The sequence below is a fragment of the Pezoporus occidentalis genome, unplaced genomic scaffold (genome assembly GCF_034315485.1).
Source record: "Pezoporus occidentalis ecotype Australia unplaced genomic scaffold, CSIRO_AGI_Poc_V1 ctg27, whole genome shotgun sequence".
Taxonomy (NCBI): Eukaryota; Metazoa; Chordata; class Aves; order Psittaciformes; family Psittacidae; genus Pezoporus; species Pezoporus occidentalis.
Window position 1 is genome coordinate 118,105 of NW_026914611.1, and position 64,416 is coordinate 182,520.

At 40.9% G+C, this 64,416-nt stretch overlaps 3 protein-coding genes across 7 annotated transcripts; 1 reads left to right on the forward strand and 2 right to left on the reverse strand.

The window, feature by feature from the left end:
• Positions 1-3,386: 3,386 nt before the first annotated feature.
• Positions 3,387-22,278, reverse strand: SLC35D2 (solute carrier family 35 member D2). 5 transcript variants are annotated; one of them, XM_062624545.1, is made up of 12 exons: positions 22,085-22,277; positions 19,721-19,754; positions 18,192-18,278; positions 15,371-15,438; positions 14,206-14,277; positions 12,512-12,580; positions 11,412-11,514; positions 10,106-10,198; positions 7,982-8,049; positions 7,180-7,225; positions 5,237-5,319; positions 3,387-4,640 (listed from the first exon to the last, which is right to left on the reverse strand). In XM_062624545.1, exons 1-12 carry the CDS (start codon positions 22,222-22,224, stop codon positions 4,538-4,540), a joined length of 966 nt encoding a protein of 321 aa, XP_062480529.1. In that variant the 5' UTR covers positions 22,225-22,277; the 3' UTR covers positions 3,387-4,537. The 5 variants fall into 5 exon arrangements, with proteins under 5 accessions (XP_062480529.1, XP_062480528.1, XP_062480532.1 ...); XM_062624544.1 differs by having other exon boundaries at positions 7,180-7,258; XM_062624548.1 differs by lacking the exon at positions 22,085-22,277 and adding an exon at positions 21,838-22,065 and having other exon boundaries at positions 7,180-7,258.
• Positions 22,279-22,939: 661 nt separating this feature from the next.
• Positions 22,940-30,027, reverse strand: ZNF367 (zinc finger protein 367). Its single transcript, XM_062624549.1, has 5 exons — positions 29,325-30,027; positions 28,625-28,775; positions 26,954-27,073; positions 26,414-26,552; positions 22,940-25,687 (listed from the first exon to the last, which is right to left on the reverse strand). The coding sequence occupies exons 1-5, from the start codon at positions 29,670-29,672 to the stop codon at positions 25,453-25,455; spliced, it is 993 nt and encodes a 330-aa protein (XP_062480533.1). The 5' UTR covers positions 29,673-30,027; the 3' UTR covers positions 22,940-25,452.
• Positions 30,028-34,673: 4,646 nt separating this feature from the next.
• HABP4 (hyaluronan binding protein 4) lies at positions 34,674-58,502 on the forward strand. The gene is made up of 8 exons (XM_062624551.1): positions 34,674-34,999; positions 43,938-44,085; positions 44,957-45,118; positions 45,311-45,382; positions 47,388-47,471; positions 53,927-54,095; positions 55,765-55,944; positions 57,845-58,502. The coding sequence occupies exons 1-8, from the start codon at positions 34,708-34,710 to the stop codon at positions 57,899-57,901; spliced, it is 1,164 nt and encodes a 387-aa protein (XP_062480535.1). The 5' UTR covers positions 34,674-34,707; the 3' UTR covers positions 57,902-58,502.
• Positions 58,503-64,416: the final 5,914 nt, after the last annotated feature.

A 64,416-nucleotide genomic window follows, 5' to 3' on the forward strand; every position in this document is an offset into this window, starting at 1 on the left:
GGAATGGAAGGTTACAGGCTCTTTAGAAAAGACAGGCATGGCAGGTGGGGAGGGGGAGTTGCCCTTTGTGTTAGGGATAGGCTGGAGAGTATGCAACTCTGTCTGGGGACAGGGGAGCTGTCCACAGAGAGTTTGTGGGTCAGGCTTAAAGGGAATATAGCTATGGGAGACATTACTGTGGAGATCTGTTACAGACCACCTGATCAAGGAGAACCTGCGGATGAAGCACTCCATAGACAGATAGGAAAAGCCTCACCCTTGCCGGCCCTTGTCCTCATGGGTGACTTCAACCACCCTGACATCTGTTGGAAGGACGGTACGGCCCGGCACAAGCAATCCAGGAGGTTCCTCGATTGTGTGGAAGACAACTTGAGGAGCCGACAAGGAGAGGTGCCATGCTTGACCTCGTGCTCACCAACAGGGAAGGGCTCATTGGAAATGTGACTCTCCAGGGCAGCCTTGGATGCAGCGATCATGAGATGGTTGAATTTGAGATCCTCAGGACAGTGAGAAGAGCGTGCAGCAAGCTCACTGCCCTGGACTTCAAGAGAGCAGACTTTGGCCTCTCCAGGAACCTGCTTCGAAAGGTTCTATGGGATACAGCCCTAGAGGGCAGGGGGGCCCAAGATTCTTGGTTGATATTCAAGAATCACCTGCTACAAGCTCAGGAGTGTTGCATCCCAACGAGAAGGAAGTGCAGCAGGAGGGCCAGGAGACCTCCTTGGATGGATAAGGAGCTCCTGAGGAAAATTCAAATGAAAAAGGAGGCTTCTAATAAGTGGAAGCAAGGACAGGCAGCCTGGGAAGAATACAGGGATGTTGTCCGGGAAGCTAGGGACCAGGTTAGGAAAGCTAAGGTCCAGTTAGAATTAAACTTAGCTAGGGATGTTAAGGGTAACAGGAAGGGATTCTACAGGCACATAGCAAATAAAAAACAGACAAGGGAGAACGTAGACCCTGTCCGGAAGCTCTCGGGAGAACTGGCTACACAGGATTTGGAGAAGGCTGAGGTTCTGAATGACTTCTTTGCCTCGGTCTTCACTGCCAAAGGCTCTGACCAAACCACCCAAGTCTTGGAAGGCAGACACAGGGACTGTGAGAATGAAGACCTTGGGCCCACTGTAGGAGAGGATCTGGTTCGAGACCATCTTAAAAATCTGAACATGCACAAGCCCATGGGTCCTGATGAAATCCATCCGTGGGTCCTGAAGGAGCTGGCGAATGAAGTTGCTAAGCCGCGGGCTATCATATTTCAGAAATCATGGCAGTCAGATGAAGTTCCCAACGACTGGAAAAAAGGAAATATAACCCATTTTCAGGAAGGGGAAAATGGATGACCCAGGGAATTACAGACCAGTCAGTCTCACCTCTGTGGCTGGTAAAATCTTGGAGCAGATTCTCCTGGAAGGCATGCTAAGGCACATGAAAAACAACAAGGTGCTTGGTGACAGCCAGCATGGCTTCACTAAGGGGAAATCCTGCCTGACCAATTTGGTGGCCTTCTATGACGGGGCTACAGAACTGATGGACAGGGGTAGAGCAGTTGATGTCATCTACCTGGACTTGTGTAAAGTGTTCGACACTGTCCCACACAGCATCCTTGTCTCTAAACTGGAGAGACATCAATTTGATGGATGGACCCCTCCGTGGATAAAGAACTGGCTGGATGGCTGCACGCACAGAGTTGTGGTCAATGGCTCAATGTCCAGCTGGAGACCAGTAACGAGTGGTGTCCCTCAGGGATTGGTGTTAGGACCGGTCTTGTTTAACATCGTCGTCGCTGACAAGGGCAGTGGGATTGAGTGCGCCCTCAGCAAGTTTGCCGATGACACCAAGCTGTGTGGTTCGGTTGATACCCTGGAGGGAAGGAATGCCATCCAGAGGGACCTGGGCCTCCTGCTGCACTTCCTTCTAGTCAGGACACAACACTCCTGAGCTTGTAGCAGGTGATCCTTGAATATCAGCAAGCATTCTTGGCCCCCCCTGCCCTCTAGAGCTATATCCCATGGGACCTTACTAAGCAGGTTCCTGAAGAGGCCAAAGTCTGCTCTCTTGAAGTCCAGGCAGTGAGCTTGCTGCATGCTTTTCTCACTGTCCTGAGGATCTCAAACTCAACCATCTCATGATCACTGCAACCAAGGCTGCCCTGGAGCATCACATTTCCAACCAGTCCCTCCCTGTTGGTGAGCACGATGTCAAGCATGGCACCTCTCCTTGTTGCCTCCTCTGTTACTTGCAGAAGGAAGTTGTCTTCCACACAATCAAGGAACCTCCTGGACTGCTTGTGCCAGGCTATACTGTCCCTCCCACAGATATCAGGATGGTTGAAATCCCCCATGAGAACAAGGGCTTGTGAGCCCTTGCCCTAACTTTCTCTAGAGAGCTTCATCCACATAGTCCTCCTGATGGGTCAGCCTGTAGAAGATTTCTCAAAACTAGCCCACTTACTAATTCTTTTAAATATGTATTCTGAAGACTGACAATGTTTCTAACTGCTTCTACCATTTTCCCAAAAGAAAGAAAATGAAATTTCACACAGCAATTAAGTAATCTAGTTTTACAAATGGTTTAATATTTCATTAAGCTAATATGAAATCTATAGAAAAGGTTTACATACAGATGTATCCTACGAGAAATAAATTTTAAATTACTACCTTGTTAACTGAAAGACACAATCACTGAGGTTCTGAATGAAAAGCCATTCCCTTAATTGCGTGAATTCTAATATGATATTTGAGCCTGGTTGATCTCATATTCCCAGAGTTTCACCCAGAATTTTACTGGAATCAACACTAACTCTGCATATCCATCCACACAAAAAAAATGAAAAACTTGTTGAAACTGTGATCTGCATCTCTTTATTTATAAAAGGTACAGTAAAATACTAATTAAATGCATACAATAGCTGTTCCTTTGTGGAAACTACATCTTATTTAGCAGGTGTAACTGTGTGCCCTTCAGTATTGCAATGGCTCTCACCATGTTTTTGTAATTAATAGAAACCTTCCAATGCCTTGTACCACTGCAGAGAGTTGAGGTTCAATAACTAGGATTCTGGAGGTAGAGACAATCTGGAAAAAAAGAAGTCCTATAAAGGAATACACTCTAAAATATATGCAGCAACCCTTTCCCTCCCCACTTCTTCAATAAGTAGAAAATTAAAGTCACATCTCTTAGCCAGCTGTAAGAAACTGGATAGCCCAGGCTTCTGTTTCCACTTTGACTGTGCCCTTAAATTCCAGTTCTAGTATCTGCAACCACTGCTCCTCTTGCCATTCAACTCCACACAGCAGTGGGCAGCCCAATCACTCCCTAAAGGTGCTGGTGTGAGCTACTTCCATGTTTCTTAGATCTGGTCATTCACATGTTGGTCACAAAGTAACGCATTTCAGATTTAGCTATATTTTAATTCAAACACCGATAAAACAAGTCATTAGACAATCCTAACTCCATGTCAAGGTCTTCCAAAATCTTCTTTTGATTTGATTATTTTAAAAAAATCTTGGCTTATGCTTGCAGGGAATTGAGAACTTCAACAAGATTAATTACTCTGCTGTCTTCTAAAGCTGCAATATTTCTATTCTGTTTTCAAAGATTAACGCTATATCCTCAGAGACACCGGTAAGCATTATCAATTGTATTTTCAGAGAAGGAAATAAAGATACAGAGCAGTGCCATTATTGTCCCAGATGACTACCACATTCTGGGCCTTTTTTTTTTAACCCCTGGGCCAGCACTAAACAAAAATATTTACCTTTGTTATCTCTCCTAATCACCTGTTTGATACTGGCTCAAACACACAAAAATATTTTTAAACATTAAAAAATCCTTGCTCAATTTCCTACTCTCCTTGATCCTGCAAAGTTATGAGGGTTCACTTGTAACAACAGTGCCAATTCAGAGAACATCATGATGTTATTGAGGATGAAGAAAGGACTGAGAAAGAATGTCTACACAATGTATACTGAACACACCAGGCAGTATCCTGAATTCTTTAGCTGACACACAGGAAACAACCTAAGAGCACATCTCCTCTTTACCCCATACGTTCTACATCACTTACACAAGAGCAAATGCATACATGAAATCATTCTGAATCACTGGCATCTTTCACCTCTTCACCGGTATCAAAATTGTTTATGTTGTAAAGCAATGGTGAATCAAGCCTCATGATCTTTACAGGGAGCTTTGCCTCAGAGAGTAATGACAGACACTGAGACAGATCTCACAGATCTTTCCGAGTACAAATAGTATCGAAGTACGGTAAATGAAAAAATTTACAACTTCAGATTTTCTCATGGCATTCCTTCTTATAAATTAGCTTGTGATGTAAAAAAAAAAGCTAAAATTAAACTTGTCCACATGTACAACACATGGTGTGCAAGGTATTTCTGAACCAATGAATTGTGTGCACATCTCTGCCAACTGAGGTAGATTTTTTTCCTTGTTCTAAATATATTCCAGCATATACTTATTAAGTTCTCAGCAATGGTAAACAAACTGGTATCTTCAGTCTCTTTCAAGGTGGGCATTTTGGCTAACTATTTGATTCAGAAAGTGCATTCTCTTCATCCCCAGGTTGCGTAGGCTTGCTGTTTCCTCTTAAAGTTAAAAATGAGTATCTCAGTCCTCCTGCCATACTAAAGAAAAGAGAACAAAGGTGTCAGAGATACTTGGTGTTGTATATGCCATTCTATAAATATATACCCTTCCTTCCAGAAATTAAAGAATATGAACTAGCATAAATTAGGAGTGCCTCAGACCACGTAAGCCATCTGAGAAGCCAGCCCTGAGCTGACAAAGATCAATTATTTGTTTCTCAAACAGATTCAAACAAACAGATGTAATGGTTCATCCAAACACAGTTGTTACAGAAAGTAACAACTCACAAGTTATAACTCATATTCAATGGGCCCAGCTCATTGAGTGGGTGCTCTCACTTCTCACACCACTTGGCTTTTACTTGGAAGCCTCACAGCTCAGAACTGTTGCTCATAAAAAAACAGGCATATTTCCATAGTTAAGTTCCTACCACAGTAAGATTCAACACCTGAAAACAGACATGAAAAGACAACTAATTGTAATGAACTTTATATCCTGAGGCAGTGCTTCTTCAGGTTGGTAGTTTCAAAACTGCTTCACCTAAGTGGGCCAAACGAAACAAAATATAAAAATGCATCTCACTAACAAATTTTCCACTTTATAACAAATAAAGGTTATTCCAAGTTCCACTCACCAAATATTTAGCCCTATGAAGTTTAACATGGAGAATATGTAATCGCCACCAATCAACATTCCAATGTAAGCAATGGATATATTCTGAAAGGAAACAAAGACATTGCATTTATTCAAGTCAGTTTTCATCTCCAAGAATATAAATGGTAACAATTAATGTCTTTTCTAAGGAAATAGCTATATTCTGTTGCTGGCCACTTTAAAATCAGCATTTAAACTATATTCATGGGGTAACAGTCTTATGGGTATTGTCACAGTGAAATAAAATAATAAAAGCAGTATGTTTACTAAATGCACATAATACACCGAGAGTGACTCTCTGGGAATAAAAACAAAAACAAACCAAAAACCAAGAAAGAAAACAGAAAATCAGCTATTTGATATTAAGCAAAACAGAGCATGGCCACCTTCTGAAAATGTACTTTTTATCTTTGGAAAGCTCCTTTCAAATCCCATTTCTTAAAAGTAGGTTTTGGGTTCTCAAGCATAAAAAATATGTTTCAAAGCTTTTTATTATTGCTTTGAAATTGTTACCTCCTTACTTTGCCAACTAAATGTGTGTTGAAAGCACTTGGCTCAAGTTCAAGGAAGGCACAGTTAGAAGATTCTGCCTCTCAGCTCTCCCCCATCTAGTCTTGGGAAAATTGTCCCCCATAGACAGAAGGAAAGCTATAGAACTGCGTGATCATTTTACCAACACTGTGCTGGTTTCACATTGTCCAGCTAGTCTGGACAATGACATAATTTCTATGAGTTTCTGCTGGGGACTACAGCATCATAAAGTGCTTCTCACCTTTAAAACTGTTTAAAATGCCTCAAAGGCTATTGTTTCTCAGAAAACAGAAAAATAGTGTTGATCCATCTTAATGGTTCAATGCACATATAAAATTTAAAAGCACACTTCCAGGGCCACAGAATGAAAACTACTAGATTGATTAATCCTGCCAGCTTCAAAAAACAAACACGTAGCAAGCAATCAAAAAACTAAACAAAAAGAAAAAACACAACACCAAAACCAACACCAAGCTGTAGAAGAAGTACCATCTTCCTCTTGTGGATTTTGCTATGCTGGTGGAATTGTATTCCTTAGTCAAGGAATACAGGGAGCACCTTGAGGACTGTTATTCTTGCGCCTAATTCCTAGGATTCTGATAACTGTTTGACCCACAACTGCATGAGTTTTGTCTTTTGCTAAAACTCTTCCAGCTCCATTCTTCTCCTTAAACCGGCCAAAAAAAGGTGCTTGGATAGTCAGTGACTTTCCCTGCTCTGACATGCTGGCCTCATCAACATAAAGGAAGCTGCACTTGTTTAAAATTAAACTGGATTAGAGAAAACAGACTGCAAGGACACCAAGTTCAGTTTTTAAGATATGCATGTTTTGGTGGTGATCAAATTGACCGGAAACCAAAATTAAATCCTCCATTCAGCTAGAATACAAGTTCTCACACGGAGGGTGAAGCAGTTAACCATAAAGCAATACACTCGTTACCACAGTTTAGCCATTATTCTATGTGAATGCCCTATGTATTAGCTGCAACAAAATCAGTTCAGCCCAAAGTGAAAGTGGGTTAGTCTGTATCAGTTTGCACTGGAGTTGCATCAGGCCACCTTGACCTTGAGAGTAACCTGATACAGAACAGAAGCAGGTGACAGTACCTAATGAAATGTGGTTAGATTTACAACTTTCAATAGAAGTGGTTCAAGTTTCTCTTGTAGGAAAACTAAAAATACATTGATACATGGCTTTCTAGATATACTTGAGCTTCAGTGGAATAGAATGAAGTCACTTTGTGATGTGACCATGTCTGGCGCAAGCAATGTCTTAGAGTTAGCCCTCATTTTGAGTTTCCAGCTCAAAGCATAACCAGGATCACTACTGAGTCAATGCTCTTCCCTGTTTATTTGAGCATTCCTGGCTTCCTCTTCTGCCTCATAACTCACCTTGATGGCACCAACTACTGTCGTCGTGAGCGCAGAATTGTAATGACTGCATAGGACAGTAGAATACATCAAGAGAAACCTAAATCAGGTAAAACAGAAAGTTTTATAAATTCCTCCCAGAGACCTCAGAAGTTTAGCAACACTTTTGAAATTTTCGGATTGGTATTTTGCTGGGATCTTCAATCCCACCTGTTCCAAACCCTAAAAAAAAATAATTCTGTGGATCTGTATTTTAAGATAATGATGTACTATAAATACACATTAAATTTAAGCTGCTTTAGCTCTAGCAGAGCCAACCCTATTCTTTGTGCTTCTTATATGTCAGTATTTGAAGTTAGTTTGACCCACTGGTTGGTGATACATGAAGGAGCAGAACAGAAACCAACTCTTTTTCTATTCTTCCTCTGACTCAGCAGTTCCAACAGGAGCAAAGCATAGTTTCATTACTTTTGCTTTTCCGGGTACTTTAAAAAACACACTGCAACAGTTCCTATACACTAAAAGGCTTACATTCTATTAACTGCAAAGAAGAAAATCGGAAGAGACAGCCAGCAGAGATCCTGAGTACAGAAAATAAAAAGCTGAATGTTGTGATTTTGATCACTGTACTGTGATGTCAACACCACAGAGAGTAGTGATACTGTTATTTGCATTTTTAGAACTAACTAAAAGACAAGTCAGAAGCCCAGGGGGGGGAATAAATTTTCTTTAAATTTTAACATAACTTACTGGTGAGTCTTACATTTGAGATCTGCAATTTGAAACACTGTCACTAAAACACCTTACTTGATTGTGTTCTTACCCCAAAAAGCAGGAAAGAATAAATTGAAAGACAAACAAAAAATTTGTCCAGTGCTGGAAATGTGTTGCCTATTAAAAAAAAAAAAAAAAGAAAAAAAAGAGAGAATTACGTACTATATAATCAAAACTGAAAATAGATATAAAATGTAGTTAATATGAAAATGTGCAATCACAAAATGCATTTGATTCATATTATAATTACAAAACATTCATATACTACTGAAAACAGTTTAAGGAATTTAAATTCAGAAACAGGATGATGGCACACATGATGCCTAGACACACTCCTGTATCATGTATAACAGTGCACACATAAAACTGCACACTGCAAGCAATAAATAAAAATACAATACAGAGAATTTGTGATTTTATATTTATTGATAGTTAACAACAATTAATATTGTATAATCGATAGGGATATTTATAGATAAAACAGATATTCTGCAGGGAGCAAAAACAAATAAATAAATAACCTCCTTGAAATCTGTTTCATAGATTCTTAGAATCACAGAATAGTTAGTGTTAGAAAGGACACTAGACCACATCATCCAAGGCTCTGTCCAGTTTGGCCTTGAACACTGGCAGGGATGGAGCATTCACCACTTCTTTGGGCAACCAGTTCTAGTGCCTCACCACCCTCACTTCCTTATATCTAACCTGAACGTCCTCTGTTTAAGTTTGAACCCATTATTTTCTGTATTCCTAGTCAGCCAGGAGGAAAAGTGAATACTGGGACACTCACAGACTGCAGTCTCTAAAGACATAGTAACTACTATTCCAGAACTAGCGAGAGAAGCAGAAGCAATCTCCCTGTCACATAGACATGGTATTGATATTTTGACTGGCAAAAGATACATGCTGTGCATTGTCTGTGATAGATCAAGGTAAAAGGCTCTGCTAGGGTAAAAGCAAGCCAACTTCTATGGCCTGAAAATCTGCTGAATACAGATGTTATCTGCAATGATTTGTTGATTTTTCACCAGTATTTTTCCATTTTCTCCATTTTTTCAGAGATTTAATCTCTTTGCATCACATAGACACTGGTTATCCTTATCATTTAATGGCACTTTTAATATTAAGTGAGCAAGCCAATGTGTATGTGCAATAGGCAATATGCATTTATCTGACATTTATTTATTCTTTTCAGGTAATTGAAGATTAAATTGTTTGTGCCAAATCAACAACTCCTTATTTTTCCCATGGAATAAACCTAGCAGCAAGGTAAATTTCTTTGTCCAGTTCTCCTAAAATGCCTCCAGCATGACTGCTGGGAAAGCAGTGGAAACCTTACAGTCAAACTTGGACCCCAGTACATCTGCCAAGAAAGGCATCAGCTGCATTTTCCTAAACTGGCAAAAGGTCATGCTGGACTGACATCATAAGAAGAGACTTCATATTCAGAGCAGATCTAAATCCATCATTTTCATGGAATGACAATTTTTCCACATAAAACAGACTTCTAAGAACACAACGACAAAATCATGTGAATTCAGGGCACAACACAGGACACTGCAACGATTTATGAGACCCTCAAGCTTTGTAACATTTTTTATTGGCGAATCTCAAACATTTCCAAAAAGTAATATGAGTAATACTCATTTTACTGGTAAGAATAAGTCAACTCAGTAAGTCTGCAAGGGAGACAAAAAGCCACAAACCTCTTGGTCCAATACTTTATGTGCCAGGATATTCTGCCTAAGGTGTTATTAGCTATGGAGAGTCACACTGTCATTCCATAAGAATGCTACGTATAGGTTACTAAACTAGACTGAGACTAAACAGGAATGTGTTCTCTGTATCAGAATGACAGACTGGAAATTGTCTGGTTTGGGTATCTGCAATCTTATTTTATAGCATGTGGCAAATCACACATCGCAAGAGTTATCACAAATGCAGCTTCTCCTTAGAGTGAATAATTAAAAGTTCTTACCTATGTAGGGCAAGCCGAAGTCACATATTTCAAATACTAGTCGCTAATATGGAGGTAGGATTACCTCTTTAAAAACAAACAAAAATTGCTACCAACCTCCCCCTCCTTTTGAAAACAAACAAAAAAAAAACCACCAAAAAATCACCTTGAACAAAACACCGTTAGCAGTCTGAGATATGCAGTATTGCTCCTTACCTGCTGAAAGTCTCCAGTAGAAAAGCTAATAATAACTGTTGGAATCACCATGAAACAAGCATTATAGAAAAGGACACCATATTTCCCCAGCTCCTGTGGAAAATGAAACATGGTGTTTGCAATTACAAGCCAACTGGGAACAAAACTAAATATTACTCTGGTAATCTATTGTTAATGAGCAGGTAAAACATAGTACATTTCAATTTCAAATACAAGCTTGTGACCCTTGGATTCAGTGTTTAGTACTGAGCTGGGTCTCCATTTCAGTCACTTTGCCTGTATGCTCAGGAGAGTATTACTGCTCTGTTATATCTTGGACAGCTTCTACAACACCAGCTAGTTAGAAAGTTCCCAAGGCACTGGTCCAGAACTGCTTTGTGTTAGACTCCATGTAAGCCTCTGCATGGCCAAGGGATTACCCCACACCATCTACTGCAAATCAACCACAAAAGCCTAGGGCTGGGTGCCTCCCTATTGCAAGCATAACAAAAATTAACGAAGTCTGACTCCTAGATGGAGCATTTGCAATCACTGGTAACTGATGTACCTTCAAGTAACTTGGGGCATGCCATACATCCTGTTGGTTAACTTGCCTGACAAAAGGCAGAAGATAGGGGAATGAAAAAGCAGCCTTTCCTTCCTCCAAATTCAGTGACGCTACTTAGTAAATCTCTCCAGCTTCTCTCTTGCTTTACAAAGAAACCCCTGTATTCTGCAGAAAGCTATAGGGCTGTTAAGTGCTGCTCACAAAGAAACATGCGGACTCTGGACTATATGTGACTCCTGAGATATATATTTTCACAGACTGAACCACAAAAGTCAGTGACAAAACCTTCATCCCGCATCCTCAGGACTGCTGTTTGCTATGTCTTGGTACATTTTAATGGCATTGCATTTGAAGAGCAGCCTGCTCAATGTTTACGTAAAGTATAATGTATCGAGGTATCACCTAATTCTTTCTTTCTAATATTTGGGTTTGGTAGACTTGCTATTAAATAGCTAAAAAAGATAGCAGTTTTTGCGGTTATTGACTTAAACGGGACAGGTCACTGCTCCTACCCAGAAGATTATTACATAAACCTCACTAAATGTGTGTTTCTATTAAAAAAGTCATCTTCCTTAGAAGTACAGATCAAGTTTACTAATCAAGTAAATCAAGTTTATTAAGCATGCACCCATCAACTGAAATATGAAAGCAATCAAAACTAATTATTAGTTCCTAACTGTATGTTCATAGTCCTATCATAGGCAACCCACTGTAATGATACTGTCATAATATTAAACTCAACCTAATCACCACAGTTACCTTTGGATCAATTTTCTGCTTTGTGTAAACTCCATTTGCTGCCGTAAAGATATCATTCAGCAATACAAAGGTGTAACCCTCCAGATTAAAAGACAGATCAGACCTGGGAAAGAAATATTATATTGTAAATAAAAAAAGAGTATACAATGCATTGCAATTATTTGTTTATTTAAAAAAAACTATCATAAATGAGGAAATGCAAATCCTGACAGCTGCAGCAAGTCACAGGTTGTGCTTCAAGCCCTCTTTGTAAGTCAAAGTACTTTATATTTCTTCAGTCACAAGACCATCATAAATGAGTCATCAGAGAGTTCCCAGTACTCAGCGTGGAAGTGTTAGGAAATGTACAGTTTCATTCTATGAAAAATTCCATCTACTTCAATCCTGACAACTTCTCCAATTATTACTGAGCATACTTACCTATTTCTTTCAACACAAGAAATAACTAGGGAAAAACTACTTGTGTTTTACAGGCAGCCCAGATGTATTGTCACCCTTTCTGTTTTGACTAGTCACCTCACGGATGTAGGGATATTCATTTAATAAGACATGGCTCCCACCCGAGTCACATCACATGGAAATTAGAACACTTGTACACAGCAAAGCCCAGAAACAAAAAAATAACACTACATTTCCAGCTCAGTAAAGGAATATTCACAGAAAGAAAACAAAGGAGACTGGCATAGCAGTACTTTGTAAACTTTATCTAAAATAATAAAAAAAAGACATTGCTTAACTCAAAACAATATTTGACAACAACAATGAAAAAAAAAAAAAATCAGGCTTTCTATCCAGAGCAAAAGAACATTGATACTAGGAAATAAAAGCAGCATTCCTCACACAGTTTTAACTTGCTTTATTTGTGATCCTGTAAAAAAGTAAAACCTAGAGGGGAAAAAAGAAGACCCAAATACTTCCAACTGGAATTAAATTTTTCCCTTTGTATTCCTGCACTTCCAAATGATGTCAGTAGAGAGATTTTTGAAACCAGCTTAATCCAGAGTAATTGATCTTAATTTAGGTTTACTTGTCACAGAAAAAAATCCTCCTCTTTTCTCTCCTTTCATAACAGGACTTCATATAACAAATGGAAACCTTACCCAGCTGCTATGAAAGCTCCAAGAATTATGGCAAATACGCTGACTACAATGCTCAGTGGATATCGTTTCCTGTAGACAAAAATTAAGACAGTTCACAGTTTCATTATTTGAAAAGGAGATTAAATAGCTGGCTGCCTGAAAAGTTCCAAAGCAATTAGTAATCAGAGAACATTTAACACAAGGGCACAGTCATGATAACCTTACAGAAGCAATGTTATTGACCATGAGCCATGCTGTCAGACTTTGGCCCTGAGAACAGAGATTGAAAAAACATTGTGAACATTCTGCTGCTAGATAATTTCAAAAGTAAAGACTAAAGGTTTAAAGTAACAACCCTGGAACAAACTGTAATTTACTGTGTATTTGTATTCATAATGGACATACTACAGTGTCTTTCCAGAATCCAATAATGGAAAATCACGACACATCTCTCATGCAGTTTTTCATCTCACCTTTCTTGGGGAAGGTGCTGTATAGCACACTGTCTGGGCTATTTTTCAAGTAGATACTTGTTTTGAAATTGAACTGAAACCTTGTACTGAAGGGGAAAGCACAGAAGCTTATGACATTCTTCACTATGTAAACAGCAGCACTACTGCAGAGTAGAAAAAGCGTAACAAATAACTATTCTGCTTCTTTTATCTCTACTACTTTATTTAGAAATGTCTTAATACTGCAGTGTGCCTTACAGACATTTGCCTTTGCTAGCCCCAGCTCTGAGCTGGCCTGAGAGAAAAGATCCATCAAAACAAAATGTACAATGCTCTTGCAGAAATCCTGTGTCAAAAATCCTGTGTCAAACGAGCCTAACTGTGGACCACTGTCCCAACAACAAAGTTATATGCTGTCTCTAGATATCTTAGGCTTTGATCATAGTGGCTCTTGACAGTAACAACCCAAATCTTGACTGCTTTTCAAATTCTGAGGTAATCCAGCATGGACTCTTTGGAGTCCTTTCATTTTCAGCTCTGAAGAAATACACTGCGGCAGCCTGTAAGAATATAGTGTTCTGCTCTTAAGCTTCCTTTAGTCTAGGATGTTACTTGCACTCATACACCACATTCCTGTAGTCCAGCTGGGAGCTGATGACAACCTCACTGACTCACATTTTTCTCAGTTCCTCATGTGAGTCCTTAGGCCAACAAGAGAAGACAGCATGTTCTGCTTTTCCTGTAAGAACTTACAACTAGAAAAGAATCCCAGAACATCCCTAAATATGTATCACATTGACCAACTGCTGCTTCAGTCAAAAAGAGATGACAGTCTACCTGGGGCTTTTGAAAAGCTTTTCCCTGATTGCCATTCTCGTGTTGCCTGGGCTCAGCTTCAGCTGATATATTTATATTCATGTTCTTCCAAGTCAGTACAACTGAAACTAGTGATCCCAAGCTGCAATACCATATATGTCTTAATTTCTCATTAAAAATAATGTCCGAGTTATGCTCTGCTTACCTGATTCCTGTGTAGCAGTCAAAAGAATGAGCTGTGTAAATGACAGCTACTTTTCCCCCCATATTCATTAAAATGCATATATCTATGTCTTCAAAAAAGCTACATAAATCCACTTTCTTTGCTTTTCTTTATATGTCAGTAAAAATCAATAATCTGATGAGATGCCACTAGTAATCCATTTTATATGATCTAAAATGACGGTATCTTATATATTAAAAAAAAAAAAAAAAAAAAAAGATCACCCAAGTATGATGATTTCCAGCAGTAAAGTAAGTGGAATGGTAAACTTCCTGAGCACAGTAAACATCGGCAAACTGTCAAAAAAACACATAAAAATTCAAGCATTGCATCAGATTAACGGCATGTTTATGTTCTAATTCTTATTTAAGTTTACTAACCAGAGGATAAAACCATTAGTTTAGCAATAGGCAACCAAAACAAATTTCTAGCCACTTAGCTTATATGAGAAAATGTCAGTCTGACACTAGAGTCGGATTACATAACCAAATTATTGACAAATAACAGGATTTGCCAGTTTGTAAAACAATGCAACTGGCTACCTCCTAAAAGGTCCCTCTGCATCAGTGAAATGGAACATAGAAGCTATTTTCTACCTAGCACACCCCCTACGAAATAATTCCTGGGCAGAGTAAGTAAAAATTATTTCTGTTGTAAACGTAAAGGACACACAATAAACCTGCCTTTGAAAACATGTAACAGAAATAAAATACAAAGAAACCATGCTTAGTAAACAAACTGTGCTTTAAAAAAAAGTAAAATAAATCCACAAGAAAAAAATCACAGAAAGTAGGAAAGGTGGGATCAGCTGCGAGCACCAATAAACAGCTACTTTTGAACAACATACTGTTGTTCTACAAAAAGTCACTGGAAATTTTTCAAAATTTGAGAAAACACTTGCATCTGACACTTTGGAAATCTGACAGCATGGCCATATGGACCAATTAATGCCCTGTTCAAGATAACTTTTAGCAACTGCATTAATAAGTGATACAAATCCCAACATGAAGTATAATCACTTTCCAACAGACATTTTGAAGTTACGCACAGGATCATCTACACCTTAGAGACAACCCAAACGAGGTGAAAAATTCTAAAATGTAAACAAATGTCACATAATTTAACAAAATGATAATGGTAGAAACACTGCAGCCATTCTTACTTTTCTGTTATAAAAATCAGTTATGAAAGTAATTCTAAAATATGTCAGCTACAGGAGGATATGTTACACTTATGTCTAAAATAACTTACTAAACTTTTTTCTTTTACAAATACAGTGAGGAAATGGGAAAGAAGAACCCATGAATCCAACTTTTACAGGATTTTTACCCCTTGCAAAAGAAAAGGGTAAAATCCAAACAGTTTACTTATATCTTCCATTTACTGTACCTGAGTTTGCTGGTACTTGATAATCCACTTATGTGGTTTCCAACATAAATCAGAGGCAGAGGAAACAACTGTGATAAAATTAAAAGCACAACTCAGATTATTATGTTTTAAGCACTGTTAAGAAGCTTTGTTAGAATTTGATAATTGTATTAATATGAGATGTACTTTTAGCAAGAAGAGGTTTTTATTTAAGGAAAAAAGAGAATCAACTGTGCTGCAAACTGATCTGCAGCTCTTGTTCATGTGACCACTCACAACCACAGCTCCACTGGTTTCATTAGGAGAGTTGCAATCTACCTCTAATGAGACAGAGACTCCTCTTAAATGTTAAACGGTTTTATTTGAATTACTTACAATCCTCTGATTAATACCCATCATAACATCTGAATGGTAGGCATAAAGTAGTATTAATAACAGTAGTTAAATAAGAAGGAGAACAGGTGAAATAAAAGACTAAATAAACTTCATACTAAGTAAGCATCCTGTGCTTCTCTATGTACTCCACATTAATATGCCTGGCAGACACACCATTTCAGATCTACCCAACAAATTATGCTATGTAAGATAACAGAATGCAAAAAAAAAAAAAAGTATTTAGGGTAAAATAAACTTTACTTAATCCAGCTTCTATCATAATGAGACTGACTTGCACAGAAACATATAGGCCTTAACACAATACAGAGAAACAGTAAGTGATACTCAAAGCCTTAAGAAAATGTGCAAGGGAGGCATCCCTACACAATACTCAGCTGCAGCTCAAAGCTCTTAATTCTCCCACCACAGAAAAGATGCAGAAGATTAAAACCAACCAAAGTACTCAATGGGGACAAAGGTGGTGTGTACATCTAATCCCACTCACTATTAGTCAAATGGAGCTGAAGCAGGAGAAAGAGGAGTCCTCTATCCTACCACGTAATAGCTGCTGTTGTGCCAATACATGCTCCAGGAGACTGATCAGCAAACTGTGATTGGAGGCTACACCCTCTCATACCATTGTGTGCTGGAAAAGCATACAAAGGAGTAGGCTGCACTTTATCTATGTTAACAATTCTGCATTTCTTTGACAGCAAAGCAGAGAGAAAATTGCAGTAAAAGTTAACTACAGCTAAATAAAGTTAACTTTTAAGTGAAAGCAAAAGTAAACAGGATTATAAACAGGAGTATAAGTAACAATAAATACTCAGCCTGTCAACATACATTTGGAAAAAAATTATAATGTACTATCTTTTCTACAGATTTTTTACAAAAATTTTCTATTTCATTCATAGGATGAAAGCAGAGCTGACATTACATTTGTTCTCCTCTGAAATCCATCTGTTGTAAAGATAAAATTACAACATCAGAGAACAGTGAAACATTTATTTAGAAAGGGTCAAGAACTCCAAAGCTTCATCACTAACAAAAAAGCACCTTGCTAATTTAAAAACTCCAACTGAAAGAACTGAGCTCATAAACCAGTCCTGGAATGAAAAGCAATGATAATCTTAGTGTCAATGAAAGCAAAAGTTGTCAAAAGGATGAAGAGTCAGTCAGAAGAGGCTTTAAAAAGTAAAGAAATCAACAATGAGTAAACCATCTGATTAACTGTGACTAGTCTAATCCAGGACTACAGGCAATATATGTCCTAGGTGCTGCAGTGCTGACTGCTCCCAGCATATCCAGGGAAGTATTGCAAAGGATAGATATTATTAAAACAAAGAAAATGGTTGCTGTATTTTTTTCAGTGAATTTATACTAACGCTAAAATAAAGCCAACAGCAAAGAAAGGGCATAGTATAGTGTAACAGCGGGAGGTGGAGGGAAGATGCTTCTCGACATCGTTCAAATGCAGAACTCAAAACTACCCACTTGGAAACCTTCTTCTTTCCTATTTTGGAATAAACAAGGATTGTCCATTTTATAATTTGCCAATAATTTCAGTCTGCATTACGAAGAAACAGCATTCACAAAAGGCTGCAAGACATTCATAGTAAACCTCATACTGATAGTACAAGATTCTGCAGTGAAGATGCTGGCCTGAAAAGCTATGATATCTGAGCCCTGCAGCAGAGCTGGGAGCTAACTCTGTCTGTACCTCTGAGCAAACACTGACCAATAAACTGCAACAAAAAAAAATAAATGCACAGGCTTATGCATCAAAGTAAAGCTCCAGCAATATTGCACATAGACACAAAAGCCTACAAGGATCATTGCTGTAGTAATTTCAGCTTCCAGTCTGAGATAATAAAAGATCCTCTCATATCTTCTCTGTCCTGCCTCTTCAGACCATGTACACTTTAGGTAGGAGCTATGCCCTGACTACAATATTTTCAGTGAGCATTATTTTAGTCACTCCTGTGGAACATAAATCTTACATTTGGAGTCAACTGCTGTTCAGGTTTTTGGTCTACCACATATTCTTTTTCTATTGTTTTATCACATGTCCCATTCAAATTTCCAAGCAGCCTTCTCTCTTCCTACTGTGATCAAATTTTTTTCTGAAACACAGATCTCCCATTGATCCTAGAGGGAACTCTATATATCCAGAAAAATACTTCAGGAATCTGAAAGATTTCATCAGCTATATGAAGGTACAGCACCTTTTCCCATGTACTACGTGCCAAAATGCCACCAGATTTCTTTGCAAACAAAAGGCGTGAATATTGCAGTGAAATTAACATGGTCAAACCTAATATTAAATGAAACAAAAATATAAATAATCACACTTGACAAACAATGCAATTTTTATCTGTTGTTCTTTTCTATCTTGTCTCCATAAGACAGAATGCCAGTATAAGAGGTAAGATTTTATTATTAATATCAGAACCTATGCAACCCTTACCTTTAGAGGTATACTTTTGTCAAAATCAGGGAAGTGAACAATCTTATTTATTTTTGACACATACAAGATAAGTATAGTGGCTGCCATCTAAACAAAGAGAAAAAACAAGAAGTCATGTAAGAGCAAAACTGTCATGTACAAATGAAAGAACTGCTTCAAAAACAAAATCTTTACATGCATTTGACAAATGCTAGGTATTATGCATTTCTGTTAAAGAATAATACAGAATGCAATTAATAAATTGGAATAGCTTTATTCCTATGAATTTGGCCAGTTATATATTTAAAAGTATAATATAGACATATGCTTTACTAGCTTGAGAAAATTAGCGGCCCTCTGTAAAACAATGCATGCTGAGAAGGAGCTGAGAAATTAAACAGGACAGGATCCCAGAGTAGTGATGCTATTTTCACAGAGTGCTGATTAGTCTGAGGAAACACTCCTACATTTTTTTTTGTAATCTGAGGCAGGGGTTGCACATTGATCAGTCTGTTGACAACATGAGGAAGAAACAATAAAGAGATGGACATGATGAAGGAGAATATCAGAGCAATCACACATCATAACTTGATGCTTGCCCCAGGGATGAAAAAAAAATTAACATTTTTCTTATTAAAAAATACAATAATAGACCATCTAGAGGATGGGGTGGAATCACACTCTGCAGACTAAAGCATTATACCATATTATATGCACTTTACAAAATATTCAGGGAAGTCTTGGAAGGATCAGACAACAAAAAAATGGAAATGCTACTAAGTCTTAAGTTTTGCAATGAAACAAAGCCATATCATTGCCCTTAACATGAATTATTGCCACATTTTACATTCTTTGGCTTCCACTGAAACATCATCTGGGCGGTTCCTTGAGCAGATGTGTGAAACTCTGCCTCACCCTCTCACACTGTCAAGACTTTACAAGATATTTTAATTTTACTTCAGCACCAAGCAGCGGAGATGTCAGACTTGCAGTACCTTGTTTTCACCTCTTTCTCATTAACCCTTGGCTTGCAACCTTAGCAGAAAGTAAATCCTCTGTTTTAAATGTATTTGCCTAAATCACACCTGCTTCGAAGCTCCATCTTTCCCAGCCATACCTCTGCAGTCATACATTTGAACTTGGTTTTACAATGATGCCTACTAACAACAAAAAGAATAAAGAATAAAGAATAAAGAATAAAGAATAAAGAGAAAAGAAAAGAAAAGAAAAGAAAAGAAAAGAAAAGAAAAGAAAAGAAAAGAAAAGAAAAGAAAAGAAAAGAAAAGAAAAGAAAAGAAAAGAAAAGAAAAGAAAAGAAAAGAAAAGAAAAGAAAAGAAAAGAAAACTTCCCAGGCAGTAGTTTTGACTTGAAACTTCCTTGATCTCACTAAAACAAATCACTCTTCCTTACATCTAATCCATCTAATTCAGAAGACAAGCAGTGCAGTATAACTGAGATTCCCACCCCTTATGCTCATTCCCCCCATACTAACATTAGTTTAATTTACAAAATAATAAGTACATTTAGTATGCTTTACTTGTGAACATACCTGTCCAATGCCAAGAAACACTGGTGATGGGAAGCTGAAAAACATAAACAGATATTTAATTCTGAGAAAAAAAAAAATTAAATTTAGCACCAAAGCCAACAACTGGACGTGTGGATTCTGGCCTGTCCTTCAGAAGAGTTCAGGAACTGCTACCCTTATTGGAGGCCTAACATTTTATTTCTGCTGCAGCAAAACACAAGCTGCATCCACATAATATAGCATATGCACAGTTGATCAATTCTAAATTACTAATTATTTTGGTGATATTTGTAAGTGATGGTAACAACACATTTGGAGAACTCTAACAAGGCACTATTTTTTGAGTGACCTCACATATGCATTGTACCCTGAGATGGTATAGTAACTTAAGTCTCTTCCACTCGCCCTAACTTCGAAGCTTATGTCCACAGCCCAAACATACTAAGAGTGCGGTTTTGTGAAAATACAGGTACCTAGGTAAATGTAGAAACACTTATTGTCTGCTAAACCAGCTAAATTCTTGCCATACCCCCTCAGTTATCTTTATTGGAAAGCATGGATACTTACATATTAAGAAAGCAGAAACTTTAGCTGGAATCCTGAAAAGCCTGAGTGCTTCCATTTTACCCCCTAAATTGACATAAAGTTAAAACCAATCAATGCATGGCACTAACCGTTAACTCTCTGTATGCACACTGAAACACAAGTAAAGAAGTTATTTATGAATGACGTCTGGTTTTTGTCATAACCAGGACTAGCAGGAGCCTCTCTGCCCAAAAATCTTGGGTATCAAGGAGCTCCCTGACCATGACAGCTTCTGCTGCCTCCCTGGAGTCATTCAGCATCTTGCTGGACTGCACCATCAGGAATGTTTGCACAGAAACCTGTATCCAGGAAGTCTAAATAAAACCCATTTCATTCTCTGTGCACATCTGCACTAAAAAATGCCTGAGGAGGATTCACATTCACAGCAAGTGTTGTGATTTTTCACTATCAAGGCTCCTTAAGATTGTGGGTATTTATCACAGAAGGCACCGAGAACTGTGACACTACTGCCTGGTGTGCTGAGAAATGTAAATCTCAAATGAGCACCAATGGGACAGGAACATAGTATTAGCAAAAGGAAGAAATGCTCCGAAATACAGCAGAAGGGCTACAATGACATGGGAGTTGGAACACTGAAAAAAGACTCAGGAGCGGCCAGTAGCAAAATTGATTATAGGAAACAGAGGTACTAGGGGGAAGGAGAAAAAAATAAATAAATAAAATAAGCAGAAGAAACAGGACTTCCATTTATAGTCTTGTGACTCCTAAACTGGCTTGTACATACAGCTACACCATATAAATATGGAGACTTCTGTACAATGTAGATTTCTCCAGGAATTTTTTATTTGAAGAGCCCTAAACAATCCCAGCTGTAAGGTATGTATACAAAACTTTGGCTTACTGATGGGCCTGCTGTCCTTCATTACCTTTCACGGATGTGCTAGACCTATGTCAGGGACTTACTGCAGATTGTATGATGAAAACCACTATAAAACAAAATCTCAACTTGCCTTGCATCATTTCTGGGAGATGTTCTATACACCTGTTCTGTGTTCAAATAACACTGAATGTTAAAAAATAAATGCAAGTTTTGCTTTTTAACTTTTTTTGCTTTTAAACATTTCTCACATTTTGGGTGGTTTGTTTTTTTTTTTTTTTCCTAGTTCAGAATGAGCTGAAACACAGCAAATCCAGAGCAAACTTTTAAAGCAAAGAATAGTAATGGTGAAAAGATCACAGCTACAGGACAACGACTCCATATGGGATGCTCCATCAAGCCAAAGATGTAGCTTTGGTGGTTTTATGATGAGATTTTCAAGGGTTTGCTTTTTGTTACCTCAGAAATGAAAGGTAACCAGACTGGCAGGCACAGTTAGGGGAAGCGCTGTTTCCCTCAAGGACCTAAGGTGGTATAACCGGTGAAACGGCAGCCTCGAAGCTGGGAATAAGGAAAGGCCTTCGAGGAAAAGACTAGCCTGCTTCAAAAGTAAGCCTGACAGTGACTTTGCCGTCGGGCGGTGTTGCCAAAGTGGTACATACTGGACAAAACGGGGCCTGAAACTGAAGCCATCGACCCGGCTCTCAGCACTTACCATGACAGCTCCTGTGCCGGTGGGCCAGGTGACTGCCCCGGCCTGACACCCCTATGTGATGTGAACGGCAATGGGAAAGCTCCCCGACGGGAGGTGCGGGGCGGCCCGGCTCTACTCCGGTTCGGGAGCTCGCCCTCGCCAAACAGTGAGCGGTCCCGCTGCCAGTCCACGGGACGGCCGAGCCGGAACAGGCCCCGCCGCCAGCCCTGCCGCTGCCTGTGGTCCGGCCCGCACCGCCGGCCCTCACCTGTAGGAGCTGAGCAGGGTCTTGTTCACCAGCACGATGAAGAATGAGCACGTCCCGTAGAAAAGGGCTGAGAGCACCCTTGGAAGTGCCGACGGAGCGGCACAGCCCGCCGCCTCCCCCACGGCCTGCTCGGCGCTCATTGCTGCGAGGAGCAGCTGCGGGCAAGGCTTCACCGCGCACTGCACTACTGCGGCCGCCCGGACCACCGCCCCTCCTCTCGGGCCCGGCGTGGCCCGGCCCGGCCCGGCCCGGCCCTGAGCAGCGGGAACCGGCAGCGGCTGCAGGGCGCTCCCTGGCGGGGCGGAGCACTGTGGGGAGCCCTGGTGTGAGGCCCGCAGCCGCCCCACCCCTCTCTCTTCTCTCCGGCCCAGCCCCGAGAGCGCAGCCCGCCGGGGCTCTGCCGAGAGGGAGGGTACGAGGGGTATAACACCGAGCGCGAAGTGCTGCCGCCGGACGCCGCTGCACCAGGGGGGGCAGGTCCCCAGGTTCAGCCGCACCTGGGGTCATCGTCCGGCACCAGCTTGCCCAGCGTTTACCACCCTGATGGGAAAGGAGCTCGGCGCCTCTGGGCACTCGCCCTCAGGCAAGGAGGAAGCTCAAAGGACCCAGGACTGTAACCAAGCTCGGCCCCACACCGCTTCCCCCCTCACGGGTTTGTCGAAAAACAAACAAACAAATAAATAATAATAAAAAAAAAAACTTTCGTCACCAAAAAATGTGTTTTGGGCAGTTACCTTGTGTCAAATTTCAATGAAATGAACACCTCCATCCTCTGTGACAAGCCAGGCTGGCAGGCTTACAGGAACGAGGAAGCACCCGAGTATGTAGCAATTCCCAAACAGCACATACTAAACGTGAAAATCAAACCAAGCTTTTATTCAAAGCTTCTATTTAAATGACAGCACATCCACTCACCTGCTGTTAAGTCATGCCAAACTACAACTTAAATCTTTCAAAGCACTGAACAATTCAAGATTCCTTGCATGTAATCACTCCTTAACAAAACAAAAAGCGGTTTTCCACATTTGGTTTTTTTTTTATCTGATATTTTACCCAAAACTTGTCACAACACAAAACTGCTTCTGAATTTTCCTTACAGCCAAGTACAATTCAGTGCACTTGTCAGATCTTAAGAAATACTCTGCGAGTTGCCCAAAGCATTACAGCTGACTGGGAAAAAATAGTAATACTAAAGAAAAAATATTAAAAATCAATGCTACGAAGTTAAGACTCCAGTCTGCAACTGGCTGGTAATTACAGAGTCTTGTGCCCCGTGAAATTCTACATGAGATCAATTCTGAATTATGACTCAGAAGTGCAACAGATTTAGGTTCAGGTCTCATTTTGGGATCAGACTATTTGCATGCAGCCAACTAAGCATTCAAAAGCACGTAATTTGAGAGGCTCCAAACCTACACACGCAAACTACCAGTTTAATACATAGGCTGAGAAGCCTAGAATGACTACAATGTTTCACACCTTTAAGCCTGAAAGACTTTAAACAGAAACAAATGAGCCTGACATCTGGAATTGACACCTAGGAACTGAAAGCAAAAGTTAAACCGTATCAGTGGTGCAAAATTATTTACATTCAATGATTTAATTTCATTTTTAATTTTCAATTACTCTTTACTTAAGTGCATCAATACACGACTTAAAACCAAAACAAACTGGGTTAATGAGGTTTTCAACCACAACAGGTTATTAGAGAACGTGATCCAACAGTTGCAGTTTCTGGTGTAAAATCTCACGTTTCTGGAACAGCTGTATGCATCTGGTTAGTCTATATCAAATGATTGGTAAAATTGTTTCTTCCTCTTGTATAAGCAAGAGGGAAAGTGACTTCTCTTCTCATCTGAATTTCCTGACCTTCAACAAGAGGAAGGAATTAAAGCAAGCAGGTCAGTAAATACAACTTATTTTTTTATAACCCTTTATAGGGATATACAAAAATAGCCCCTTAAGCAGGAGCTTAAAGAAACAAGAATAGAACCAGAAAAACCACACAAAACCACAAAACAAAACGTCTGATCTGAAAACAGATTTTAAATGACTGTCACTAAAAAAAGTTTTGTTAGCATATTAGGAATCTCTGGTTGCCTTCAAAGCAAAATACAGAAAATGATCACCATGAGACAATCCTCTTCGAAAGCATACAACATTCAGGAAGTGACAAGATACCCTACTGAACATTTCTTATCAGCATCTGAGTACTAGGCAGCATTCTGCAACTTCATTTATTTGGGAAATATATGCAATCACACTGTTATCACACTTGTAACTATCTTCGGAAGTCTATTTCCTAGTTGTATAGTGAATAGTTTTCTGCAGTGTTTAATTGACAGCTGTGCTACAGTTAGTGAACACAAAACTGGCATGTTATCCTGAAGTAAAGCAATAAGGTGGCTTTATGCAAGGAAAGTACAGAGGCTATTTGCTAATAATCACATAAAAGCAATACTTTAGAACTTAGTGTTTGCTAATAGGACTCCTAAAATAGTTTACTACAAATCCATACCACCATGTAAATACCCCCTTTAGCAAATTCAAGTGCCAAATCACTACAGGGTCCAAAAATAGCTGAAAAAAAAAAAAATGTTGCCAATTCTTTACCTTTGTGTAGACTTTGCAAGCCTAATCATTTTCAGATAAACCCAACAATGTGCAAAAGTTCCTAACATCACGTTAGGATTAACAAGTGCTACCAAGAGATTCTGCTGAAATCAAATCAGAAAAGGTAAAACAGCAAAGTCAAGCCTCACACCTTGAGCAGTCACAGTGACGATCCTTAATGATCTTACAGTTTCCTGCATGAAGCAGTTTCTTCCCTTCTGAAAGCTGAGATAACCAAGCTTTTTGCCTTCGGCCTCAGTAATACTAGGTAAAGATGTACTCACACCAAAAAAATACGGTTTCATGGCTGCTTAACACCTTCAGACCTACCACTTAATATAAACTTGCTTAAATAGTCAGATAAATACTTTTCTTCTTTGTCAGGCTTCTTTGGCCACGTGTACCATTCTGCTAATCGCAAACACTTTGTTTAGAAAGTGCTTCCTGTGAAAACTGCTTCAAATAAATGAGTTAACCTTGCAAAATCTAGCTTCCCACAACACATACATTTGTCAACCCTGCATTATGCATTCCTGTATTTACAAAATACTTAGAAACTTTACAACTATCTTTTACCTTAAAAAAAGTGCAATTCTCTCACCCCATGTAATGGGGCAACAACATTCTTCATAAATTCTACAGAATAGCAGCCTATGAAAGCAAATAAGGTGCTTAGCTTATTTATACTCAGGATCTAACTGGTTAAATACCACCAGTAAGTACATTTTGTATAGGCAGACTGTTCCGATCTACTGTCACAGCGGTGCCACAGCTAGGTTTGCAAGCTCAATCAGAGCCAGTGCGCCATGCATGCGTTCACGCTGTTCCTGGAGGCGGCGGCAAGCAGCTGAATGAGCGCTGTTTTTCTCTTCTTCATCATCCTCTTCATCAGACTGAAGATATTCCATGGGGTCCTGCTGCTCCTGATCTGTTTTCTGTATTGTTTTACTTTTCAAAGCAGGAGCCCGCTGTTCTCTGGTCTCCCAGTATCTACAGAATTAAAGTTGGTAAACATTTTTAAAATACATGCAACTGACTTGCACGAACAGTCAAAGCTGGCAAAAACCTCCCACATGAGTACTAGTTTGCATCTGACTAAGCGCTGCATGTGGCTTTATCTTTCAGTCCTTATAGTTCAGCTGTCAGAAACCTCCTTTATTTACTATTTTAATTGTGAAGTGCCCAAGTGAACATATGTGACTGATTTCTTCTCTACATGGTGTTCCCAGCAGACATTTCTCCCTAGGCACAGAAAATTGTTACCCCTCATACAAATGAAAATTCAGCAAGACCCTAGCACTAAAAATAAGGTATTAGCAGGTGTCGATCAAACAAAGAAAAGTATTTTAAAAGAGAAAAAAAAGAAAAACAAATCAAAACACCCCCCCCGACATAAAACCCTGTCGCAACAACAAAAAAAACAAAAAAAAAACAAAAAAACCAACCAACCAACCCAAAACCAACCAAACCAACCAACCAACCACAAAAAAAAAAGATCCAAGTAAGTCTTATGAGGAACTTTGCCTAAACTTGTAGTTTGCTTCTTTAAGGAAATGCAAGGCCAGACTGATTTGTACTGCAGGAAAGACTGATTTGTACTGCAGGAACAGCTGCTTTTAGTTTGTTGGGTTTTTTTTACCCCAAGAATAAAATACTTTCCCAGACCACCCTTGTAAGTACTTAGAGAAAGATGACACAGTGAGGGAGGGAACTTACTTTGCTAGCCACTCAGCTACAGCTTTATTGTCAGCAGTCTCCTTCTTACTCAGCCTGTCTGTAAGCTCTTCCCTCTTCAGTCGGGCATACGGATGCTTGGGGCAGTGACGGTTTGCATGTGTGAATCTGCTTAAACATCCTTAAAAACCCCCACAAAGTGATAATGAAGAACATGTTACGGAAAGCCGCCAAACAACAAGTAAGTGTATTATCTGTGGGATGAAGGTGCTGCTGAATCCAGCTTTCCTCACTCATAAACCCTAGGCTTGGTTGAAAACACTAGCTGTGAGGTCAAAACTTGACACAGCATTTTATACATTAGTATCGAGTGACAGAATTACTGATAACCTAATTACATAATAAGATATGCAATCCTTTGGCTATGTATCTGCATGATTATGCAGATTTTTGTGTGGATCCTTTCTTCCCCTAAAGCTCCTCCAAAATTAAAATCCAAAGCTTTTCTGGATCTTTGCCACATTTTGTGCAGTACTGGACTGACCCTAGCCTGAAAGTTGCTAATCTTTCCCAATGGCTCACCATTCTCTGAGCAGACGAAAGGTTTCTCCCCTGTGTGGAGACGCTGGTGGGTTTTGAGCTGTCCACTCTGAACAAAGGCTTTCCCACAGTCTGGGTAGTCACACAAATAAGGCCTTTCACCTTAAAAATAACAAAAGGACAGAGTTATGAAAGCTGAATATAAAAAGAGGACTCATAGTATGTAGTGGTGGTGCCTGATTTAAGACTTAGACAAGCGAGCTCCCATTTCACCCACACAGACACCTGTACCTACTTAGAAAGCCCTGGTATACCAAACAGCAGAGGCACACTTTTACTGCACAGAAATCTTTACTTTGAAGTACATGCTCAATGCCACTGGATAATACAGCTATTTCCGGGGGGGGGGGAGGGGGACAGGGGAAGAGGAAGAGGTACACATATATTTTGCTTGTCCTATTTTCTGATTAAAGCCTCTTGCACAGAGAAACTTATTCCAGACTTAAGCCAAGAAAGTTTTCTTAGGGCAGTCATGAAAGAAGAATTCTCCATGCAAACTGCAACAAGAAGAACAGATGTAGCAGGCATCTCCTCCCTCAAGAGGATCTGACTGTGAGCAACTATGCCAGGGCATGCTGTGCCATCACCTCTCAGGAAGGGTGACCAAACGAGTGTGATGCTGACTTACTAAGTCTGAGGAATAACACCAGGGTATGCTCTGCTCAGTTAAGTAGTTCAGACAACACCTAATGCAACAAAGTGAAATAAAACCATCTTTTGACCAAAAAGCACAGGGAAACTGCTGTTCAATATCAGTATCTAGCTTAGTTTTAGTGACTTGAGTCAGAAAGAGACCATGTGAGCTAAGGGTTTTCTGAAGTCTTGTTTTGGGTGTTGTTTGCTGGTTTTTGTTTGTTTCTCATTTTGGGGAGGAGTGATGATGGTTGTGTCTGTATTGTGGGCTGCATTAGTTCACACGTTATTGCAAACAGAGTACTGGTGGAAGATGATAAAATATATGAGATATATGAAAGTATATGAAGAGGATAAAAAATATATTTACTTGGATTAAAAAAAAAAAGCATCTCCGGTGCAGTTCAAGCTCAGCTGGGTATTGAGTAGGTTGATGCTACATTTTAACTGTGAGTTGCCTCCTGCAAACAGCTCATTCATTGAATTTGCACTAGCACCTCCACTGCAGAAAGTGAATTCTAGGGAGACACAACTATTTTTGAGCATTTGAACTCTTTCCTCAACATTTAAGCTACACTTCTAGGGTGTTACACTGTCCCACAATAGTTACCAGCCCCCTTTTAAGTTACTATCTCCTCTGACAGCTAAACTTCCATATCTCTGTGAAAAACACACCAGCAAGAAGGAAACAAGTCACAGAGAAGAGGCAGTGAGAATAAAAGGTGCTACATATAGAGGACTGCACTTAAGAAAAGCCCTTCCTCTTACAAAGTAAGTTTATGACAGCGGCACATGAAATATTTACACAATTTGCCTATGCTTTCCCATGACAAATACTGTTACAAAGACATCGATTGCACTAACTAAGCATAGAAAAAAAGTATGATTCATTTAACTGTTTCAATAAAATATTAACAGGTTGAGTTTGTTGGGGATTTTCTGTGGTTTTTTGGTGGTTTTTCTCTTTTTTTTTAACTCCTTTCCTGCTGCTTCCTACGCGGCTCACACCTCTCTACTCACCGGTGTGCGTTCGTTTGTGGGCCTGCAGAGATTTCTCTCGTGGGAAAACCCTGTTGCAGATATTGCAGCGTATTCTGCTGGAAGAGTGCTCTCCTTCGCTAATCAGGTCGCGGACGGTGTCTGCTCTCGGACGGCCTCGCCTTAGCCCATCCTGCATTAACACAGCGAGGAGCTGACATCCCGCACGATCCCACCGCTGCGGTGTAACCAGAAATACCCAACTTTCCCTGAAGTGACTTTTGCGTCGCCTCTGTGTGACCGAGGGGCGGTGACGGCGTTAGCGGTTTACCGGTAACCACACCACAGCGAGACAAGCGCTTTCCTGACGGGCTCTTTACGGAGGTACGACCGGCAAGTGCCAGGGGGGTCGTCAGGCACCACCAGCACTCTTATGTGCACTCACAAAATGGGGGGAAAGTAACAAAACAGAAAACAACTTCTGTGTGCGGGCGAGGGCTTTTTATTTCCTCTCTCTTCCCTAGTGCATAACGCCAGGGGAGTGTCAGGCACCCACTCCCCGGCTCCCAGCACCTCCCTCTTCCTTAACCCCCCCCCCCCCCCCCAGCGGCACCGGGACGCACGCGCCGCTGCCGGATATGACTTCACTTTAAATCTCCGGGAGGAGGCGGGGGAAGGGCGCGCAGTCACCCTTTAACTCCGCCGCCGCCGCCCGCTGCGCCCCGGGCCCACACTCACTCACCTTCAGGTGCCGGTGCCTGCCGCCTCCGTCGCCCGGGCTCCCGGCTCGCTCGGCGTCCCCGGTGACCGCCCTGCCCGCTCCCCCAAGGGGCGGTGGGAGTGCTGGGGGCGCGGCGGCGGCGCCAGGGCTGAGGGTCACGTTGTGGGCATTCTCTCCCCAGCGCCAGGGGTAGACCATAAAGTCGCTGAAGCCGGGGCTGTTGGGGACGGGCGGGGCGGGCGCCGGCTCCTCGCCGGCTGCCGGTGAGGATGGTTTGATCGGGGTCGTTTTGATAACGGAAACCAGGACGCGCTTCGGGGAGTCCTGGCAAAAAATCACCGGGGGACCAGGTGGCAGCCGCTCCGCCATCGCCGACCCCTCGCGGGCACTGGCGCCGGGAACGGGGTGAGGGAGCGGTGTCTCAGCCTCGCTGGCCGACTCCGCGTCCCGGGATGGGGAAGGAGGTGTGGAGCGGCACGGAGGTCCAGCGGCCACCGCTCGGGCCCACCTCAGCCGCTCATCGCCGGGGACGGCAGCTCCCGGCGGGTTTTCGGTGCCTTCCTCCCCTCCGCGGCCACCCCCGATCGGATCCGCAAACTCAGCGGCAGCCCCAGGCCATAGCAGTGGCCGGACTGAAGCAGCCACAGTCTCCTCGCACCTTTCCGAAACGGCGCCGACTCCGCTGGCAGTCCCGGTCCCGGCGATGCCCGAGGAAGAGCCGCCGCCACCCCTGCGCGCCCACACCCTAGGCTGAGCCCCAGGTTTTCCCGCGTTACGTTTCGCGCCTGAGCGTAACCAATCACCCACCCCGGCGCCAACGTCACGGACCGGCGGTTCCCGCCGACCAACCGCTAGGAGGGGAAGTCGGCGGCCACGCCCCCCGGGGCGGTGTTCGAGCGGGACGCAAGCTCTCTTCTGCCGCCTTATTGGGCGGGCTCCCGGCTCACCGGCGGAGTTCGAAACTGAGCCCCGCCCGCCCCGCCGCCGCCGCTGCTGCTGCCCGCCCCTGGGGAGGTGCTGACTGGCCCTCCATGGGGGCTGACGCGCCCTGGCAGGTTTCGCGCGCCCTGGCGGCGGCCGCGAAGTTTAAAGGGGCCGCCTCCCGAGGCAGCGCCCTGGCAGGGCCGGGTTTGCTTTTCTCCGCCCTTCCCCTGCAGCGGCTCTGTCCGCAGCTTTGGTAGCGCGGTTGCCGGCAGGGAGGGTTTCCCAAGTGAGGAGGTGGCAGCGGCGCTTGTACCGCTGGAGGGCGCTGTGGTGCGGCCGTTATGGCTTTTGCGAAGAGTTGGAGGGGAGCGCCCCTGCGCCCCGCAGCCGTTCTTTGCCGCAGGCCGGGCTGCCGGGGGCCGGCCTGTCCAGCTGGGCACGGCCAGTGAACCTGTGGGGCAACAGGCACCGTCCCTAAGGCTGAAAGAAGCGGGAAGTGGCTGTGCCAAGCGGCTGCCAGGGCTGGCCCGGGTCGGCAGGCCACCATGGGCCGCGGCTCGGGAATTTTAGGAGTCTCCTCAGGCATGAGATAGTAAAAGTTTGTGCCGGTTACCAATTCCAGTGTATTACTGTTTGAGGGGTGCTGGTGTGTGGGTTGTTTTGTTGGTGTTTTTGTTTGTTTGTTGTTTTGCTTGTTTGTTTCCCAGTCTAATGTAGTTGCTCAGGTACTTGCACTGCAATTACCAAAACGGTATCTTAACCACTTAGATTTCCAGCCTGCATCCTTAGAAACGGAGACCCAGGCCAGTTCTGCAACCCGCTAGCACAAACTGTGCATACAGGGCGGCTGCCGGTCCGTGGCCACGGGAGATGGGGGGCTGGGGTGGGGGTGGTGGTAGAGCCGGCGCTAAGTCATCTGTGTGGGTAAGAGGTGCCTGGCTCATGCGAGACAGGTGTGGTGGTAGCAAGGAATGGTTTGAGAATATGGTGGCATACACCGACTTGGCTTTGGCTGGTAGAAACACTAAAAAGAACACCCTTCATAAATTTCCAAAACTAGATGACTCACGCTTCGAGCAGTACATGTAGCTGCAGAGGAACTCCAGTTACGGCGGGAACTAATGCTACGATTCGGCATGTAAAATTGCATATACTGTGAGCAGTGCAATGCATTGCAAGTCCAAACCAGAATGGTTTGGATTGGAGGGGACCTCTAGTGTTTTAAACCCAGGTGGTAACTCGGCACCACTCAGCTGCTCACTCACTCCCACCCCTTCCACCTTCCTTGGGTGGGATGGGGAGAGAATAGAAGAACGTAAAACTCACGGGCTGAAATGAGAACTCAGTAATAATTTAATAATTAGAATAAAGTGAAATATATTTTAATAACTAAAGTGAAATATAGTGATAATAGAATATCAACAATACCAATACTGATAACAATACGAAACAACAAGAGAAGAAATTAAAGCTCAGAAAACAGCAGTGATGCACAATACAGCTGCTCACCACCTTCTGACCAATGCCCAGCCCAAGCAGCGATCAATTCCTTCTGGGTAATTTCCCCCAGTTTAGGTACTGGGCATTATGTGCTGTGATATGGAATACCCCTTTGGCTGGTTAGGGTTAGGTGTCCTATCTGTGCTTCCTTCTGGCTTCTTGTGTCCCTCCTGACTGGCAGAGCATGAGACTGAAAAGTCCTTGATCAGTGCTATTTTCAGCTATCTCTCAGAGAAGTTACATATATATATAGTTTATAGACTCATAGAATACTTAGGATTGGAAAGGACCTTAAGATCATTAAGTCCCAACCCCCCTGCTGTGGGCAGGGACACCTTGCATTAAACCATGTCACCCAAGGCTCTGTTCACTCTGGCCTTGAACACCCCAGGGATGGAGCATTCACAGCTTCCTTGGGCAACCCATTCCAGCGCCTCACCACCCTCACAGTAAAGAACTTCTTCCTTATATCTAACCTAAACTTCCCCTGTTTAAGTTTTAACCCTTTACCCCTTGTCCTACCACTATAGCCCCTAATGAAGAGTCCCTTATTATTTTTCTCTTTTGAAACATGGTGAAAACAAAGCCAGATTCCACAAAACACCATACCTCTAGTCTTGCTGCTGGAGTATTTCTGAATTCCTATCCAAAGATGACCTTCAAAACAGCTGTTGAAGCTGCAAGCACATTGTCTGTCAATAAAAACACCCTTTTGTATGCCGTTTTTCATATATAGTATAAATTCAGGAGGCTTTGATTTTGAAACCTTGAAAATAAGGTTTCAAAAATTTCTAAAAAGCTTTCTGGGTGAAGTGTTTGCTGAGGAACTCTAGTGTGGATGCTGTGATTGATACCAAAAGGCTGCACAAAGGCCTGCGAAAGATTTGGTTGTTTTGTTATGTGTTGTGGTAAGGTGGTGGTATTAATATATTTCCACTGAATAAAACAGGATAAAGCAATTTTCCAATTACTTCTTTTCACTGAAAATGCATGTAGTTTCATCTTGCTAAAAAATAAAGCAACTATTCAGAGGCAAGTACAGTTGATCTGGATAAACATTTCTTTTACAGTATTTTATTGTTGTGTCATATTCATAGAAGTACCTTCAGAAATTCTTAATTTGTTGTTAATTATGGCTAGCTATTTTTTACAATTTAAAAACTGTGCAGAATTAATAATATATTCTCTTTGAAGAGTTAGAATTTCCTTAGTCTATCTGAAGCATGTCAGAGCCTAAGAGCTCCGACTTGACCATCAGGATTTTGTAAAGGTGTTTGTGAGCAGAAAATAGCCCTAACTTAGTTGCTGTCATTATTTCCATTGATAGAATCATAGAACAGTTTGGACTGGAAAAGACCTTAAAGACCATCTAGTTCCAACCCCCCTGCCATCGTTGTGATTTCACAAATGAGGATGAGGCTGTAAGAGGGCACAGTATAATGAAATCATTTTTATTCTTTAGCAAGCAAGCCCTGCATACGTGGGTCTATGTGAAGGCTAGGGGAGATAGAGTGATTATGTTCGAGGCTCGGAATAACAGGTGGTGGATGTGCTGTGTATTTTGACCTGTCTGCACTCCAAGACAGAGGGAGGTGGTTGTTATGCTGCCAGTGCTATCTCTAATCCCGCTTTATGAAGCACAGCGCAGTCTGATTTACTTTCAAGGACTTGTGCTAAGGATAATATTAATTTCGAGGCAAGGTAGGATACACAGTGATCGTAATAGAGGAACTGCTAAATTTCCTATGAATGACGAGGATAAAAACACAGTCTAACCACAGAAATAACACAGCTTAACCACAGAAATGTCGTCTGCAGTTGGCATTCTTTAGGTGAATGTGTCTGAAAGGCTGAGATTTTTACACCATGTGTTTGGGGTTGCTGTAGCTGATGGAGGCAGCAGGGGTGGTTTGCCTGCACAATTGCCTCTCCACTGAACACTGTGCATGAACCTTGTTGAGTCTCCAGGAGTGTTTGTGCTGTTGGTTTTCAGAGTTGGGAAAAGGATTTGCAGCTCACTCCAGGCATTGCTGGTACTGACCCACATGGCTCCTAGTCATAGGGTGTCTGCATGTACACTCTCGCATCATACGAGGCTTACTGATGGCCTGGGGGCTCTGCTGGTTTTGCTGAACAGAGCAGCTTTCCGTGTTAGACTCTAGAACCTGTATGTCTCACCCTTGTGCTGCATTTGTAAACTGTTATGCCGGCAGGCGTCCACCAATTTAAGAAACCAACACCACCGCAGTTTTAAGCGGAAAGAGGCAATTAAAACACTTCGAGAGAATACCAGGTGAAATTGTGAAAGCGTGCTGGGTGCTTGAAGCAGAGTTGCACAGAGAGCTCCCAGTGCAGCGTTTCATTAAAGTCAGCCGTTAGTGGATGTGGATTGTATCAGAAGACCCTTGAGACAGTTATGCGAAGACATTACATTCCAGACTCTTACTGAAGAGCCTGCCCAGGCATGCACTCACGGAGGCTCTTTGCCACCCCCTTACCAGCGACGGGCAGCGCGCGAAAGCAGCTTGAGCAATGCCACGGCTCATGCATAACTGCTGCTGCCGGGCTCCTTGAGCAGCACACCCAATTGGTCAGTGCGCCATTACTGACGGTGCAGGCGCCGCACGCTGATTTGCCGTAGCAGCACATCAGGGGCGAGGCGAAGCCTAAAGGCGGTATTGCGGATTGGTCGCTCGCTCTTGCCGTTATTTCGCGCTATTGGTTGAGCGTGTCGCTGTGGGTGGGCCCGGCGCCGCCGATAGGTGGCGGTTGCGGCTCCTCTCGCAGCTGCGGAGTTTCATTGGTTTCGCGGCTCGGTGAAGGGCGGGGCGCCGGCACCGGTGTTGGCAATGGAGCGTTGGCCCGGGTAGTGCTGAGCCGATGCCGGGTTCGGCGCGGTAGTTTTCGGCGTGTCACCTCAGCTGCAGCCCCGGAGCGGATCCGCGGGTAGGGAAGGGGATAGGGTCACTTGTCCGGAACGATGATGCAGGGGACGGTGGACAGTCTGGTGGCTGCCTTGATGCAGGAGAGCTTTGGCTGCTCCATCGCCAACCGCTTCTACCAGCTCCTGGACGACGAGTCAGACCCCTTCGACATCCTGAGCGAGGCCGAGCGCCGCCAGCAGCAACGCAAGAAGCAGCAAGAAGAGGCGGCGGCGGCAGCCGCCAGGACAGCCGGTCCCGGCGGCAGGGCGGGCGGCGGCAAGAGGGAGTCCCAGAAGCAGCGCAAGCAGCCCGGGAGTCCCCCTGTGCCCTGGGGGCCGCTGGAAACCGGTACGGCGGCGGGGCGGGGGATGTGGGGTCCGGCGGGGCGAGCGGCCCGGCAGCCGGTGTTCCGTGGGAGTCGGGTGCCGATGCAGGCAGAGGGCCATGCAGCGTGGCGGGGGTCGCGGCTGGCCCCGCGCCTGCCTTGCCTCTCCCTTCAGCGGTCCTGGCGTTCCGCCGCTTGTGGCTGCGGTAATGAAAAGATCGATTTCATTGGGTTGTCGTTGTGAGTGGGTACCTGAAAGTCCCCTTGGAGAGACAGGGACAGCTGGGCGTCACTGCGGAGCCGAGCTGCGGGGCCGTCGTGGGAGCTCTCCCATCCTACCCGGGGGGGGCTTCGGAAGGTAAATGGGTCTTCGGAAGAGCAAACGAGAACTTCGGAAGTAGATGTAAGAGACAGATGAAAGAGCATTAACTCTGCCACCCCGGCACCTGTAGTTTTCTTGCTGGTTTAGCATCCCTTAGCATCCCTGATGATGCATTTCGTCAGTGGCCGTTTACCTTTGGTGTCGGATGCTTGCAGACTTGTTTTCTTGGTCCTTCTGAGTCTTTTGGTACTTTAGCTTCCTCGGGGTTATAGTATGCCCGGGAATCTGCGCTTAGTTTGCCTTAAGCTTGCATTGTTGCACAAACATTTGAATAAAAACTTACCTGCTAGAAGAACTCTTTAGCACGGTGTTGAGGAATAGTCTAGGCTGTTTGTCAGCTGCAAGGTTGTAATGCAGAATGTTTCTTCAAGGGAATAGGGAACCATTCGGCTTTTGTATGTCACAGTTTTCTTTGTAGCTGAAGGCTTTGCTGGGCAATGTCTCCTCGCAATTGGAGTCTTCTTTTCTTGTGAGTCTTGCTGTTATTACTTACCTGGTATTGAGCCCCAGGCTGCTGGATTCAGTATCTAAAGTATTTGAGGTCTGGCTCTGCACACTGTGTCCAAAAACTCTGGTTTTACCCTCTTGAGTTGTAAATTCCCATTCACCTACCGCAGGCATTGGAGCTTAACACATTAAGATACCGATCTTTTCCTGTAGTAAAACCTCCTGTTAAATTTGTAGTGATTGAACTGTGTGTTTTAATTCCCTAGAAAAAGATGTGGCCTTTCAGTCTGGGTTATTGCTCCATCAAGACATTGCCAGTGTTATCAGTTCTTATTTCTTAGACTTACAGTTTTACACTGTTCCAACAGCAATTATTTCACCTTGTGCATCAGAGACTTTTTCAGTGCCACATAAGCACTGGTTAAGATTCACCTTTGCAGAGGATGATCTTAAATTGTCACTGTCCCTGTGGACAGTGGTATGAAACTTGCCTTTTGAGATTCATCTGTGATTGTTATGTGACTTTGTCATGGATCTCTGCCTGTAAGACCAACAGTCACATTAGTAACAGGCCTATTTTACTTAAGGGATACTTTGCTGTGGGTATTAAATGGAGGTGAAGAGGCCTGTTCAGTGAACCTCAAAGTCTCAAGTTTTGATGAAAAAGTTCTTGAACAAGAGCTGGTGGTTATTGGTAACCTGCCAGGAGTGTTAGAAGTATGTGAAGAGCATCTTTTACCTTCCACTTGTCTATAGCTATCTTAAGCACACAGGTTCTGAGTGTAATTCTATGATAGTACACAGTGACTCTGTGGAGTGGTTTTGACTGTTTTCTACTACCTTGATATTAAGAAACCTAGTTTCTCATATAGAGAGATGAGGCACACATGCCTTGTTTTAACTGGTTGCTTGCTAATTTAAAATGATCAGCCAGGTGGAGTGGGAACTCAAAGGACTGCCTGGTCCAACCTTTCCTGGGAAAGGCAGCCTAGAAGGGATCATCTAGCATCCTGTCTCATTGCATTTGGAAAACCTTCAGTGATGGGGACTCCACCATGGCTCTGGTGGAGTTGTTCCAGTGAATGATTGTTACAAATTTCTTTCTGATAATAGATGAAAACTCTCCTCATGCAGCTTGTACCTGTTAGGCCTTGTCTTCTCCACATGGCTTCTTGTGAAGATAGAAGCCTTCATCCTCTCTGCACTCTGTAGCTGCCCTTCAAGTACTGGAACACTGTGATGTGTCCCCCAGCTGAGCCTTCTCCAGGGAGAAGAGACCTAGCTCCTTCAGCCTTTACTCATCGGGCAGCCTTTCCAGCTCTTTGATCATCTTCATGGGCCTCCATTGGACCACCTCCAAACTGTTTTTTCACATTACTGGGTGTTTTGCTTTTTTGGGTTACAAAAAGTCTTGTTAGAAGTTTCACAGTTTTTTGTTTTATTATTATTTCTTCAGCATATTAAATCTGAACAAAATAGTCTTTACCTTTAGAGAGACTTGAAGCAGGCCTAGTCTTTGATCTTGAAATAGAGAAAAGTTTTTACAGTAGTCTGAGAGGCTTCTTTCAGTGTTAGGTTTTGAAGTTTGAGTGGAAGGTTTACTCACAAAGCTCTGTGAGTTGATATTTATTTTTGGTTTGGTTTTTGGTTAATTCTTCACTGCCTTTTCTAGGGGAATTTTTACTTATTTTCTAGAGATGTTTTCAGTTTGAAACAAGCCTCCCAAGTGGACTTTGCCAGATAATCCAGTACTTTGACTTGCAGAATCCAAACTATTTATTATGAATTGGCACAACTATTTTTGAATCTGTCTTTAAGGAGAAAATGGATTCGTATTCCATAGCCCATCAAAACCTGTCCTTTTCACCTTAATCAACATAGAATCATAGAATAGTTAGGGCTGGAAAGGACCTTAAAATCACCAAGGTCCAACCCCCCTGCCATGGGCAGGGACACCTCACACTAAACCATGTCACCCAAGGCTCTGTCCAACCTGGCCTTGAACACCGCCAGGGATGGAGCATTCACAACTTCCTTGGTCAACTCATTCCAGTGCCTCACCACCCTTACAGTAAAGAACTTCCTCCTTATATATATGATGTATTTCTTTCTCCCTTACTGACTGTGGTGTTCAGTGATTTTTATACTGTATGGTAAGGATTTGGGTAAAGGCTGTTTGTAGATGCTACAGCTCTTATAATTGTACCTCTTACTCTTAACTCAGTTCATTCTTAGCACAGTGGCCAAACTGCATTTGCCAGCTCTTTGTTCAAAAGGCCCAGTTGCAGAGTTTGCATTCTTCACCAGTCCAGGCAAATTAAATGTGTTGATCATGCAGTAATAAGCCCTTTCCTGTTGAAATCTCTAAAATTTGTTGCTGATACCTCTAAAAGTTTTTCTTCTTTCATGTAAATTTGATGGTTTGTGTAACATTTAGATGCAATACTGGATACTGTATGTTTGAGTTTTTAGCTACTGTTTTAAAAATTAATATGGCATGGAATGTTTCAGGGGAATTTTATCTTGTACTGATTGCAATTTTCATATTCGAAATAACTTCTTCCAATAGCATTCTTTCAGCTACATAGTCATAAGGTTGCCCAGAGGAAAGCTGCAGTAGGCAGTTCTGTGATTGAGTACTGGCACACATGAAACCAGAATGTACCACAGAATGGAGTCTTAACTGCATGTGTCTCTTTTTGGTGTGGTATATGCAGTAGCTGAAGCCTTTTTGTGTGTGTGTTTTCAGATACTGCTGTAGTATTCTGCAAATCATATAATTAGCCATGCTTTAGTTTACAAAATTAATAGCTTGAAGTTTGAAATCAAAATCATGTGAACACACACATGCGAAGGGGAGGAGATAAGATTGTCTGTGCAGTCTTACATCTGCTGCACTCTCAAGTTTAGAAAAATGTGTCCCTGAGAGTGTGAATTATTTTTACTGTTTCCAGTTATGCAGCTTTACTGTAAAGGAAGATGAGTTGTACATGTATAGGTATCATTGTGTTACTGAGATGATAATGAAGCAGTGTGTTTGCATGCAGCCATAATTAATAACAGAGATCCTTGAATTATTTCTCCACTTGCCCTCATTCCAGACAAACTGGAGCAGTACTCCTGTTTGGTTTTTGTACTTTCTTCTTCTCCTCTGAACTGCTGCTAAATTGTTTCATGAGGCTCAGATTTTTCAATTTAAAATTTAAGCTGAAAGAAGAGGAAAGAAGGGTGTCTTGGAATAAGATGAAGGAGAGACTTGAGTTTAGGACCAGTGGTTGTGCTGTTGTTAGCTTTGTTTTAACATCTACAAAGCACCTGGAACTTGTCTGAAATGAAAAAAATTAAGCACAGTTTAAGTTATTTTCTTGTGTGTGTGTGTGTGTGTGTGTGTGTGTGTATGTAGGTGGGTGGGAAGACTTTGCTGAAAGACCTATGAGAGAAAAATAGAACCAATAAATAACCAAGATTTGCTGGTACAAGGTTGTATAGCACAATAGAAGAAGAGTTACAGGGCAATGACACAAGTTACATATTGTAAAGGAGTTATAAAATGACAGAGGAAATTCACTATCAGTAAGGGTAAAGTAATACGTATGGGAGAACTTTGATTGAGGTGAGGGGCAGCATTGCAAACTGTACTACCATGTGAAGATTTTTCTTATTCAGACTATTTTAGTTAATGAACAAGAGCTTGAAGTTATTTGGACTGTTAAAGAGTAGGACAGCAGGTCTATCTCCAGTTGCCATGTCCGAAAGAAGCAAATGTTGGGGATTCTTGGGGTAGCAGTAGCAGGGAAAATGGAAAAGGAATTGTCATGCCTTTGAAGGAATCTTACTTTCCAATGTCTTGTAAGTCTGTCTGCTCTTTTGTTCACCTCAAACGCGCTAAAGCTAGAAAAAAAAAATTAGAGTGATGAATTAAACTTAGAGAATTATTTCTGCATTGGGAGAAATTTAAATCAAGGGCTTTGTTTTGAGAAGAGATATCTGAGGATGCAAAAGGAATGTGCATAGAACTGCAGGTGAGACTTGGAGAAGGCAAAGAGTATTGATTCTTATTTTGCAGAAATAAAGGGATATAATGTAAGTCAAATTTTGTGAAATGAGGGGAAAGAATGCTTTTTCTATAGAGACTATTATTGACCTGTGGCCCTTATTGCTGTAGGGTGATGTTGATATATCAAAGCATTTACCTATTCTGACAGGAGTCCAGGTAAAGACATGGCAGCCCATCTGTGGATCTGTCCTGCATAAATCAATGTTTATAGTTTTTAATTCCGAAAACCTCTGAGGGTAGATTACCATGTGGAAAGCATTTTGTCATTGCTTTTCTCTTTTTTTCAAATACATGCTATAAGATATATCAAGTCTTTTGCCTGACTACTTTCTTTGGTCTAATGTTCATCCTAACTGAATCAAAGCTACACTCTGCCTTTGCTCTGTTCCTGTGTGGGCTAGTTGAGCAAAATAGAAATAAGCCATTCTTTGGCACTTCTTCATCCCAGGCTGCATTTGTAGAAATGGAGTACTGATGGAATTGTCTTACTGGTTAGAGTGTCACCTGTTTTGGTGAGATGAGCTGGTCTCAGGCTTGTGAGGACTCATAAAGCATGAAGGTGAAGAATTGTCAGCTGGATGTTAGGTCAGAAGGCAAGGCTTTGGTGTTCTTTGCAGCAGTAACCTCTGTCAGCCTGTGAACTGCATGCTAGCTGCCACCATCACCTGCTGTGCTCCGTACATGAAGGAATGGGGGAAACAGCAAGATTCCTGATCTAGCTTGTAGTCACTGATGGCAGTTGCAAGATGGACTTCTTGTGGTGTTTATCCAAAGTCAAGGTTTACTGCACACAACCTTTTAATTTTTTTATTATTATTATTTTTTATATTTTTAAAAATTTTTAGTTTTAAGATGAGGAAAAAGAGGCATGAGCACACAAAGCCTTAAAAACTGTCTCTTCCCAAGCAAAAGTCTTGCTTGTGGAAGGACAGATTATATGGTTAGAGAAATTTGGTGAGAACTAGATGACAACAGTGCAAGGACAGCTAGATTTCACTGTGTTGTTTTGAATCCATCTGTTAATACGTAGATAGCCACTGTCTGAGAAACAAGACAATGCAGGTCTTAAAAGTAAAATTTTCATTCCCAGTGTGAGTTCTGTGATATGTGCTTATTAAAAACATCTCTCTAGAAAGTCTATTAAAATGCTGCAGTATAAACAAAACTAGTACTGATAGTAAAGTACTGTTGTAGGGAAGGTGAAAACTAAAGTACGTTAGCTCTGTATGATTTAGAGTTTTACCAATGGCTCATAAAACTGGACCTTTTTCCTTAGCCTAGTTCTAGTACCTTGTCATTCTAGTATTTACAGATATCTTTATAATAATAGTTCAGCTGGTTCTTGGGGTGGGGAAGCTGGGTCTGGGGGAACAGCTTAAGCATCAGATTTCTGATTCCTCGGTTTATAAAGTGACATGCAACTCAGCTGACGGACTGCACTGCTGCAGTAACTTCCCAGGGAAGCAGTGTTGAAGTGGGGAATGGTGGTCAACATCTTCAGCTGAATACAGACTGCAGATGTAAGACCCAGGAAAACCACCTTAGAGAGGCTCAACTTGGTAGCTTTGAAAGAGTGACCTTCAGCTTTCAGCATGATCTTTGTAGGACCTCAAGCAGATGATCTACAATACTCCAGAGGGTTGCTGTTTGTTGTTCTTTTTCCTGGTTTGAAGAAAACCTGCATACCAGGCTATATATGCAAACAAGGAGACAATATCAGGGTGTACTTGGAAGAGGTAGTTAATGAGCATTCAAAGCATAGCCCAGTTCCTTTTAAGTGAAAGCTGTTGTGGCATTGCCACAAAGATTTTGTTTTGCCAGTGGTTGTTTTTTATTCTTGGTTTGTGGTTTCTTTCCTTTCCCTCTCCCCCCCCCCCAAAAAAAAAAAAAAAAGAAAAAAGTGTAGGTGGCCTTAAGCTGCCAAAATAAAAATGAGCCTGCACTGGGACAGACATATGGCAGAGGATTAAAATCCTAATAGGTTATGCTGTCACTGCTGTCAAACTCCAGTTTAGTTTGCCTTTATATGCAGAGCTGAAAGGTGTGCTGGTGTTTGAACTGATTCACAAGCTTCTGCCTTGAGGGTGACTCGGCTTATTAGTGAAGTGTAGTTGCTGCATACTGCTTTAAGCCACTGCTGCATGTCTGTCAAACCAGTTTAAAAGTGTTTTTATACAGGTAATAAGTGCCACCTTTCTAGTGTTTAGAATCCATCTGTAGTAATTATAGCCACCAGCTAGAAAAAAGTGAAATAGTCTTGCGCTGAAGTCAGAGTAGAGGTGACTGTTGTGTCTAGCGTGATCAGTGCTAGTGACACATAATACACTGGCATATCTGGCAAAAAGACTTTGAACTACTTCTAAGTGGTATTGGGTAACAGAACTGAAGACTGTTTTTAAAATTACTTTTGCACCTCAATGTTTTGGCATTGCTTTACTTGTTTTAAGGAGCTCTTCAAATCGGAAGGTGTAACTGAGGTTAATAGTAAGTGCTTAGGGGAAGGTGGTCTCTGACTAGTGCATTCTTGCCAAGTTAATCTGTTTAGAATAACTGATGTTTCTGATAGCCAGTGAGAAACTGAAAAATAAATAAAAATGTGCTCTGTATTGCACTTGTGCATTCATATCCAAACAAAATAATTAAACATTAGGTCAGAAATCAGTCACTCTTTCCACAGCAAGATTCTGGTTTGGAATTATCACTTGTATAGTTGGTGGTGTAGTTGAGATCTGTATAGAGTAGACATGTACAGCATGTACAATTCTATGTACTTTAAAGTTTTGCTATTTATTGAAACATCCTGGTTTGAAAGGCTTACTCAGAAACTGGTTTCAAAAGTTGCCCTTTATCCGGAGTATACATTGTAGTTTTCTGGGGATGCAAGTATGCTTGTTGCTGTGAGGGCTGAGAAACTTCAAACCTTGAGGAAAATTACTGGAGTATCTTATGTCAAGTGGTGTGTACTTTAAAGAAAACCAAAGCTTATGTTACTTCTCCAGCACAGACAAAACTGTCCTTTGTGTACAGATATGACTGTCCTCACTGCATAACAAACTTGTTTTATCATTCTTGTACCTTATTTGCTGAGTGGGTAATTCTTTGAGGCCTTGTTTTTAAAGGTGATGTTACAGTCTTCATGCTTGTCACTGAAGCTTTCATCAGAGATCTTATAGGGCATTTCTGTGGAGCTATGAATTAATTTTGTCTTAATATTGTGTGGTAGAATAGACTTTTTTTTCTTTTATGTACTATATATGTGTATGGGTTGAGTGGATAACCTCAGTTTATTCTCTCCTATAATACACAATTTCTGTGCATTCACCCTGCCCAACCTGTTCCTCCTTAACCCTGACAGTGGCTGAAAAAACCCACAAAAAGCTTAAATATGTTTTACCTTGAAATATATCGACATTTTGACAATTAGTGGTGTTGGAGTCTTTGTACTTAATGCTTGGGTTTCTGCCACTTAAACCCAGTGACTTCTCATGTAGGTCAATGGTCCTGTATTTCAGAGAAAAGTACCAGAAGGAGGTGACCCTCTTCTGGTTATTGCATACTGTAACCGTCAGCTTAAAGAAAAGGTGCAGGCTCACACCTCTAAATTCAGCTCATTTGGCAAGAGGTGTCTTGTCTTATGACAGACAACTAAGGTCTAACAGTCCTTCTCTTTCTCCCACCTTTTTTGCTCCTGCAGCAGTCTTGCAATTCATGTCTTCCATTGATGCTTCTCTGCCTTGTTCTGTAGTACACTAGCAAGATCTTTGAGAGAACATGAGAGCAACAGTTTTTGTTCTCCATTTCTGAGAGCAAAATGAGATTTTTCTGTAGCCTATCTTTTTTCTGGAAATGTGTGAGCTGTTGTCAATATCCATAATATTTTTTTCCTGATCGATACAAAAGGGAAAGTAATTGAATGTCTTTAAAACGGAGAGTCTGGCAACATTAAGTGCTTTTTGGTTTGGGTGGACTTGCAGAAGACTGTAAGGTGTAATCAGCTCATTTCAGTCCGTAGTTTGATAACTGCAATTCAATTACTACTAAACTGTTAGTAATCTGTATGTGTATGTTTGTGTAGGCCAGAAGCGAGCACCCTACTGGGGAGAACAGCAAGGATTCAATAACAGAAGAGCAGAGGTGAAACAAGACAAAACTGAACAGAGACCATATTTCGGAAAATATCGTGCCAATGAAACAGAAAGACAAGTGGAACCTACAGTGGAAAGGTACATATCATAGAGGGAGAAGTAAGGTGCCTCGTGGAGGGTCTGCACAGGGTTGGGAAGGGAAAGGTTTAACCTTAAAACAGATCTAGTAGCCAGATGTAACTTAAAGGTATGGTTGCATTAATGTGTAGATTTGCTGAAAGATTGGTTCTTGCCCACCAGAGCTGCAACTTCAGCTTCCTTGCAGATGGATTTGGAATGATTGTGTTAAATGTTAGAAATATAAGGCAAAACTGAACAGTGTGAGAATGTGAAAACCTAACTCCTAGTCTGCAGCATAAATGTTCATGTCTGAGCTCTCATACCATTCAAGCTTTGCAGAACATGTGGTGCAGGCTCCAAGTTGAATGGATTTTACTGTTCAAACTGAAAATAAACTTTTGTTGTACTATTCACTACTGGATAGTGAATGCATGTCCATTTTGCTTTCCTTACAAGTACTATAAAAGCCCACCTAAACCCTTAATGCTTGGGAGCATGTCTGTTTTTACTTTGTGTCACAATAGTTGGTATTTAACAAGTTCCCTGAAATTTTTAGCAGTTGCATATGAGTCTGTGTTTAGAGAGTGGGCTATTGACTGATAAAGCTGATGACGATTTGACAGTTTTATAATGTATTATTTAACTTCTTGGATGTTTTCAGTGTTGCCAATAAACAGCTGAACTTTCCATTCCTGTTATTTGTATTCAGTTTATATCTATTTTTAGTGACAAAACTAACACAACTGTACTGTGTAAAGATCTGCTCTAAACATTGAGTGGTAGCTCTAACACCCTGATGTCTCTCACAGCTGCACAAATACAACCATGCAATTTTTTTTCTTCAACTGTTCTGTCTGAACAAAAATCTGACTAGAAATCTTGTTTTTAGATCAACTGAAAGATTAGACCACCGTGAAAGGCCAGTAAGAGGTTGTGGCAGAGAAGGTGGAATGCGAGGTAGAGGAAGAGGTAGTGGAATAAGTAGAAGTTTTGATGACTTTGATCAGAGAGGAAGATGGGAGTTTGAAAGACAAAGCAGGAACGTGAAAATGTAAGTGTTCTGTGTGCTGCTTCTTATTTGGTGTACAAGTAAGCAACAGCCAGCACTGCAGTAGTGTCTCCTGTATATTCTGATCCTTTCTTCTATATCCAGGTTGGTTGGCAAAAAGTCAGTGCTGGTTTTAGTTTGAGGTCCTAATGAAAACAAGCTCTTAAACTCACAGAACCCTTCTTTTCTCTCTAGAGGAGTGAAAGCAGCTGACAAAAAGGTTGGAAGTGGAGCTTACAGCTGGAGAAGAGTTAAAGATGATACAAGGTAAAAGATAAACTTGTGCCTGTCATAGATCATCATTTGATATGGTCCGTCTTATATTATCATGTTCCATTCAGTGGTTTCATGTACATTTTGAGTCTTGCGTTCTATTAGTTGTTTTGATGAATGTAGTTTTGCAGTTTTTCTGGCCTCACCTGCTTCATATTGGAGAGATTAAATTGTAGCAAAGGCATGGGTGATGTTTCTTCAAATAAGACTGCCAACATTTTTTTTTTTTTTACGGGGGCCAAATCTTTTAGCTGAAATGAGCTATGATTTTTCTCAATAGTCTCAATATGACTTTTTCTCAATACGCTACTCTTTTCAGTAGCTTTTGTTCTTATATATATGTAGAACTCTTTAAGTGAAGGCTGGTAAAGGACAGGGAAAAGGCAGCACTTTGAACTTACAGCAAAAATCTGTAGCCGTAGGCACACTGATTCATGAAATTGTAAATAAAAAAACAACCAACCAAAAAAAAAAAACAACCCACAAACTTTTTTTAAACTTAAATGGTGGATTCAGACAATCTGGTTAAAAGGCTGAAAAATACAGCCTCGATGGATAATAATTTTCAGACAATATTCCACATTCTCATGAAAGGTTGTACTAACTTCCATCTCTTCTATAAAATTTCTTACTAAAAGATTGGTTAGGTTACTTCTCAAAATGAAGGATCAACTAACTTAACATAGTTCTGTGGTGACAGCACAAAACTAGCTGACCAAAATCACAAAACCAGCTTCTATAGGATGTCAGGGAAGGTTGTGTGAACTTCATAAAATACAAGAAATTTAAGATCCGTTATATTTTTTTTTAGTTGAGTAGCGTCAGAACTTGATACAAACATGAGATGCCAATGCTTTCTTGTGATGTAGTGTGTGTGGTAGAAGAGGCATTAAATTGGAGTTGTCTAAACAATTCAGAAAGCATGTCTGTGCCTTAATTGTGCTCAATGATGCATTAGAGTTGTGTTTCTTTCATTCTGTTAGTAGGCATACATATTTAAAATTAAGTGCTTGTTCACTGTCAAATGAGAGCGGTAACTTATGTCCATATTATGGAAAAAAACAAGTATAAATTTTACCATTTTAATAGTAGAGAAGAAACAAAAAGGCAAACCCAAACACCAGTAATAAGCTGTAATCAAGTACTGGTGTTACTGTTTACTGTTGAATTATTTTGTCTTCATGCATGCTTTTCACTTATTTTGATAGTACACAGAAATCAGATTTTTCTTACGCTTCTCGTTTTGTTAGTTGCCTGTTGTGGTTTAAGCCCAGCCGGTAACTCAGAACCATGCAGCCACTCACTCACTCCCCCCCCACTTCCTCCTCCCTCTCCTGGAGGCATGGGGAGGAGAACTGAAAGAATGTAGCTCCCAGGGGTTGAGATAAGAACGCTCCAGTAACTAAGGTATAACACAAACCACTGCTGATGCCACCAATGATAATAATGATAAGGGAAATAACAAGGGAAGAGAATGCAACTGCTCACCACCTGCCGACCAATACCCAGCCCAACCTGAGCAGTGATCTAACCTTTCCGGGTAACTGCCCCCAGTTTATATAGTGGGCATGACGTGCTGTGGTATGGAACACCCCTTTGGCTAGTTTGGATCAGGTGTCCTGTCTCTGCTTCCTCCCGGCTTCCCCTCCTCCCTGGTAGAGCATGAGACTCAGAAAGTCCTTGGTCAGACTCAACATTACTGGGCAGCAACTAAAAACATTGGTGTTATCAGCGCTGTTCCCAGGCTGAAAGTCAAAAACACAGCACTGCAGCAGCTACTAAGAAGGAGAAAAATGACTGCTACTGCTGAACCCAGGATATTGCCTCACTAGTCACTTAGTAGGTCTACTTTCTGCTTATGTTTCTAGAGGAGTTTTCCTCTTTTTTTTTTTTTCTGTCTCAAGGAATTCTTGGAAAAAGTGGTGTATGGATCAGCAAGGGCTTTTTTTCTAATGCATTTGTTTATTGTTCTTTTTTGCTTATTTGTTTACCATTTTAGTGGGATGGAACAGACTGCTCCTGTGGAAGAAACTGCAAAAACAGATGAGCAGCCAGGGGCATCTGGAGGAGAGTCTCTGAACAAGTATAGTCTCACTACAGTATTTTCTTTATAAATGCAAAAAACCCAATTGACTTACTGATACACTTGTATTGGGAGACACACTTGAAATGTGAACTGTGAAGTTTTGCTACTACACACTTAAAAATAGAAAAGCTTTGTCTATATGTGTGAATCATGAAAATGCATCTCTAATTCTTCACAAAAGCTTGGTTTATACAGCTGCAGATTGCATTTGGTTGCCTAGTGATCCTTAAGTTCCTAAGATTTGGTGATGATTTAAGAAGGAGCTATATATTGCCTGTTTCCTTTTAATTTGGCCTGTTTGTAAAAACTACCCTGCTTTCTGAAGTTCTATGAGGAAAAAGGATTGAAGATGCCTATGCAATCATACAAACACAATCAAAATACACTAAGATAAAATTCTGTAAGTCAGTATTCATCAGTCACTACTACCATGCCGTTGTCACATATTCATGAAGGGCCTCTGCAGAGCTTGAAACTTGTTGGAAATAATCTTGCACTGAGCCTTAGGAGTAGGGAAATTGAGAGAGAAATCTACCAGTTTTCTGACTTTCATTATGATCAGTGTCCAATGAGAATTTACAGCAAATAAACACTGCCATAAGAAAAAGTAACTGGGCAGTCTTGTCCAAGTAAAAGACTTCAAAGAATAATCAAATAGCATGTGGTGAATAGGTCCTTCTGACCTAGTGGTGCAGCTCCAGTTATTAGTGGCTTTGTTAATTTCTTGTAAGAAGTGGAATTGATGCAGTTTCAATTCTTTTAAATTTTAAACTGGCTTTTAATGAACAGTTATATAGGAGGAAATCTGTCTCTGAAATTAACTGATTGGGCTTCCAGAAAACTGTATCTAGACTAACTTAAAGTTGGATGCATAATGTACATAAACTATCAAAAATGCACGGTATTAGCTAAATATGAGAACAGTTATTCAGTTTGGTTTTGTTTAATTGTCAGCTACAAGTACTTTTTATTTGTTTCAGACTTAACGTGTTTCCACTCCAGGCTCTTTGTAGATACATCCTGATGTCAGTCCCTTGTAGAGCATAAGGCATGAGAAAAGTGGCAGATTCAGTCAGATATTTCTTCCAGTTGCCTTTAATTCTTTTCGCTTTCTCAGGAATCAATAGGTATTCAGTCAGACTGTGAACCTTTCTAGAGATTTTACTCCTCCTCATGTTTTTAAAGAAATCTTTGTTTAGGAATAGTCCATTGAAATCTGTAAGATTAAAAAGTGCAAGTAACCTCCAAGTACAAAGTTCTGGTTTGTGTATGTTTCCAGTGTGGTAAATAGTGTCCTGAAGACTTAGAAATCTGTATACAAAATACAAATTGCATATACCTCATTGCACTTACCTGTGGGAATAGTGTCAGCTTGCTGACTATGTGTTTTATAATAGGAGATGTGTGAATATCACATAGGTAATTAGGAAGGATTGTATGGCATACACCTTAACAAGGTGGAATATTTTTAAATTGTTCTTTTAATATTAAGAAACAAGAACTGGTGGATGTATTTTAAGGTGTTACTTGTTTAGGTTGCCTCTGCTCTCCAGAGGTGTTGGCTTCTGGCAGGTAAAACACCTCATCAAAATATTCTAACTAGGTTACCTTCTGCTTTTGCTACAATCTCAATACTGGGGTGTAGGATGTGTGTTTGCTTAAGCTACTGCTAGGATCGTTCTCATTTTGACTCTTAAATGCAGCGACTCCAAAGAATCCTTTTCTTGCCTACAGCTTGATTGCAATTTTGTGCTTGCATTGAGGAAGAGATGGAAGACTTGGATTGTTTCTTCTTTTACACTCTTTCCTATTGTAACTGCTTCCATTTAAAAGAAATGGGGGGAAGACATAAAGAAGTTTCTTTAATTCTTCTACGATATAAATCAAGGGTGTTTTTTTTCATATCTTCACGTTTTCTTGAATATATCAACAATATCTATTTCTGCTTATAGTATCCCAAACTCCATGCTAATAAGTTGGGGTATTTTTGCTGCAAGCAGTAAGTATAGAATGTACAAGTACACAGCAGTATAAGCTTTCCTCACAGGTGCTTTCAGTTGAGCTTGTCTTCACTGTCTGAACAATGTAACATGCTTGTGTTGACTGGTAATTCAAATGAATAGATTTTTCTTTTTACTCAGTATGACAAAGCCTGATCAATTCCTATCAAAGGTGTTTGCAGAGTTAGTATTTATTCTACGGGGCTTTCTTGCACTTCTTCACACAGGACTGTCTTTTTGGTGGAGCTGAATATTCTTCTGGTCATTTAATAGGAAACTTCAAAAGTTTGTCTTCAAGTTTGCAGGGCTATTTACCCTTTGTTTGGTTTTGGAGGTTTTGTTTGTTTCTTTTGGTGGTTGGGTGGTGGGAGGTTGGTTGGTTTTTTTGGTTGGTTGTTTAGGAGTGACAGGCAGCTATCTACAGACCAGTCCAGCTCTTCATCAGGATTTGGTTCAATGTTTTGCTTCTATAGTTAACTTGTACAGTTGCTGCTTGGTATGACCGTGTTTAACTCCTGTAGATTGTGTCTAATAGGAAAGATTGATCTAATTGATTTCTTGGTAAAAACTGAGTAAGAATTCACTTTGTATATCTGAATCTGAAAAAACGTTCTGAAAAAGACCTGCTATCATTATTTTTAATTAAAATAATCAGCCATATAGCTGAATGCCATGGACATTTCTCTTGCATGTTATTGTATTCACATAGAGTGGTTCCTGCTGGAAAGGAATGCACAGTAAACAAGGTATAGGTAGAGGTTTATGGTCATCCATTGAAAGCAGTGAGGCTGTAGGAACCATTACTGAAGAGTCCTGTTTGGTGTTTCGGTATGTGCTTGCACTGTGAATTCAGTTTGCCCTTGTCCAGAGGCTGCACTTAACGTGTCTCACAATATTTTGTAAGCATGTTTGGTGGCATACTTGATTAATGAAGATGTACACCAAGCAGTTACTGAAAATACGTAAGGTTACAAGGTAGAAAGTCATGCACTGAGTGCACTTCCATGCAGGCTTGGTGCCCAGAATAACCTGCTGCCATCAAGTCTCTGACCAAAATGTAATGTGCAGGTTCCTTTTGCTGTGATTCACTAGTGGGAGGTGTTTCCCCTTGAGAGTCTTAGCAACCTAAAGCACACTTGTACTGCTAATAACCTATCAGTTGAAGCCATCCTTTGGAGTAAAAATCAAACCATTCTTTATGGTTGAAAAAACAGACATTTGCAGTGTAAATCCACTAGTATTTCCTTTAGAACAGGTAAGTGGTCATTTTTTTTTGTAGATGTTTACTTATCAAAGCAATACTTTTTTTTTGAGAAGTCAAGTTGCTGTGTAGTGAAATGTCCTTGTGTTGTCTTACAATCATAGAAATTTAGATCTAAAATGGATCTTGGTGACTTAAGGTATGACCAGACATATGTGTGCCACTTTTCATATCTGTCTAGGTGACTTTAATGTCTTCTACTGATAGTTTGGTGTTCCTTGCTGGTCTTTCCAATACTTTGAAAATAGAAATTGCTGTGTTTGGGGTGTTTTTCTCCTGAGAAACACCATTAATGTGCAAAAATTCATTTATTTTTTACTGTTATGTGTTTCCTTCTTTTTTACTGTTATGCATGTTTCCTCCTCAGAATCTCTTTAAAGGTTTCCCGTGTAGGTCTAAAATACATGATCTATCTGTCTTGCAGTTCTATTTTGGACTTTTTCTGCCTGTTTCCACATAGAAGACATTACTCATTTGAGACCTTGTTCCACCCTACCAGCAGTGACATGTGTTCCAAATAAAACTGTATCTCTTTATGATAGTACACTGTTGCAGAAGAGAAAAATACTGTTGATTTCAAGTTCAGTTTGACTGGGTAAACGTCAATATTCTTGCATGGTTTGGGGAGTTTGGGGTCCCTCCTTTGGAGCTTCTGCCTTGCTATTCTTTCTGTGTTTGGATAGCTGATGCTTTTGCTCGAGTTATGTATTTCTGCCTGTCCTTGGGACTTGCAGGTGGTGGTTGTTTTGGTTGGTTGGTTTGGAATTACTTACTGAGCCTTAGCATTTCATATCACTGAAATGCTAAGGTCAGTCATTCAGCATTCTTAAACACTTGGGCTATTGCCCTTTTCTTTCACAAGCTTCTTGCTGTAGAAAATGTGTTTAGAAAATTACACTGCTGATAACTGCACAGAGCTGGCCTCGTAGCTCCACTCAGGTGCTTGTTTTTCTTTTGCAAGTTGAAAAATTGACCACTCCTTCTCATATACTTGTTGCAGCCAATTCTGTATCTTTCTACAGCTCTTACCAAGGACTGAGTGTCTCCCTAACATGGTGAAAACCTAATGTGAGAGGATGACAAAAGACTTCCTAAAGTTCAGATACGCCATTTATTGATTCTGTACCACGGGTAGTGGCTTAGGAAGAAATTAAACCGGTTTCATAGAACCCCTTTTTATTAGTGTAATTTCTCTTTTTATTTCCTCTGGGTGCTTGCAACTGGTCCTGCATTTCCAGCACCCGTTCTCAAAACTGAAGCTTCAGATAATTAATGAAAAAACAATTATCTGGCTTCTTACTCTTGAGGACAACAAATTGGAACGTTTGGGGTGCAGTTGTTTCTTAAGGCTCTTGCACATGGAACACTGTCTGTTGGTGTTTTTCGAGAAGCAGCTGAATCTATCACCTCTATGTTTCTTTCATTTAACCCACTAAACCAGTTCTTTTTCTTAACAGTCTTTGTAATACAGTTTCAGATCTTCTTAATCTGTACAGAACTACAACTGCTTACCAGTCTTCTAACCCTTAGCTTCTGGTTCATGTAAGCTGTAATTTTCAATGAGCAGGGCATGAAGGCATGTCAGAGGGTAGGCATATAGTACAGGACTTGCATATTTTTTATTTAATTTTTCTGCAAACTGCATTTAAAACTGTGTTCATTCTAGAACCCAAATTACTGTTCAGTTCTGCTTCTGCCTGTCATATGCTGTATTATTCAGGAAGATACTGTGTCATTTTGAATTGCAAGAAATGGATTGTTCTCTGAAATATCAAGAGGGAGCAGGCCTGTTCTTATACAGGCTAGTTCTAAATGTACAGAACACTTCCAACAGATGTGTGTGTTCTGATGGGGTGCTTGTACAACTTCAGAAGCAAAATTCACAGTTCACTGTCATTTGACTCTGTGTCTTTCCATGATAAAATAAATTTACAACTTGCATCTGATCAGCTGTGTATTTACATTGGAAAAATCATCAGCATTTGTTAGAACATGACTTAGAACTGTGATTGAGTGAGGAAAACCAAATACATAGTTCTCCTACTAGAAGGGACCTAATTATGAAAGGGTTTGCTGGAAAAATCAATGTTAGGGAAATACTTAACCAAGTTTGACTGCTGTTGCAATGTGTAACAGTTTTGTGTGGGAAAAGGAAGCAATGGTTTCTCAAGTATCTAGGAGTAATCAGTGTAGGTTTTCTTGGAGTTCATGGTATTTGACTTGTTTCTCAGCAAACAATTATGATGATGAAGTGAGCTGTGTTCCCTGCATGTGATGCTACTTAGTAGAAGACAGCTTTCCTCAAATACCAGTACACTGCACCCATAGTGTACTCCAATAGCTGATGGTTCTGGGCAACTTGGTTTTGATCAGCCTCAGAAAAATGGCAGAAGGGTAGTCAAGCACTGATGTGTGGAGAAGAATCTTTAGTTTTGACTTATGTATTTTGTCTTATGAATACAGACAAAGCCTTGGACTTTTGTCTTTATATGCAAGGCAGACTCCAATGTGTTCCATGTGTTTTCCTTGAATATATCATCATTATTGCACTTTGTGACCAATTAAAACTGGACTAGGGTTAACCTAGTTTTGCAGATGATAAATACTGTCTCCTTGTATGCTACTACATCTGACAAAAGAAATCAAAGAAGCATTTTATGAAATTAACAAAGAAAATGTTAATAATTACCTAGAAGATCTTGTGCAGCTTTCAGCATGAGCACCGTGGCTGAAAGCTGCACTGAAACATGAATCTATCTCATTGTCATCCTGTAGTACAAGTCACTGCAGTACAAGCCATGCAATTGGGGTATTTTAATACAGTTTTAAAATTATAGATTCACTATTAAACAGTAGGGTAGAGAATATGTTACATCAAAAGACAGACTGGTTTTGTCTAGAATCTGAAGTGCTTGAACTTAAAATGAGACTGGATAAATACCAGAACTTACTACAGGAGGCTGGAGACAGCATTTGTTCATATGAGTAATTTCAAGCAGGCGATTAAATAGATTTTCCAACATACATTAATGTAAGACTCGCACTTTAAGTTACTATGGGGAGTAAGTGAAATTGAGGATAGTAATTTGATGAGAAATAATCCAAATATTTTGTTCAGTATCTTTAGTGTTTTTGTTCGTCCTGGCATGTTGCAAGCTAATGGTTTTTATTTTACTACTATAAATCTCTAGAGTTCCTGAAGGAGAGACAATGGAAGAAGTAGTTCAAGAAATGACGTTAGATGAGTGGAAAAGTCTTCAGCAACGGAATCGACCAAAGCCTGAATTCAACATTCGGAAGCCAGAATCCATTGTTCCTTCCAGAGCAGTGGTGATTCACAAGTCAAAATACAGCAACCCCGTAAGCATTGCCTGAGAATTCCCTGCTTTATACCCAGAATTAGGAAACAGTCTCTATTGTTTTTTTACTAGCTTTAGTACATTCTGAACAGCCTAGAAATCAATATCTAAACTTGATTACTGTAATGACATATGTGCCTCAAAACTTGCTTTAAACTTAATGTCTGTTCATTTTCTTTTCTCAGATCATCACCCCTATTTTGTCTACAAATGTATCAAGTTGTGCTACTGTATGGCTCACATTTAGCAATATAAAACCTGTGTCCTTGCTGGTGCCACCTAGGCAGATTTCTGGTAGTGCTGCTAGAGAAACTTGTGTTTGCTAAACACTACTTACCCTAACTTTGAATCCTGTTTAGCTTACTTGCCAGTATACACTTGCATGTATATATTAAACTTGGGTTTAATTGGAATACATAAATTCTTTTAGTACTGCTTTTTATCTTTCACTTTTGGGGTCCTGCTTCTTAGAAGTAACTCTGGAGAGCTTGTTCTATAGCAGTGTGCTTCCCCCACACCTCAACCCTCCTCTTTCCCTAACTTTTATCCATGATTCTACTGGAACTGCCATTTTAGGGGGAACATCTAGTTTGGTTTTTTTTATATGATTAGGGTGAGAGGGGAGACTTCTTTCACAGATTCTTGCTTCCTAAGATTTCAGATTTTTTATGTCAAAATAGTCTAGCCTAATGGAATTTTTAATGACTGCATGCATGTATAGATACACATAGTGTCCTTTGTCTTGTTATAATATTAATATCAAAACTTACAGCTTTTTAAGCCTCAATCGCTTCAGGTCATTGAGCACTTCCAGGGACAGACGCTAATACTGAAGTGGCCTGCATTCTATTTAGCATGGCATTTGGTAGTCACAGTTGTCATTATCCTCTTCATCCTTCTCAGAGGGATATGGTGGTAAGGGTAGAGTGAATATCTTTCACAAGCTTTGAAAAGACTCTGGAAGTACATGAGGTGTGCATGCAAGTTTCTGTTCTTTTTGCCCATGAAGTTTCTTGTCTGGTAGTATCAAGGGACCTTGTCAAAGTGAACATAGAATAAGAGCTGTGGGGAACTGCGTAGCACGGACAAGTCAAATCCCTGCATTAGACATTGAATAAAGTAAGTGACTTATCACTGTATGGAATGAGTTTATACGTATATGTTATTGTTACTATAGTGCACATTAGAATTATGATGGGAAGTAATCTTACATCCACTACAGCTACTAGAAATATCCAGAGTTAAAACAACAGTGATCTCATAGCTGCAGACAGACTAATAGGTTGCTTAGTAGCCAGATACTGTGCATTACTGCAGCCTTTTAACCATTACTTCAAGATAATTGTAGAAGTGAGTAAGCTTAAGCCTTATTCCCCTGTCCATTAGAAATCCTCATAGATAGTACTGGAAATCCTCTTCAGTGTTACAGAGCTGATAATGAACGATTTTGTGGCCAGGACAAAATCAATCTGAGCCAATGAGGAGCTGTCCCAGCTACCTGGGAAGCTACGGTTGTCTCACCTCAGACAACCTTGTGCAAGTTAAGGCCTGTCTTCTGTTCTAGATGTTGTCGTGATTTATCTGCTGCTTGGTCTGTAATATGTACATAGCAGGAAGGAGAGAAGGTTGTATGTGGAAGCTATAGGCTTTAACCAGATTTCTTTTTTTAGTTGCAAAAGGAAGATTATGAAGATGATTCTCATGTCTTCCGAAGACCAGTGAATGACATAACATCTCGGCTGGATATTAATTTCGGGAGTCTTCCTCGCCCTGGCCGTGGATCAAGAGGAACACGAGGTGGTGGTCGTGGCAGACAAGTTGAGGAGAGAAGACCTCAATCAGCAGTAATGGTAATGGATTTTATGTGTCTTCTTGTTGCTTGCCTGGGGATTTTTCTTGGTGGTTGGTGTGCATGTGTTAGGAGAGTGGCTGCTGCCTGAACATTCACACACTATTCAAGGAGTTACACACACACCAACCAAGACTTAAACTGCTAGGACTGGAGTTCCTCTGCAGCAGATGGTTCCACTGACCTGGTGGGTGCCCTATTTGACTTCTCGGACACACGCACTTCCTCCTTCAGGCTCTGTCCCAGGTTTCTTGCAGCAGAGTGTCAGTTGTTCAATTGCAGGAAAAAATAATTCAATAATTGAGTGGTACAGCAAAAGGGACAGCTGGAGCTGGGTGTCTCCGTAGAGGGGCCCTGAACAAAGAAATCCCTGGGCAAATATACCCTTGTGATTTGTTCACCCACCCCTCATGGGCCTTTTTAGTCTAATGGTGACTTTTTGATGTGGGGTCTTCTAACACCTTACTGTATTCTTTCTCTGTCTTCATACAGGCAGGCTGTTAACTGTTCTTATCTTGTTGAGTTGCAGCTTCTGCTGATGGCTGCAGCCTCTTTATCTTCTGGTTTGTCCCACTTGTGCGTCTGCTTGTCAGCAGAGCACAGGACGCTAAAAAAAGTCCTAGACCTAGGATAAACATTATTTAGCAACAACTAAATTTGGTGTATTATCAACATTCTTCTCACACTGAAGACAAAACACAGTGCTGTACTAGCTACTAGAAAAATTACTAAGAAAACTTAACTCTGTTCCAGCCAAAAGTCATAGTTTATGGCCTAAGGCTTCAATAAATCTAGCTGCTCATGCTAAGCAAGTAAAGCTAAGCAAATGGCATACTAAACTCTATGTACAGTTTGTTATGCTGTATACATACAGCGTAATACTATAAGCAACTCAGACTAAAGCTTAATTATTTAAGCTAAACTGTCTCAACAAGTGTGTGTGTCCCTGCCCCCTTTTCTGTGGAATTACTGATTTCTGTAGTGACAGACTTGTTTCTAATTCCTGCTCATAGTATGCTGACCTGGTTATTTTGAGTTCCTGACCCAAAATTAAATACTGGTTCAGGCTCACAACTCTTAACATATATATTTCAAAAGGTCTGATTACTAGTTGCTGTAATGGTAACTAGAGGAAAGGATGTAATAAAGATCTGTTTCTGAAATGAGTTTTTATATAAGTTGAAAAATAATTAAAATGAGAAGCCTTGTATCACTTACAGCAAATTTCAGTATGGTACAGTAATAGTTTGATTACTGAGAGTGAGATCAGTAAGTAAATTTGGGGTCATGCAGCATCCTACAGAATGAGACAAGTGTTCAATGTAACCATAAAAAAAACCTCTACTGATCATTTTCTTTCAAGAAAAAAAAAAACAAGGCAGCATTTGTGCACTGAAAAAGAATATCTTTTTCTTTCTGCTAAATGAAGGTCTTGGTTTAATTCTGTCTAGTATGAGTCAAGTAGTTTAAGGTTGGGAACTTATAGAATAATGCAGAAGCAAGTTCATGCATTTGTTTCATCGGAATGAAAAAGGCTCTTTAAGCACACAGCATAGAATTTAAAACTACAATCTGATATGTGCAGTAGCCTCAGAATGTAACAAGATGATAATGCAGCTACTAAAAATGGACAGTATTTTGGGCAAGGTTGCTTTACTTTTTTTTCTTCATTTCAGTGCTGCAGAACTTGTGATCCTATGGTCCTCCTCAGGTTGTGGATCAGTTCATGCTGAAGACATTACAGTAGTCATAACTTCTGAGAATAAATACGTAGTGTTTCTGTGATAGTGATGGATACAAAGAAAAATTAACCCTTTTCAGGATAAAATACCTATCTATAGTTGTCAGGTTTTTTTGAAATGCATTCATTTTTCTATAAGGCTTTCTTTTTTACTTTGTAGGTGGAGCTTGTTGCTCCAAATCCTGATGACCCTGAGGATTTTCCAGCTTTGGCATGAAGAACAGTCATGGATGGTGACATCTCAGTGTAGTCTCTGAAGGGACCAGTTTTATGTGGGTGCCGATAAAATCTCTTCCAACTGGAAAAGCTGTTTGGGTATTAGATGTAGAATGATTGCAGATGTCTGCTAATGGTGTTGGGTTCTAGAGACACTGGTGGACTGGGATCTTGTCACAGTCCAGCGTCTGCTTCCATCTGTGAAAACCGTGTGAAGGCTTACAGTCCTTGACTACAAGGCTTCTAATGAAGTTCAAGAGTACAGTGTTTAAAAATGTGTATATAGAGATTATGTTAAGTTCTCCACAGTGAAAATGTGAGCCATGGTGAAATGTGAACCATGGTGAAGTGTAAACTGCACAAACATGGTCTGCAGCTGGGACTCTATTTCCCTGTGTATTTGAAACCTGCTTTCCCTGTTTCTTTGAGTGAAGAGTATATTTCACAATCATATGTTGCAGTTCTTTATGAGTTTAGCAGATAAAGGCTCACTGGTTTTGGTTTGAGGTATTATTTTCACAAGTCAGAGAAGCAGATTGGAGCTTTTGCTGTTTGGATCCAGTCTGAAAAAAATCCCAAAAACCACACAAACAAAAAACCCACCACAAAGTGAAAACCCAAAACAAACAAAAACCTCTCTACCCCCCCTCAAAAAAAAGCAAACCAAAGCCAACAATGAAAAATTAGCAAAACCGAACCCAAACCAATCTAAACAGCAGATCTTACTTGCCCAAAACAGTGAGCATCTCTGTAAGCAGAAATGATCTTTAAAATTAAGGCTGCAGATTCTTTCAACTAGTAGTTAACCTCAGTCTTACTTCAGTAACAAGATATAATCTGCAACTCCTTTGAAGATGTTGAAGTATAGTAAGAACATTTAGCTAATGACAGAACTAAACTGTTAAACATTTCATTTTAGCAGGAGTTGACTACAAACTACAATGTTTCATGCCTTACACACAAACAAGAAGGGATGAGGGGGATATCCTTTCCTTGCAGCTTTAACATACTTCCTCACTTGAGCCACATACCCTAACATTCCTTGTCAAACAGGGTGGGGACACTCAGAGCCATTCTCAGGGATGTGAGAGTAGCAAGAATGTGATGCCAAAAGTGATGAGGGAAAGAGATGAGAAGACAGCCACACTGGATGTTTTGGATATAGCTGTCAGCCTCAAAGGAGTCTACAAATGCCTGCTCAACTTGAACTCATTTTTTCTGTTTGCTGGCAAAGCAGATGAATATAAAGTTTTGGTTTTTTTTTTTTTTTTTTTCCTGTGCTCTGCCTCACTTTGTTTTGTGTCACTTCGAGGCAGTCTCCTTTGCAAGCAAATAGTGGATGAGATGAATTAAAAAACCTATTGCTTATGAGTGAGCTTTACGAGTGTTCAGAAACTTATCTTAGTGGGAAGGGTTTACAGAGTAGGATATAATAGTCCTAGAAAGACTACTGACTCTTTTCTAAATGCTCCAGACAGATGGTCTGTGAAGTAGTGCTGCCCAAAGGACCTTTTTTACAGTTAAATTACTGATGTGACAATGAGTTATAATGTGAGATTTCAAATTCCACAAGTTGCTTGTTGTAGTGGCATAGAGATACTCAGACAACCTGTAATAAAACTGTGCAAAGGCAAAAGAAGAGCTGGTTTTAGAGGAACCCATGCTCCTACTTTTCAACTAACTGAACTGGATGGAATAATGTAAATGACTGTTTTGCCTTTTAGGAGCAAGCTACTACGTGAAATCACTAAAGTTTAATATTTTGCTTCTGCTGCTCTTTTAATAGGTGTTGGGTGTTTCTGCCAAAAATGGCAGTTTCATGATTGTAGAACAGAAGTGACTTTATCTGTGGGGGTCTTGAAAGTTTTTTTGCTTGTTCTTCCCTTCCTGTTCTCCTTATACCATTGGACAGGGAAGAACATATCTGAATTCTTACTGATGTTTTTGCTTGCAGGAGTAAGAGTATGTATAGGTGTGGAGCGCTCCTTTGCAAGGCTCACCTCCATTTCCCATTGTGTTTTGAAGGTGTAGGCTTTTCTTTAACAAACACCTCCTTTTTGTTAAGGAAAGCAATGAAAGCAGCCCTTCCTTTTTCTACGACAAATTTGAAACCTTATTATGCTACTGAGCTGAGTCAGGTGTAATGCCTTTGGTTCAGTTCTGGCTGTTCTCTGGGAAGGTTGAAAGCACTGTTTTGTTTCTTAGCCTGGTTCCTGCTCCTGCAAAGTTACTGTTTCCTCCCCTAACTTTGATCTCTCTTTTCAAAATAGAATGGCCAATGGGGTCTCTGAGGACTGCTTTAGAGGACTTGTCAAAGTATATCTGTATAATCAGCGTTTGATCAGGAGATTGTTTAAAATCTCCAGTTAAAAAAAAAAAAAGGGCTGTTTCTAAGACTTTCTAATTAAAAAAAAAAACAAATGAAGCAATCCAAGCAAAAACCAGAAAATAACCCCACAAACCACCCAACCCAAAACCGTATGAAAATGAGGTTTATTGTAGCTGGGTACTGCTAATTAAACCAACAGTGTCTTAAAGCAGCTAGCTGTGACAGTTTTCTGTTTCAGTCTGTCAGACTTGAATTTGGCTTACACTTTCGAGTTGATTGTGTCTTAGTATAGAGAAGGAATTATAAATTGAAAGTGGTGACAGTTATCCAGTTCCTTTGCCTAGCTGTGAAAGGAAAACTTGTTAAATCTCAGTCATCTGTCATGTTTAAGGTATCAAAATAGCTGCGTCTGTTAAGCACACGTCTGCTGCTAAGTTACTTCTGGTTTAGTTTTACTCCCTCATATAAAGCAGTAGCAGTTGTAAATATAAACAATAGTAGAACATGGCACACTAGCAGAACATGGCATGTGTCTTAGGAAAAGATTAAGTTGTGTTGCTTACTCATATTACTCTCTAATGCACTACTACAAGGTAGGTGTTCTGCTGTTAGGATTATTGTAGTGAGTGGTGTAGGAAAAACTACTGCATTTCAGCTTTGAGTTTTAGATTAACATAAATCACAGTAAGTTTCCAAAGAAAGGAATTCATCTCTCTCTATTACTATGAAAGTGCCTTGAAAGGAAAGAGGAATGTCTGTGCTTAACTTTAAAATACTAAAGAATAACTAGATAGATTCAGAAGTAAAAAGCCCTGGTAAAAAACTCTGGTTAGAGCTTTCAGCTCTGATTATACTTCTTCATGTGAAGACAGGGCTTGGGGTATGTGCAGCCTTTGGGCCCAAAATCAAGATCTGTAGCCCTAGTACACCAATGTCAGTAAGATTAGTCTCACATAATGTTCTAGCCTTTATTTTCCCTTTCAGAGACATCACAGGCACATATGCACACCACATCCTCATCAACATATATATATATATATATATATACACATACATATATGCAGTGCTGAAAGTAGCGTAACAGTGACTCGCTGTCAGTGGATCAACAATTGAACGTGAAACATGGTTATTTTTGCAGAAGTGCATTTCAGTCTCCAACCAACAGGCGTGGAATTAAGAGCTTTTCTCTTTCAGTAACATCGCTGGGCAAGTACTGAGCAGTTTGTGCTTGGAGTCTTTGGAAGAACTGGTAACTGTTACACTTTGGTTCTGTTACTTGGAATTGAATGTGGAATACATGAAATCTTCAGCTGCATATTACTTGTCTGTAAACAAATGCCTTTCTGAAGGTGTGATTCAGCAAATGTTGCAGAGAGCTGCATCTTCAGAACTGCTTTAGATACTGCATCACTTTTAACGGCTGTGCTATATCTGAGATGCACTAGCAGTTAATGAACTGAATAAAGTTTTTGCTCACCCTGTTTTGGCAGCTAGTGTGAATTCTTTGGTTTGTTGTCCAAAATGGTTTACAGCTAGTTAACAGACTCAGTTAAGCTGTTGTCTGCTGTTAGCATTGGTAGTTCCTCAGTCTAGACTTGTACAGTAGCTACTACTTGAATCAAGAAAACCACGTTTACCTAATGTATTTGAATTGGCAAGATAGCTTTGACAAAAGGTAAAACTAGTAGCAACAAGATACAGATTTATTCTGGTAAGAGAAAAAACAAGTTGACCTACTATAATGCAGGAATTCTGTGCTTGCTGGTGGTTTGTCATATTTCTGTTACTTGCAGATTTATTTCTGTTACTTGCAAATTGAATGCTATTTTCAGAGGTCTTTCTGGCTTTAGCAAAGGCTCTGGACCTTGGAAGAAGCTATTATAGGGAAACTAAAGCCTAGTAACCTTTTTGGTGAAGCTTCTACAGAAGTGAAAGAAGGCCATAGGCTGGAAAAGGTCTGATCAGCAGGAGGAAGGGAACCCAACAAAGAACATTAAGTAATAGTTTATTTGAGAGATTATGTTAGTGTGCAAGAAAGAGGTGGACAAAAGCACCTGGAAACGTGACACCAGGACAAATATCATCTGTTGTGAGTACTGAGTAGAGATTCAGTCCTAGGAGCATGATGTTTCGTGAAGAACAGTGAAATGCCTCTCGTAATTGCTGAACTCAAAACATGGGAAGAAACACAAGTGGGTCTATAGAGAAACCGTGTGTAAAGGAGGGGTAATGAGGAGCCCTTTCACTGAGTATAAAGCCAAGAAACTGTCCTGACATCTGAAGAGAATGGCATCAAAGCACTGATGGAAGCAAGACCAAGCTCACAAGAGCAACAACTTGTCTGCTTCTGCATTTGCATAGTTGCTGTATTTCTGCTATGGGCAGCAATCACTTTTGAATTCTTTTGGTGTCAATAATAGCTGCTGCCAAGGGTAATCTCCCTCTATGCTGTCAGGGTACAAGGAGTTTGGGATTTACCACTTTATCCTCCTTGTGGCATAGCTGGCATAGTTGGAAGAGATGCGGCTTGGAGGTACCAGTGACACACAAGTAGCTTGCATCTGGTGCTGTGCTGGGCTGAGGGATGAAAACAGTTGCTTGGACTGTGGTTTTGCTGGAGATTCTTTAGTAGCCTTGTGTGAAGCACAGAATCAGACTGCAACTCAGAGAGTTATAAAGCAGGTATGTTTACTACGGTGCTGGGTACAAGGGCATCGCTCCTCCTAACTTGCACACCGAGGGGTTAAGCAAGCAGATATTTATTACACACAAACATGCATATTCATTAGGTTCCCCAGAGTTTGGCAGGGATATTGTAATTAGTTTAGGTACTCATTATCATAAGTCTCCTCCCTTTTGGCGCTTGTGCACTCCCCTTTGATGGTTGTGGGCAGGGGTCTTCAAGATGAAGTAAGCAGTCTTCCTCAGGGTGCATTTTTCACCTTTGGCACAGTTGGATGCCCCAGTAATCACAAATTAGCTGAAGCCAACCATGTCTGCAAGTTTCTGATGGCTGGCAAAGATTTAGAACAGTCTGACCTTAGTACAAAATTTACTGCAAGCAGAACAGGATGGGCAGACAAGGAGTGTCCTGAACTAGCAGGTGTTCGGGAGTCACCGTCTCCAAACTAACTGATATTTAGAAGGATAGTCACTCATTAGAAGGATGGAAAGAAATAGTTTGCTCTTGTTAGTAAGACTACTAAATTCTGTTGTCACACCACAGACTTACATTGTTCTCTATCTCAGATCTAAGTTAAGTTAAAAGTATCTTAACCCTAGGCACTTGTTTTCCTTATATCACTGTGAACTGGGACAGAGTTTGATAGGGAGGACCCAGACCAGGAGTTGAGCTGTTCAAGTGACAGACTTTCTAGATGCCTTCCCTCAGCCCTATTGTTGCAGTCCAACCCTTGGACCAGTTTATGAGATAACCCGTGGATGGAGGGTGTCATGCTTAATACCAAATTTACTTACCTGAAGATGGTTGATGTCGCATGGTATTTCTGATGTAGACTGAAAACAAAACACAAATGAAGGTTACATGTCGTAACTTGGAGCAATTGCAATGCACAGTTCAATCACAATACCAGTGTGTTTCCCATTATTGGTCCCTATGATACCCTTGCCATCACCATAGAGGGTGTTCCCAGTAGCCCGGAAGGAACAGGAATGTTGATGCCAGCTCAAGCATGTTCCTCTCTACAGAATTCTTTTGGCAGGTATCTGTGGATTATACTGTATTTGCTCTCCATGCTCATTTGGCCAGCTCAGGGAAACCTTCAGTCTTGATATAGCAGATCAACACCACCATTTGAAACACTCAGATATTGATAGTGGTTTATCTGAAACATAGGCTTCCCTCCAATCCCTTTGTGTTGAGAGAAAATCACCTTGTGACAGCTGTGGTCCAGTCATTCCCCCAGCTTCACAAGCCCTTCACTCTTGGCCATCTCCCCTCATCCTTCCTGTGTTTTAAGGGCTAACTGGTCACTCACACTCAAGTGACACCAACCCCGAAACCACAAATGCAAGAAAAAAGCAGATGGCTCTCCCTCAACAATCTCTCAGTGAGTTAGGTTTAAAGCATGCAGTTTCTCTTTAACAACAACCTTGAGTATTTCTAAGCAGCACATCCATTTTGATATAGCTTATTTTTATCTCCTCCCACATACACTGCGTAGAAA

What these genes read in the sequence shown, in the direction of transcription:
- SLC35D2 (XM_062624544.1), bottom strand. Translation starts at nt 22,224, where the DNA reads ATGAGCGCCGAGCAGGCCGTGGGGGAGGCGGCGGGCTGTGCCGCTCCG. An exon ending in AGCAGAAAATTGATCCAAAG is followed by an intron (nt 10,199 to 11,411) that starts GTAACTGTGGTG and finishes CATTTTCCACAG; the next exon opens with GAGCTGGGGAAATATGGTGT. An exon ending in ATTCTTTCCTGCTTTTTGGG is followed by an intron (nt 7,259 to 7,981) that starts GTAAGAACACAA and finishes TACCTGATTTAG; the next exon opens with GTTTCTCTTGATGTATTCTA.
- ZNF367 (XM_062624549.1), bottom strand. Translation starts at nt 29,672, where the DNA reads ATGGCGGAGCGGCTGCCACCTGGTCCCCCGGTGATTTTTTGCCAGGAC. An exon ending in TTTCGTCTGCTCAGAGAATG is followed by an intron (nt 26,553 to 26,953) that starts GTGAGCCATTGG and finishes GGGGTTTTTAAG; the next exon opens with GATGTTTAAGCAGATTCACA. An exon ending in GTAGCTGAGTGGCTAGCAAA is followed by an intron (nt 25,688 to 26,413) that starts GTAAGTTCCCTC and finishes TTAATTCTGTAG; the next exon opens with ATACTGGGAGACCAGAGAAC.
- HABP4 (XM_062624551.1), top strand. Translation starts at nt 34,708, where the DNA reads ATGATGCAGGGGACGGTGGACAGTCTGGTGGCTGCCTTGATGCAGGAG. An exon ending in CTGGGGGCCGCTGGAAACCG is followed by an intron (nt 35,000 to 43,937) that starts GTACGGCGGCGG and finishes ATGTTTGTGTAG; the next exon opens with GCCAGAAGCGAGCACCCTAC. An exon ending in CAAAGCAGGAACGTGAAAAT is followed by an intron (nt 45,119 to 45,310) that starts GTAAGTGTTCTG and finishes TTTTCTCTCTAG; the next exon opens with AGGAGTGAAAGCAGCTGACA.